This window comes from Salmo salar, chromosome 21 (genome assembly GCF_965601325.2).
Source record: "Salmo salar chromosome 21, fSalSal1, whole genome shotgun sequence".
NCBI lineage: Eukaryota > Metazoa > Chordata > Actinopteri > Salmoniformes > Salmonidae > Salmo > Salmo salar.
The window spans coordinates 51,262,690-51,330,000 of record NC_138311.1 but is presented as its reverse complement, the minus strand read 5'-3'; the positions used below and the strand labels follow the sequence as shown (position 1 = coordinate 51,330,000).

Sequence of the window (67,311 nt, the reverse complement as noted above, 5' to 3'; positions counted from 1 at the left end):
TGGGCATGTGATACTCTTCCAGAGAAACCATGGATGCCGTAGATTAGCTCCAGCCCATGTTCTTATTTCAACACACAGAAAGGATACGCATTAAAGATAGCAGTGAACTATTGCTGTAAGCCAGCAATGCTTCTAGGGTGTGTGTGTGTGTGTGTGTGTGTGTGTGTGTGTGTGTGTGTGTGTGTGTGTGTGTGTGTGTGTGTGTGTGTGTGTGTGTGTGTGTGTGTGTGTGTGTGTGTGTGTGTGTGTATGTGTGTGTGGGCATGTGTGTGTGGGCATGTGTGTATATGTGTGTGTGCATCACCAATTTGTGATGGCCAGGTGAGCAGCTCCTTCTTCAGCTGGTCTATTCTGATGTAGATACTGTTCATTGTGTCCAAGCGGTGCCATTAGACATTATGTCTATTGATGTTTGGCTGTTGCTTTTCATCCAATAAATTGTCCCTCTCCTCTTGCCATTATTCTCAGTGATGCTGGAGCACCAGGGGAGGGAAGAAGAGGCCGGGCTCTCTTATTGTTTGTGTGATGTAAGTGGGTTTTAATCAGGTCCTCTGCTCTCTGATCCCAGGTAGAGCTGTTGAGGTGTTGAGTCAGGTCTTGCTTAATCGATCCATCACCCCGAGCAAGCGGTGGGCAGGTGTAGTCCCCCTCTCCCTGGAGACACAGGCAACACCTCCGCTCCTCCTCCTCCCCTCCTCCTCCTCCTCTCGTCCTCCTCCTCCCCTCCTCCTCCTCTCCTCCTCTCCTCCTCCCCTTCTCCTCTCCTCCTCTCCTCCTCCTCCTCCCCTCCTCCTCTCCTCCTCCTCCTCTCCTCTCCTCCTCCCCTCCTCCTCTCCTCCTCCCCCTCCTCTCCTCCTCCCCTCCTCCTCTCCTCCCCTCCTCTCCTCCTACCCTCCTCTCCTCCTCTCCTCCTCCGCTGCTCCTCCTCCCCTCCTCCTCTCCTCCTCCTCTCCTCCGCTGCTCCTCCTCCCCTCCTCTCCTCCTCCTCCTCCCCTCCTCCTTCTCCCCTCCTCCTCCTCTGCACGGGAAACATCATCATCCCTCCATCTCAATGTCGCAGGCTGCTGGCAGCTCAACGTCGCCAAGCTGAGACTGTGAAAGACGCACTTTTGTGCTCGTTTGTTGTCTGTACACGAGAATTAGGGAAGGGAGTGTGGATCTCCCTCCCTCCCACCCCGACCCCCTCTCACCCAGCAAGAAGGGAAAGTAAATGAATGGACCGCACACACAACTGCCTTAGAGCTGCCTGAAGCTGTGCAGGGCAGACCACATAATGTATATATTGTAGAATACACCTCAAAATAGCACCACATTGTAATTACCAGTGCATTTCATCTTTATTTTACGACATAAACCCCAATTAGTCAAAACGAATAAACTTTCAATGCAGCTTTAACACATAATTAAGAGAATGAGCAGTGTTTGTAATTACTTCGCAGGGTATAGTGAGGCAGTAAGGAATGAGAGTCTATGTTTCTCCTGCAGCAGACAGTCAATTAGAAGCAGAGGGAGACTGTGCAGCAGTCCTCTTCTCCGTCGCTGCGCCACTGAGGTGCTGTAAATAAGGTTTTATTTGCTTCCCCACTCCTACATCATTAGCCCACCCATTCCACTGTTTCCTAATGTCATCACTTCTTCACCTTCTATTTCTCATTGAGAGAAAAAAACACTTTAAAATGGCCGCCTTCTTGGCTGTTCCTCTTTCCTCCTGTTTAATGTAGCACCTTCTTAGCTGTTCCTCTATCCTCCTGTTTAATGTAGCACCTTCTTGGCTGTTCCTCTTTCCTCCTGTTTAATGTAGCACCTTCTTGGCTGTTCCTCTTTCCTCCTGTTTAATGTAGCACCTTCTTGGCTGTTCCTCTTTCCTCCTGTTTAATGTAGCACCTTCTTGGCTGTTCCTCTTTCCTCCTGTTTAATGTAGCACCTTCTTAGCTGTTCCTCTTTCCTCCTGTTTAATGTAGCACCTTCTTAGCTGTTCCTCTTTCCTCCTGTTTAATGTAGCACCTTCTTGGCTGTTCCTCTTTCCTCCTGTTTAATGTAGCACCTTCTTAGCTGTTCCTCTTTCCTCCTGTTTAATGTAGCACCTTCTTGGCTGTTCCTCTTTCCTCCTGTTTAATGTAGCACCTTCTTGGCTGTTCCTCTATCCTCCTGTTTAATGTAGCACCTTCTTGGCTGTTCCTCTTTCCTCCTGTTTAATGTAGCACCTTCTTGGCTGTTCCTCTATCCTCCTGTTTAATGTAGCACCTTCTTGGCTGTTCCTCTTTCCTCCTGTTTAATGTAGCACCTTCTTGGCTGTTCCTCTTTCCTCCTGTTTAATGTAGCACCTTCTTGGCTGTTCCTCTTTCCTCCTGTTTAATGTAGCACCTTCTTGGCTGTTCCTCTATCCTCCTGTTTAATGTAGCACCTTCTTGGCCAGATGAAAGCAATAACGACAGTGCCTCTTTCCTCCTGTAGCTGAATTCCTCTGCTTTACACCCTAAGAAGAGTTATCATGTGTTGTCGCTGACAAACTGAAGAGAGAGAACGACCCAAACTCCTTTATTGCACCCAGAGAGCTCTGTGAAGACACCTGCCGTTATCTGTCCATATTGACAAAGGAGAGAAAAATGGTCAGAGTCCAGCCTTGACCTGAAGCTCATTGGTCAGAGTCCAGCCTTGACCTGGAGCTCATTGGTCAGAGTCCAGCCTTGACCTGGAGCTCATTGGTCAGAGTCCAGCCTTGACCTGGAGCTCATTGGTCAGAGTCCAGCCTTGACCTGAAGCTCATTGGTCAGAGTCCAGCCTTGACCTGAAGCTCATTGGTCAGAGTCCAGCCTTGACCTGGAGCTCATTGGTCAGAGTCCAGCCTTGACCTGGAGCTCATTGGTCAGAGTCCAGCCTTGACCTGGAGCTCATTGGTCAGAGTCCAGCCTTGACCTGGAGCTCATTGGTCAGAGTCCAGCCTTGACCTGGAGCTCATTGAAAAGGCTTCACCACGGCCATCTTGACTGTATCAATACATGATATGGCTGGAACCATGTATCAGTCAACACGGATCATTCAATACTGCTAATCAAATCGAGCCAATTGATTTCATGTTGGAGGAACTATCCACCATTGCTACTCCTTTGTCAGTCCATGCATAAGAGCATTGCTTTATGAGGAAATTTAAGGTAAATTGCTTTGTCTTCCAAATCCTTTGATGGTGCATGTCCTTTTATGAGACATGAAGCAGTGAGAGTGAAAAAACAATACGCTTTGTCATACAAAGTGGTAAACTAATATGAACATTGGATTTGCAGAACACAAGCAATTCATTTCAGAAACACTGGAACTCCAAAGTAATAAAATATTCTGTGACTGATATACAGCCTGTATGGAGCAGACGGTAAAGGGAGATATTCTGTGACTGATATACAGCCTGTATGGAGCAGACAGTAAAGGGAGATATTCTGTGACTGATATACAGCCTGTATGGAGCAGACGGTAAAGGGAGATATTCTGTGACTGATATACAGCCTGTATGGAGCAGACGGTAAAGGGAGATATTCTGTGACTGATATACAGTCTGTATGGAGCAGACGGTAAAGGGAGATATTCTGTGACTGATATACAGCCTGTATGGAGCAGACGGTAAAAGGAGATATTCTGTGACTGATATACAGCCTGTATGGAGCAGACGGTAAAGGGAGATATTCTGTGACTGATATACAGCCTGTATGGAGCAGATGGTAAAGGGAGACATTCTGTGACTGATATACAGCCTGTATGGAGCAGACGGTAAAGGGAGATATTCTGTGACTGATATACAGTCTGTATGGAGCAGACGGTAAAGGGAGATATTCTGTGACTGATATACAGCCTGTATGGAGCAGACGGTAAAGGGAGATATTCTGTGACTGATATACAGCCTGTATGGAGCAGACGGTAAAGGGAGATATTCTGTGACTGATATACAGCCTGTATGGAGCAGACGGTAAAGGGAGATATTCTGTGACTGATATACAGCCTGTATGGAGCAGACGGTAAAGGGAGATATTCTGTGACTGATATACAGCCTGTATGGAGCAGACGGTAAAGGGAGATATTCTGTGATTGATATACAGCCTGTATGGAGCAGACGGTAAAGGGAGATATTCTGTGACTGATATACAGCCTGTATGGAGCAGACGGTAAAGGGAGATATTCTGTGATTGATATACAGCCTGTATGGAGCAGATGGTAAAGGGAGATATTCTGTGACTGATATACAGCCTGTATGGAGCAGACGGTAAAGGGAGATATTCTGTGATTGATATACAGCCTGTATGGAGCAGACGGTAAAGGGAGATATTCTGTGACTGATATACAGCCTGTATGGAGCAGACGGTAAAGGGAGATATTCTGTGACTGATATACAGCCTGTATGGAGCAGACGGTAAAGAGAGATATTCTGTGACTGATATACAGCCTGTATGGAGCAGACAGTAAAGGGAGATATTCTGTGACTGATATACAGCCTGTATGGAGCAGACGGTAAAGGGAGATATTCTGTGACTGATATACAGCCTGTATGGAGCAGACGGTAAAGGGAAACATTCTGTGACTGATATACAGCCTGTATGGAGCAGACGGTAAAGGGAGATATTCTGTGACTGATATATAGCCTGTATGGAGCAGACGGTAAAGAGAGATATTCTGTGACTGATATACAGCCTGTATGGAGCAGACGGTAAAGGGAGATATTCTGTGACTGATATACAGCCTGTATGGAGCAGACGGTAAAGGGAGATATTCTGTGACTGATATACAGCCTGTATGGAGCAGACGGTAAAGGGAGATATTCTGTGACTGATATACAGCCTGTATGGAGCAGACTGTAAAGGGAGATATTCTGTGACTGATATACAGCCTGTATGGAGCAGACGGTAAAGGGAGATATTCTGTGACTGATATACAGCCTGTATGGAGCAGACGGTAAAAGGAGATATTCTGTGACTGATATACAGCCTGTATGGAGCAGACGGTAAAGGGAGACTATTATTGGGTGATTAGAGTAACACTTCTGCTTTTCGTAGACAACTTGGGACAGTAAAGAGGACATATTCATGTTGAATATATGGTATTTTACAAAGTACAGACATGGAGTGTGGAAGCAGTTTTTGCCATAGCAGGAGACCGAACTGACGCCAAAGAGCAATGCTCTTATGTTGAATACTTAATGCAGAGCTATAAACATGAAGTGTGCATGTGGATCCCAATGGCTCTGGTTAAACCATTGATATGAGTCTCTGTCTTTAGTGTTTGGTCTTGGAGAGGGTACGATGCTGAGCTGTTTATGAGCATCTTGAACGAACATTGTACAGTGATATGACTTTCCATAAACTTCCAAAGGCATTTTATCAATGAGTAATGTGATTCAGTCAACAAATCTGTCTGCCAATTGTGGGAAATGTTGCTTAGCCCTGCACTAAAGTGGCTCTAACCCTGGACTAAAGTGGCTCTAACCCTGCACTAAAGAGGCTCTAACCCTGGACTAAAGAGACTCTAACCCTGGACAAAAGTGTCTCTAACCCTGGACTAAAGAGGCTCTAACCCTGCACTAAAGAGGCTCTAACCCTGGACAAAAGAGGCTCTAACCCTGGACTAAAGAGGCTCTAACCCTGGACTAAAGAGGCTCTAACCCTGGACTAAAGAGGCTCTAACCCTGGACTAAAGAGGCTCTAACCCTGGACAAAAGTGTCTCTAACCCTGGACAAAAGAGGCTCTAACCCTGGACTAAAGAGGCTCTAACCCTGGACTAAAGAGGCTCTAACCATGGACAAAAGTGTCTCTAACCCTGGACTAAAGAGGCTCTAACCCTGGACTAAATAGGCTCTAACCCTGGACTAAAGAGGCTCTAACCCTGGACAAAAGAGGCTCTAACCCTGGACTAAAGAGGCTCTAACCCTGGACTAAAGAGGCTCTAACCCTGGACAAAAGTGTCTCTAACCCTGGACAAAAGAGGCTCTAACCCTGGACTAAAGAGGCTCTAACCCTGGACTAAAGAGGCTCTAACCATGGACAAAAGTGTCTCTAACCCTGGACTAAAGAGGCTCTTACCCTGCTCTAAAGAGGCTCTAAACCTGGACTAAAGAGGCTCTAACCCTGGACTAAAGTGTCTCTAACCCTGGACTAAAGTGTCTCTAACCCTGGACTAAAGTGTCTCTAACCCTGGACTAAAGAGGCTCTAACCCTGGACTAAAGAGGCTCTAACCCTGCACTAAAGAGACTCTAACCCTGGACTAAAGAGGCTCTAACCCTGCTCTAAAGACGCTCTAACCCTGGACTAAAGAGACTCTAACCCTGGACTAAAGAGGCTCTAACCCCGCTCTAAAGATGCTCTAACCCTGGACTAAAGTGTCTCTAACCCTGGACTAAAGAGGCTCTAACCCTGGACTAAAGTGTCTCTAACCCTGGACTAAAGAGGCTCTAACCCTGGACTAAAGAGGCTCTAACCCTGGATTAAAGTGGCTCTAACCCTGGACTAAAGTGGCTCTAACCCTGGACTAAAATGTCTTTAATCCTGGATTAAAGAGGCTCTAACCCTGGACTAAGGAGGCTCTAACCCTGGACTAAAGGGGCTCTAACCCTGGACTAAAATGTCTCGACCCCTGGATTAAAGAGGCTCTAACCCTGGATTAAAGAGGCTCTAACCCTGGACAAAAGGGGCTCTAACCCTGGACTAAAGAGGCACTAACCCTGGACTAAAATGTCTCTAACCCTGGACTAAAATGTCTCTAACCCTGGACTAAAATGTCTTTAACCCTGGATTAAAGAGGCTCTAACCCTGGACTAAAATGTCTTTAATCCTGGATTAAAGAGGCTCTAACCCTGGACTAAGTCATTAAATTATACAGTGTGGAAAGCTGCATTGTATTGTTCTCCTAATTAGGAAATAGCCAACCATTTACTTGTTCACATTTATTAAACATTTATAGAGCATGAAATACGCTTATAGATGATTTGTGACCCATTAATGCAGTGCTTATAAAGCTTATATGAATGTTTTATGACGCCTATATGAATGCTTATAAAGCCTTTATGAATGCTTTATGAAGCCTTTATGAATGCTTTATGAAGCCTATGTGAATGCTTTATGATGCCTTCATACGAGGCACTTAAAATAAAGCAGGACCTAAACCATGAACGGTTTGCCTAAAGCTTGTCTAATTGTCTGTAGCTTGTCGCTCGTCAGTAGCCCTCAGCCAGGTAGGCCTACATTTTAGTGCAAATCACTCACATATTCACATCACACACACACAAACGAACACACACACATAGGCCCAAAAAACAAAGCCACAATTGCTACCCTTAGATCCCAATAAGCTGATTCTATTTTTATTTGGTGTGATTTACACCCATTTCCTCCATGCAATAGGACAGGAAACAGATGCTAGCAATTGTTATTTTCCTAAATTCCTGGGAGAGAGATTGTGGTCAACACTGACGTGCGGGCTTGGCTTTGTAATCGCATGTGAAGGGGTGGTAGACGGTGAATAAATTCACTCCCTGCTTTCCCTGCTGTGATGCTCCATTTCCTCACAGTTTCCACTTGCCCATGTCCGTCTGCCCAAAGCCAGGTTGGCCGTGCTTTATAGCAGGCTTCCCTCTCGGAACCACTGCTGCGATTTTTCAGGACAAGGTCAAAACTCGTCCTCTGCTCCTGCTGTGACAGACAGACAGACAGACAGACAGACAGACAGACAGACAGACAGACAGACAGACAGACAGACAGACAGACAGACAGACAGACAGACAGACAGACAGACAGACAGACAGACAGACAGACAGACAGACAGACAGACAGACAGACAGACAGACAGACAGACAGACAGACAGACAGACAGACAGGTGATGGGTGTGACCGCTCTTGCCATCCAGATCATGACCTGAATACTGAGAAGCATGGAGTAAAGTGGTCAACATACAGCCTATTCTGTTTTCAGTTTTAAGGTGAATTTTAAGAATTAATAAAGGGCAAACAATTAAACAACCAGGAATATTGTTTTGGGTTAAAGCCACATTCTGTAACATTTCCAGTATAAGTTTAACTAATAAAATGTCAATTGATTTTGAAAAAAAAGATTGACCTTACCTAAGATCCTATTAGGTTACTATTATGTAAGGGCTCCTGAGTGGCACTGCATCTTGAGGCATCAGTACAGACACCCTGGTTCGAATCCAGGCTGTATCACAACCGGCTGTGATTGGGAGTCCCATATGAGGGGGGGGAACAATTGGCCCAGCATCGTCTGGTTTAGGCCGTCATTGTAAATAAGAATTTGTTCTTAACTGACTTGCCTAGTTAAATAAAGGTTAAATAAAGGTAAAATATTAACATCTTATGAGATGCTTAAATTAATCCATTATTATTTTTGATGGTGGCCAACTGTTTGCTGGCATGAAAAGCACACCTTTTACAGAGTGTGGCTTTAACCCAGTGATAATACTCCAGCCACAAATCCTTACTTTTCGTGGGCAAGAGCTCCATCTAGAGGATTTTTGTCATATGTTTTTATTTAGGTAGGGCTGCTGGACCCTGCTGGAGACAGTCTGGTTATTGTGGACAGAACCCTGCTGGAGACAGACTGGTTATTGTGGACAGAACCCTGCTGGAGACAGTCTGGTTATTGTGGACAGAACCCTGCTGGAGACAGACTGGTTATTGTGGACAGAACCCTGCTGGAGACAGTCTGGTTATTGTGGACAGAACCGAGACAGTCTGGTTATTGTGGACAGAACCCTGCTGGAGACAGACTGGTTATTGTGGACAGAACCCTGCTGGAGACAGTCTGGTTATTGTGGACAGAACCCTGCTGGAGACAGACTGGTTATTGTGGACAGAACCCTGCTGGAGACAGACTGGTTATTGTGGACAGAACCCTGCTGGAGACAGTCTGGTTATTGTGGACAGAACCCTGCTGGAGACAGACTGGTTATTGTGGACAGAACCCTGCTGGAGACAGTCTGGTTATTGTGGACAGAACCCTGCTGGAGACAGTCTGGTTATTGTGGACAGAACCCTGCTGGAGACAGACTGGTTATTGTGGACAGAACCCTGCTGGAGACAGACTGGTTATTGTGGACAGAACCCTGCTGGAGACAGACTGGTTATTGTGGACAGAACCCTGCTGGAGACAGTCTGGTTATTGTGGACAGAACCCTGCTGGAGACAGACTGGTTATTGTGGACAGAACCCTGCTGGAGACAGACTGGTTATTGTGGACAGAACCCTGCTGGAGACAGACTGGTTATTGTGGACAGAACCCTGCTGGAGACAGACTGGTTATTGTGGACAGAACCGAGACAGTCTGGTTATTGTGGACAGAACCCTGCTGGAGACAGTCTGGTTATTGTGGACAGAACCGAGACAGTCTGGTTATTGTGGACAGAACCCTGCTGGAGACAGTCTGGTTATTGTGGACAGAACCCTGCTGGAGACAGTCTGGTTATTGTGGACAGAACCCTGCTGGAGACAGTCTGGTTATTGTGGACAGAACCCTGCTGGAGACAGTCTGGTTATTGTGGACAGAACCCTGCTGGAGACAGTCTGGTTATTGTGGACAGAACCCTGCTGGAGACAGACTGGTTATTGTGGACAGAACCCTGCTGGAGACAGTCTGGTTATTGTGGACAGAACCCTGCTGGAGACAGTCTGGTTATTGTGGACAGAACCCTGCTGGAGACAGTCTGGTTATTGTGGACAGAACCCTGCTGGAGACAGTCTGGTTATTGTGGACAGAACCCTGCTGGAGACAGACTGGTTATTGTGGACAGAACCCTGCTGGAGACAGTCTGGTTATTGTGGACAGAACCCTGCTGGAGACAGTCTGGTTATTGTGGACAGAACCCTGCTGGAGACAATCTGGTTATTGTGGACAGAACCCTGCTGGAGACAGACTGGTTATTGTGGACAGAACCCTGCTGGAGACAGTCTGGTTATTGTGGACAGAACCCTGCTGGAGACAGTCTGGTTATTGTAGCTAAGTGCACAGACGCAATACACACAACACTAAATACTTCCTCCAAGCTAGCTAACCACTGTAGCTAGTATTGACATTATAATTAAATCACAATAGATTAGTGTCCGGTAAACAGCTGCTTGTGTTAGCTGCCAAGTTAGTGCAGTGTCCTTAGCTAACTAGCTAAGTTGTGCTAGTTAGCAAATATGCTAAAGTTAGCTAGCTAAACATTTGGCTATGGGCTGGCACTGGCTGTATGGGATTATAGAGAGTGAATTTAATTGTTTCTTCATAGTCTTGCTAGGTAGTTATCTAGCTATGGCCATATGGCTAGTAGTCAGTTTAGGTGGCGAGGTCAGCACAGGTACATCAAAGCGGGGACCGAGAGATTGAAAAACAGCTTCTATCTCAAGGCCATCAAACTGCTAAACAGCCGTCACTAACTCAGAGAGGCTGCTGGCTACATTGAGACCCAATCACTGGCCACTTTAATAAATGGATCACTAGTACCTTGAAACAATACCACATTAAATAATGCCACTTTAATAATGTTTACATATCTTACATTACTCATATCACATGTACATACTGTATTTTATACCATCTATTGCACCTTGCCTATGCCACTCAGCCATCGCTCATCCATATACTTATATGTACATATTCTCATTCACCCCTTTAGATTTGTGTGTATTGTGTGTGTTGGGGAATTGTTAGATTACTTGTTAGATATTACTGCACTGTCGGAACTAGAAGCACAAGCATTTCGCTACACTCACATTAACATCTGCTAACCATGTGTATGTGATTTGATTTATCAACAAGGGAATTCTACAAAATAGCACATTAGCAGCTAGGGCTAGCTAACATTGGAATCTAGACCATAAACTAAGGCTAAGCAACACACAGGACATGCATTCCCAAACAACGCTACTGCCACCTTCTGGTTTGAAGTATTTTAACAAGGCTGTGGCTGACGGCTTCAAGGTCTTTGCTATGGGAACACAAAAGAGATTGACTGCCAACACTCTGTTCAGAGGTGCTAAGTACTGTCAGCAGGCAAACGATTGATACTCGTTTTTGGCTGTGATAACAAATTATTAGTAAACCATGCTGATTACCCTTGATGTCATGCAACAAAATGAAGGATAACAAAAACACATCACTTATATTGAACCCCAGATTGGGAGAGAAAATGTTCCTACCTCAAGCTGGTAATAATTATCCAGGCTGTATCACATTCTGCCATGATTGGGAGTCCCATAGGGTGGCACACAATTGGCCCAGCATTGTCCGGGTTTGGCCGGGGTAGGCCGTCATTGTAAATTAGAATTTGTTCTTGGCTGACTTGCCTAGTTAAATAAAGGTTAAAAAAATAATAATGTGTGGGATGGGTTAGTAGTGTGTGATAGATCTGTGTCCCCCCATGTTCAGAGAGTAAGTTGTGTGATCAACAACCAAACAACTTGCTGTCCAGGGGTTGGGGCAAGCAAAAGTACACAGAGCATCAACCAAACTCCATCTGTGAGGAGCTGATCTGTGAGGAGCTGCACGACACATGCCTTTACACTCAGCTCTGCTCAGCTAACCTCCCTAAACACCCAGCCCTCTTCACAGTACAGATCCTTTAACTATGCCAAATATTCTGTTTTGTGCCATTTCAGTCCATAATTTGTGACTGAAATTAAAAAAGGTTGCTGGTTCATAGTCCTATGATTTCTCCAGAACTTACTAGCAAGTGCAGAGTGGTCAAAACACCAAAATCAAGAGAAAATACATGATTTAATATATTCTGATGGCCAAGTTACTCTGTTGAATTAATATTGAGCCCGGTGTAAAACCAAGTCCTTTTTCTAGGCTTATAAATGCTTGTTGGGAGCATTTTCTCCTTCAGTTGCCCTATGACTGACTACCTGGTTTATGACAGCTTGACTTTTGGACAAATCACCTGACATCTGTTGCTCCCCTCAAACAACAGTGATTAGCATGGGCTTGGAATGAGACATCAAGACATGGTTTATGGCTGCTGGGCTAGCCTTGGCTGTTCATCCTGCAAAACATTTTATCAGTATTAATGTTTTAATGCTGATTAAATGTTTTCCCTCTTATACCGGTGCTATGGACAAATAAAATACTTTATACCATGGCATTGTTGAATACTCCTTTCTGATTGGCTTGAACGGCATTCTAGGGCGTGCATTATTCATCTTTATAAACTGGGTGGTTCGAGCCCTGAATGCTGATTGGCTGACAGCCATGGTATGTCAGACCGTATACCTTGAGTATGACAAAACATTTATTTTTACTGTTCTAATTATGTTGGTAAACAGTTTATAATAGCAATAAGGCACCTCGGGGGTTGCATTGTGCCTAAGAACACCCCTTAGCCATTGTATGTATTGGCCATATACCACACCCCTTTGGGCCTTAATGCTTAAGGATACGCGGGACGGTAGCGTCCCACCTGGCCAACATCCGGTAAAATTGCAGAGCGCAAAATTCAAAAATACTAAATCCAAATATTTAACATTCTTGAAAATATATGTGTTATACATCAAAATAAAGCTTAACTTCTTGTTAATCCAGCCAAGGTGTCAGATTTCAAAAAGGCTTTACGGCGAAAGCAAACCATGCGATTATCTGAGGACAGCGCCCCGCATGCAAATGCATGACAAATCATATTTCAACCAGGCAGTTGCGACACGAAAGTCAGAAAAAGCGATATAATATATGCCTTACCTTTGAAGATCTTCTTCTGTTGGCACTCCAAAAGGTCTCAGTTACATTACAAATGGTCCTTTTGTTCGATAAAGTCCTTCTTTATATCCATAAAAACTCAGTTTAGCGGAATAATCCACCGATTTCCCTCCTTCAAAATGCATACAAAATGAATCCCAAACGTTACCAATAACCTTATCCAAACAAGTCAATCAACATTTATAATCAAACCTTAGGTACCCTAATCCGCAAATAAACGATAAAATTTAAGACGGAGAATCGTTATTGTCTTTACCAGAGATAAATAACAAAGAACACACTTTCCTCCACGTGCTTGGAAAGACTACAGCCAAAATGGGAGCCACTTAGAAAAACTACAACTTCTCCCTCATTTTTCCAAAAACCAGCCTGAAACTCTTTCTAAACACAGTTGACATCTAGTGGAAGCCCTAGGAACTGCAATCAGGGAGGATTTCGCCCTATAATAAAAGGGCCAGCCATTGAAATCAGTGTTATGCTGAATTCTTTTTTGGGGGGATGGTTTGTCCTCGGGGTTTCGCCTTTTAACAGTTTTAGAAACTTTAGAGTGTTTTCTATCCAAATCTACCAATTATATGCATATCCTAGCTTCTGGGCCTGAGTAGCAGGCAGTTGACTTTGGGCACGCTTTTCATCCGGACGTCAAAATACCGCCCCCTAGCCCAAAGAGGTTATTAAATAATGCAAGGTATATTTGCACGGTAGAATTCAATGGCTATAGTTTATTTTTACATGTTTGAGCAGCTTTTGAAAGCAAAATTCTAATTTAAAACAGTATTCGTATTATTGAATTTGATTTTCATAATAGCAAGCTAGGACCGATGATTTGGTTAGCTAAACTAGCACTAGCTAGTAAATTTGCTAGCTACTTCAGTAGATGTTGAACACAGTTCTACCAGTAAATGAACACATTTCTAGAGGCAAATGTGTTCAATTATAGCCATGGTATAAAAGGGTTATAATCAACTCAGGGCTCTATGCATTCTTTGGAAAATAATGCATATCATCCGCTAGCGTGGAACACACCTTCCACGTCATTCATTATTTTCCACCGAATGCATAGCCCCTTGTTGATTTTCCCTTACGTAAGCAATGACAATGTCACAGATTGTTCAAAATCAACATGGAGACAAAAGCTGTTGCACATTTCGGTGACATTCCGAATAAAACAAATGAATCATTGAGATCCATGGTGTCAATAAATTATCCATTGTAGGATGCAGAGTATTTGACAACTCCTACACCCAGAGGCGAGAACTCCTGGTACCGCACAACTACCACTGTTCATTAAAGGAGAGCTCTGAAGCAGAAATAATGTTACCAGGCCTCAATCTCATTATCAGTTTAATTAAGAAATAAATGTGCTGGAACAAGGTGGTGTGTCATCGACAGTCAGAGTGAAACACAGGACGTACTTTATTCATGGTTATTGACTTATTTTGAAGGCTGTAGAGTCCTTGTTTTCTTCCATTTTAACAACTGTGTGTTAAATGTTAGCAATAGAACAATGTAATGAATTGAAATGGTTGCAATGGTCTTTTACTCAACACATGTCCAATAATTTTACCTATAATATAACAGTACTGAAACAACAAAAAATACTCAACACATACTGCTACTATCACGTTTGAGGTATGACAGAGTTGAAGAAACAAAAGTTTATTCCTAACAACAGGGGCAGGCAAACGACAGGTCAAGGCAGGCATGGGTCAATAATCCAGGCATAAAGGGACCAGAATGGTGGGATGTATACGAAGGGTACGGGGCAACAGAAGACGAACAGCAGAAGGTCTAATAATTTTGGAGATTGTAAACGGGCCGATAAACAGGGGGGAGAGTTTGCAGGATTCCACTCGGAGGGGCAGATCCCAGGTAGATAGCCATACCTCCTGCCCGAGATGATACCGGGGAGCCGGGGTTTTTATTTTATTTCACCTTTATTTAACCAGGTAGGCTAGTTAAGAACAAGTTCTCATATTTACAACTGCGACCTGGCCAAGATAAAGCAAAGCAGTTTGACACATACAACAACACAGAGTTACACATGGAATAAACAAACATACAATCAATAATACAGTAGGAAAATGTACATACAGCATGTACAAATGAGGTTGGATAAGGGAGGTAAGGCAATAAATAGGCCATTGTGGCGAAGTAATTACAATATAGCAATTAAACACTGGAATGGTAGAATGTGCAGAAGATGAATATGCAAGTTGAGATACTGCAAAGGAGCAAGATAAATAAATAAATACAGTATGGGGATGAGGTAGTTGGATGGGCTGTTTACAGATGGGCTATGTACAGGTGCAGTGATCTGTGAGCTGCTCTGACAGCTGGTGCTTAAAGCTAGTGAGGGAGGTAAGAGTCTCCAGCTTTAGTGGTTTTTGCAGTTCGTTCCAGTCATTGGCAGCAGAGAACTGGAAGGAGAGGCGGCCAAAGGAAGAATTGGCTTTGGGGGTGACCAGTGAGATATACCTGCTGGAGCGTGTGCTACGGGTAGGTGCTGCTATGGTGACCAGTGAGCTGAGATAAGGCGGGGCTTTACCTAGCAGAGACTTGTAGATGACCTGGAGCCAGTGGGTTTGGCGACGAGTGTGAAGCGAGGGCCAGCCAACGAGAGCGTACAGGTCGCAGTGGTGGGTAGTATATGGGGCTTTGGTGACAAAACGGATGGCACAGTGAAAGACTGCATCCAATTTGTTGAGTAGAGTGTTGGAGGCTATTTTGTAAATGACAATGCTGAAGTCGAGGATCGGTAGGATGGTCAGTTTTACGAGGGCATGTTTGGCAGCATGAGTGAAGGATGCTTTATTGCGAAATAGGAAGCCGTTTCTAGATTTAATTTTGGATTGGAGATGTTTAATGTGAGTCTGGAAGGAGAGTTTACAGTCTAACCAGACACCTAGGTATTTGTATTTGTCCACATATTCTAAGTCAGAACCGTCCAGAGTAGTGATGCTGGACGGGCGGGCAGGTGCGGGCAGCGATCGGTTGAAGAGCATGCATTTAGTTTTACTTGAATTTAGAGAGTTGTATGGCATTGAAGCTCGTCTGGAGGTTTGTTAACACAGTGTCCAAAGAAGGGCCAGAGGTATACAGAATAGTGTCGTCTGCGTAGAGGTGGATCAAAGAATCACCAGCAGCAAGAGCGACATCAGTGATCTATACAGAGAAGAGAGTCGGCCCGAGAATTGAACCCTGTGGCACCCCCTAGAGACTGCCAGAGGTCCAGGACAACAGGCCCTCCAGTTTGACACACTGAACTCCATCAGAGAAGTAGTTGGTGAACCAGGCGAGGCAATCATTTGAGAAACCAAGGCTGTTGAATCTGCCAATAAGAATGTTGTGATTGACAGAGTCGAAAGCCTTAGCCAGGTCGATGAATACGGCTGCACAGTAATGTCTCTTATCGATGGCGGTTATGATATCGTTTAGGACCTTGAGCGTGGCTGAGGTGCACCCATGACCAGCTCTGAAACCAGATTGCATACTGGAGAAGGTACGGTGTGATTCGAAATGGTCGATAATCTGTTTGTTAACTTGGCTTTCGAAGACCTTAGAAAGGCAGGGTAGGATAGATATAGGTCTGTGGCAGTTTGGGTCTAGAGTGTCTCCCCCTTGGAAGAGGGGGATGACCGCAGCAGCTTTCCAATCTATGGGAATCTCATACAATAGGAAAGAGAGGTTGAACAGGCTAGTAATAGGGGTTGCAACAATTTCGTCAAATAATTGTAGAAAGAGAGGGTCCAGATTGTCTAGCCCGGCTGATTTGTAGGGGTCCAGATTTTGCAGCTCTTTCTGAACATCAGCTATCTGGATTTGGGTGAAGGAGAAATGGGGGAGGCTTGGGCGAGTTGCTGTGGGGGGTGGAGGGCTGTTGATCGGGGTAAGGGGTAGCCAGGTGGAAAGCATGGCCAGCCGTAGAAAAATGCTTATTGAAATTCTCAATTATTGTGGATTTATCGGTGGTGACAGTGTTTCCTAGCCTCAGTGCAGTGGGCAGCTGGGAGGAGGTGCTCTTATTCTCCATGGACTTCACAGTGTCCCAGAACTTTTTTGAGTTTGTGCTACAGGATGGAAATTTCTGCTAGCCTTAGCTTTCCTAACTGCCTGTGAATATTTGTTCCTAACTTCCCTGAAAAGTTGCATATCGCGGGGGCTATTCGATGCTAATGCAGAACGTCACAGGATGTTTTTGTGCTGGTCAAGGGCAGTCAGGTCTGGAGAGAACCAAGGGCTATATCTTTTCCTGGTTCTACATTTTTTGAATGGGGCATGCTTATTTAAGATGGTGTGGAAGGCACTTTTAAAGAACAACCAGGCATCCTCTACTGACAGGATGAGGTCAATATCCTTCCAGGATACCCGGGCCAGGTCGATTAGAGAGGCCTGCTCGCTGAAGTGTTTTATGGAGCGTTTGACAGTGATGAGGAGTGGTCGTTTGACCGCAGACCCATTACGGATGCAGGCAATGAGGCAGTGATCACTGAGATCTTGGTTGAAAACAGCAGAAGTGTATTTGGAGGGCAAGTTGGTTAAGATGATATCTATGAGGGTGCCCGTGTTTACGGATTTGGGGTTGTACCTGGTGGGTTCATTGATAATTTGTTTGAGATTGAGGGCATCAAGCTTAGATTGTAGGATGGTCGGGGTGTTAAGCATGTCCCAGTTTAGGTCACCTAGCAGCACGAGCTCTGAAGATGGATGGGTGGCAATCAATTCACATTCGGTGTCCAGGGCACAGTTGGGGGCAGAGGGTGGTCTATAGCAAGCAGCACCGGTGAGAGACTTGTTTCTGGAAAGGTGGATTTTTAAAAGTGGAAGCTCGAATTGTTTTGGTACAGACCTGGATAGTAAGACAGAACTCTGCAGGCTATCTCTGCAGTAGATTGCAACACCGCCCCCTTTGGCAGTTTTATCTTGTCGGAAAATGTTATAGTTAGGGATGGAAATTTCTGGGTTTTGGTGGTCTTCCTTAGCCAGGATTCAAACACGGCTAGGACATCCGGGTATGGCGGATTGTTGCTCCCACACAGCCATGGCCCAGGCGAGTGCCGTCCCTGACATCAGCGTAATGATGTATGCTATTCTCTAGCGCTCCGAGTGGAACGAAGAAGGCTGCAGCTCGAAAACGAGGGAGCCCTGTGAGAAGGAAGCCCGGCAGGTTCCGGAATCTCCATCGTAGCACTCCGGAGGAGGCAAGCGGGGTTCTCGGGACACCGGGGTGACCGGGGTGGCAGCGCTGCTAATAGCCAAGTTACTAAGGGGCTGGGAGGTTACCGTCGTGGTAGGCTGCCTGACGGACAAGCCGCGGAATTGCTCCAGCAAAGTGTTCAACGCATGGTCATGGCGTTCGGCCAAGGTCTGAAACCCTTCCATAAGCCCACGAAGCAACTCCTTGTGCCTTCCAATGGTGGCTCCTTGGGAGGAGATGGCATTGCGGAGTTGGTCCGAGTCTGCTGGGTCAGTCATGACCAGTTCGTACCATCATGTTTGAGGTGTAACCCAGATGCAGACAGAGTTGAAGAAACAAAAGTGTATTCCTCACAACAGGGGCAGGCAAACGACAGGTCAAGGCAGGCATGGGTCAATAATCCAGTGAGGGCATAAAGGGACCTGAACGGCAGGCAGTCTCAGGGTCAGGACAGGCAGGGATCAATAATCCAGTTAGGTGGGGTAAGATACAAAAACGGCAGGCAGGCTCAGGGTCAGGGCAGGCAAAACAATCAAAACATGTTATGGATTGTAATACAATAGTAATAATAGTAATAATTGCTCATCTATATAATCATTGGAAACCTAAATAAGGGTATACAAGATGACAGAGATGGTCACCTCGCTTCAGGACCTTAGAAAATTATGCAGTTATTTGTTTTTTATGTATTATTTCTTACATTGTTAGCCCAGAAAATCTCAAGTGTTATTACATACAGCTGGGAAGAACTATTTGATATAAAAGCATGTCAACTTACCATCATTTCGACCAGGAATACGTCTTTCCCGAAGCGGATCCTTTGCTCGGACCTCCACCCTGGACATGGGATCTTATCCCAGAGGCTGACCCAAAACAACGCGGTCGCCGCAGGAGAGGCAGTCGGAGCGGCCTACTGGTCAGACTCAGAAGGCGAGCACACCATCCACCGCTTCCGAGCATATTACTCGCCAATGTCCAATCTCTAGATAACGAGGTGTACGAAATTAGGGCACGAGCTGCCTTCCAGAGAGACATCAGAGACTGTAACATTCTCTGTTTCACGGAAACATGGCTCAATCGGGATATGTTGTCAGAGTCGGGAAAGCCACCCGATTTCTTCACGCATCGCGCCTACAGAAATAAACATCTCCATGGTAAGAAGAAGGGCGGCGGTGTATGCCTTATGATTAACGACTCATGGTGTAATCACAACAACATACAGGAACTCAAGTCCTTTTGTTAAACTGACCTACAATTCCTCAAATGCCGACGCATTATTTTCCAAGAGAATTCTCTTCAGTTATAGTCACAGCCGTGTATATCCCCCCCAAGCAGATCCCTCATCGGCCCTGAAAGAACTTCACTAGACTATGTAAACTGGAAACCATACATACTGAGGCTGCATTTATTGTAGCTGGGGATTTTAACAAAGCTAACCTAAGAACCATACTTCCTAAATTCTATCAGCATATCGAATGCGAGACAAGAGCTGGTAGCATTCATCATTGCTACTCAAACTTCCGTGACGCATACAAAGTCCTCCCCCACCCTGCCTTTGGCAAATCTGACCATGACTCCATTTGGTTGCTCCCGGCAACAAACTAAAACAGGAAACGCCTGTGCTCAGGTCAATACAACGCTGGTCTGACCAATCAGATTCCACGCTTCAAGATAGCCTCAGACAATAACATTGACGTATACGCTGACTCGGTGAGCGAGTTTATTAGCAAGTGCATCTGAGTTGTTGTACCCTCTGTGACCATTAAAACATTCCCTAATCAGAAACCACGGATTGATGGAGGCATTCGCACGAAACTGAAAGCGAGAACCACCGCTTTTAATCATGGCAAGGCGACCGGAAACACAACCGAATACAAACAGTGCAACTATTCCCTCTGCAAGGCAATCAAACAAGAAAAGCGTCAGTATAGAGACAAAGTAGAGTCGCAATTCAACAGCTCATACACGAGACGTATGTGGCAGGGTCTACAGTCAATCACGGATTACAAAAAGAAAAACAGCTCCATCGCGGACACCGACGTCTTGCTCCCAGACAAATTAAACAACTTCTGCCGCGAGGACAATACAGTGCCACTGACACGGCCAGCTACCAAAGCATGTGGGCTCTCCTTCTCCGTGGCCAACGTGAGTAAAACATTTAAACGTGTTAACCCTCGCAAGGCTGACGGCCCAGACAGCGTCCCTAGCCGCTGGTGTGTTTACGGACATATTCAACCAATCCCTATCCCAGTCTATTGTCCCCACATGCTTCAAGATGGCCACCATTGTTCCTGTTCCCAAGAAAGCTAAGGTAACTGAACTAAATGACTACCGCCCCATTGCACTCACCTCTGTCATCATGAAGTGCTCTGAGAGACTAGTCAAAAATCATATCACCTCCACCCTACCTGATACCCTAGACCCACTCCAACCCTGGGTCTCGACCCCACCCTGTGCAACTGGGTCCTGGACTGCGTTCTCAGCCCTCTCCTGTAATCCCTGTTCACCCATGACTGCGTGGCCATGTACACTTCCAACTCAATCATCAAGTTTGCAGATGATACTACAGTGGTCGAGACAGCCTACAGTGAGGAGGTGGGGGCCCTCAGAGTGTGGTGTCAGGAAAACAACCTCTCACTCAAAGTCAACAAAACAAAGGAGATGATCGTGGACTTCAGGAAACAGCAGAGGGAGCACCCCCCCCATCCACATCGACTGGACAGTAGTGGAAAAGGTGGAACATCTGAAGTTCCTCGGCGTACATATCACGGACAAACTGAAATGGTCCACCCACACAGACAGCTTGGTGAAGAAAGCGCAACAGCGCCTCTTCAGCCTCAGGAGGCTGAAGAAATTTGTCATGTAATCTAAAACACTCACAAACTTTTACAGATGCACAATTGAGAGCATCCTGTCGGGCTGTATCACCGCCTGGTACTGCAATTGCACCGCCCTCAACCGCAAGGCTCTCCAGAGAGCAGTGCGGTCTGCACAACGCATCACCAGGGGCAAACTACCTGATCTCCAGGACACCTACAGCACCCAAAGGCCAAAAAGATCATCAAGGACAACAACCACCCGAGCCACTGCCTGTTCACCCCGCTATCATCCAGAAGGCAAGGTCAGTACAGGGGCATCAAAGCTGGGACCGGGGCTGAAAAACAGCTTCTATCTCAAGGTCATCAGACTGTTAAACAGCCATCACTAACATAGAGAGGCTGCTGCCAACATACAGACTCAAATCTCTGGCCACTTAAATAAACAGACTTAATAAAATGATCACTAGTCACTGTAAATAACGCCGCTTTAATAATGTTTACATATCCTACATCCTAATCATCTCATATGTATATACTGTATTCTACACCATCTCCTGTATCTTGCCTATGCCACACGCCATCGCTCATCCATATATTTATATGTACATATTCTTATTCTTCCCTTTACATTTGTGTGTATAAGGTAGTTGTTGTGAATTTGTTAGATTACTTGTTAGATTTTACTGCATAGTCGTTACTAGAAGCACAAGCACTTCGCTACACTCGTATTAACATCTGCTAACCATGTGTATGTGACAAATACAAATGTATTTGATTTACAATAGTCATATTTAGGCTATAGAGTTGGGCCAATGCTGTTTCTGTCTGAATGTTCATAGAGCGACAGTTTGCTGTTGCTAAGTGATTATTCCGTGTTGTGTTGTTTATTTCTGATCATTTTCAAAAACTATGAATATGTCCAGTGAAAACAGATATGCAATTTGTTGACGATACACACAGTACAGACTTGGGTACACGTTATCCCGAATTCTAATCAATAAAAACGTCAGTTAAATTCGCTGCTCTGTTTTGCTTGTTGCATCAACAATATGTCACCAAAAACAGTGCAACATCAGTACACAATTGTTTCCGTTCAATTGAACGTACTATTATGTTTTTATATACTGAACGCAGCCCCAGCCGAACTCTATATGGCTCTGGGCTATGGTTTCCACTAGTTACCACAGCCACAAAGTGTAAATTGGCTATAACGTAAAAATTCATGCAGTGTAGTTAAGGTTAGGGTTGAGGTTAGGTTTAAAATAAGATTTTAAGTAGATACATTTAAAAATGGGCGGGGTTTATGACTTTGTGGCTGTGGTAACTAGTGACGACCCTGGGGTATCGCCAGCTTGTAGTCCTAAAAAAACGGAAAGAGTTATCAAAGATTTGTATAATTAAATCAAGATAGACCACAGCCTGTCGTTTCCATTGGGAACAAATGAGTCATAGTGGCCAGAACTAGCAAAGGAGGTAGGCAGAGTCAAGCACAAGCTAGTGAGATCCTATTGGCGCGTTCTAGCATACATCTGCATATTTCCATCAGTGAAGTGGCGTGTGCAATAACTCAATTCGCTTTAGTACACTCTGTTCATAACATATTATAGTTTTGGGAATAGAAAACTGTATTGAGATCAAATGTTTCATTGATGAGAAAATATGCAGAATGTCGGCCAAAATCAACCTTGTTCCATTTTGGGGCTCCAGAGTGGCGCAGCGGTCTAAGGCATTGCATCTCAGTCCTATCGGTGTCACTACAGACCCTGGTTTAATTCCATGCTGTATCACAACTGGCTGTGATTGGGAGTCCCATAGGGTGGTGCACAATTGGGTTTGGCCGGGCTAGGCCGTCATTGTAAATAAGAATGTGTTCTTAACTTCTATGGGCTATGTGGGACGCTAGCGTGTCACAGCCAGTGAAATATCAGGGCGGCAAATTCAAAAACAACAAAATGTCATAATTCAACTTTTTCAAACATACACCTATTTTACACCATTTTAAAGATACACTTCTCCTTGATGTAACCACATTGTCCGATTTCAAAAAGGCTTTACAGCGAAAGCAAAACATTAGATCATGTTAGGAGAGTGCATAGACAAACATAATCACACAGCCATTTTCCAAGCAAGGACATGTGTCAATAAAACCCAAAACACAGCTAAATGAAGCACTAACCTTTGACGATCTTCATCAGATGACATTCCTAGGACATTATGTTACACAATACATGTATGTTTTGTTCGATAAAGTTCATATTTATATCCAAAAACAGCATTTTACATTGGCACGTGATATTCAGAAAATGTATGCCCACCAAAACGTCCGGTGAATGTGCACATCAATTTACAAAAATACTCATCATAAACGTTGACAAAGTATATAACAATTATTTAAAGAATTATAGATAGACTACTCCTGGATGCAACCGCTGTGTCAGATTTTAAAATAGCTTTACGGAGAAAGCATATTTTTCAATATTCTGAGTACATAGCTCAGCCATCACAGCGAGCTATTCAGACACCCGCCAAGTTCGGAGCAACCTAAACTCAGATTTAGTATTCGAAATATTCTCTTACCTTTGCTGATCTTTGTCAGAATGCACTCCCAGGACTGCTACTTCCACAAGAAATGTTGTTTTTGTTCGAAATAATCCATATTTATGTACAAATACCTCCGTTTTGTTCGTGCGTACAGATCGCTTATCCAAAGGCATAACGCGCGAGCGCGGAACCAGAGACGAAAAGTCAAAATGTTCCATTACCGTACTTAGAAGCATGTCAAACGCTGTTTAAAATCAATCTTTATGGTATTTTTAACGTAAAATTGCAATAATATTCCAACCGGACAATAGCATATTCATTTAAGAAGAAAAAGAAGGAACGGCGCACTCGCGTGACTGCGCATATCCAATCCCTTTGTTGCCAGGCAGTCCACTCAGAAACTGAGCTCCTATAATCTGCCCAGTGACACGAGAATGCTCAAACCACTTTCTGAAGGCTGTTGACAGCCAATGGAAGCCTTAGGAAGTGCAATGTCCCCCACAGACACTGTAGTTTCGATAGAGAATCAAAAGAAGAACTATAATTCTCAGACTTTCCACTTCCTGCTTGGATTTTTCTCCGGTTTTTGCCTGTTATACTCACAGACACCATTCAAACAGTTTTAGAAACTTCAGAGTGTTTTCTATCCAAATCTACTAATAATATGCATATTCTAGTTTCTGGGCCAGAGTAGTAACCTGTTTAAATTGGGTACGTTTTTCATCCGGCCATGAAAATACTGCCCCCTAGCCCAGACAGGTTTTAACTGACTTGCCTAGTTAAATAAAGGTTAAATAAAAATATATAAAATATTCTCCCACTACCGGCCAGTGGGCTTCCTCTCACTACCATATTTGGAAAAGCTAAACAGATGCTTCACATTTATACATCTGGTGAAATATCTGTCTAATTGTTTTATCTTCAGAGTTACCTCTGGTTCGTTCAGCCATTCCTATGGGGGAAATAAAGTCGGGCCCGGGTTTCAGTCGCCCTTTATGGTGGCCTTATGTGCTTTTTTTTGATTATTATTCACCAAAAGTGACATTAGCTAATGAAGATTATATCATAGAATAAAACGTATAAGACCTCCTAAACCTGTGTTTACCACAGATGTTATGTTCGCCGTTCATCCAAAACCCCATTCTTTTCCCATGGGCATTGACCACAGTCACTCAGGTATAAAGAACGGCGCAGTTAATTCCTACAAAAAGACGCCATTACTATTGCTCTCTATAAACAAACAGACCACAGTTTCTAAACATACTGAACTGACTTTAAATCAGCTTGCCCTATCCGGTTTATTCTGGTAAACGACAAGAACTGACCCTGGATCGGTTATAACCTCTGCACAAGCGCAGACTTCTTTCTAATCACGTGGTAGAGTAGCTTCCTTTCTTCTCAGGACCAAGGAGAATACGCTGCGAAATGGAGGTGACGATGTTATGCATGTTTATCAATCTCTGTATATTTCAGTTGGACGTAACAGAGTGTAAAGTGTATTTAGAGGAAACTGATTAAAAAATATATATATTTTTTTTTTAAATGTATCATGTTACAGCAACAATAAAATGTGCGCATTCTTAACCGCATTTTTTGGAGGAAGCAACGTTAGCTTACTAACTAACTAGCACAGCTGCGTCTCTGAACGTTTGGCCATCAAATTGCATCATGCCAGTCATAGTGCTACGGTTTCAATGTTGCATACATTTTGGTTTGTAGACGAGTGCTTGAATGTATTGTTGGGATACATAGCTACCGGTATAATAACGTTAAAGGCCTTACAATGTAGGACAGGCTACGCCTATACCTCGTAGTACGGCATGCATTGAACTTGAAAAATGAATTTACACACCAAATATTGGTATTTGCATTATAAAGTATATTAAATAATATTTTCAAAATGGCGAGTTGTTGTTTCTCCAAGAATGTTATAGAGTCGTGGCTAATGAGAACTTACTGTCCTACAATGTTTTCTGTGGGTTATTTTTTTTTATCAGCTAAGTCTGTCTTGCTGTTGGACACTGGGCAGAGCTGATTACTGTAATTACCCCCCCCCCCCATTACCCATAACTAGAGCATTATATAATTCTTCTCAATGTACGTCTCTGCCTGTAACCATTTAAACAGCCTGGCTGGCACATTGCATTCTAATGCAGTAGGTCTGCTTTGGGACGGTGTGAAATTAGAACTTTTACACTTATATATTGGTATATTGGACTCTTGTACTGTACAATTTTTTTGTAAAAAGATAGTATGCTGTTTTCTGTAGAGTTGCATTGTTATGCGTGACATACATTCCTGTTTTGAATAATTCAACAGGGTCATGAAGCTAGGGAGCCTGAACAGCTCAGGAAGCTGTTCATTGGGGGCCTCAGTTTTGAAACCACTGAGGAAAGTTTAAGGATCCATTTTGAACAATGGGGAAACCTCACAGATAGTGTGGTATGTATGCATTTCACTCACATTTGATTTAATAAAAAGTGTCTAGCATTTACAATGTATTTCTTGGAGACCCACTGAATTGTTCAAGTAATGTAAGCTGGTTTCATGTAGGTGATGCGGGACCCAAACAACAAGCGCTCGAGAGGGTTCGGCTTTGTAACATACTCCTGTGTGGAGGAGGTTGATGCCTGCATGGCAGCTCGCCCTCATAAGGTCGACGGGCGTGTTGTCGAACCTAAAAGGGCTGTGTCGAGAGAGGTAAGCGAACTCTGCTTCACATTCAGGTGCATTTGCTGTTGTGCAGGTGTTGACCGGTGTGTGCTCACTGCCCAGCGCTTCTTGTCTGTCTCAGGACTCCAACAGACCAGGTGCCCACCTGAGGGTGAAGAAGATCTTTGTTGGGGGTATCAAGGAGGACACCGAGGAGGACCATATCAGAGAGTACTTTGAGACCTACGGGAGGATCGAGACCATTGACATTATGGAGGAACGCGCAACTGGGAAGAAGAGGGGATTCTGCTTTGTTTCATTTGATGACAATGACACCGTGGATAAAATTGTTGGTATGTATGTGGTTGTTGCAGCTTTGTCATTTTAAACATCAGTAAACCTTCCGTTTGCTAAGTATTCCCCTTTTTTGTTTTTCTTTCAGCTCAAAAATACCACACAATAAACACACACAACTGCGAAGTCAGAAAAGCACTTTCAAAACAGGAAATGATGGAAGCGTCCAACCAGAGTAAGCATAATAACCTGTCTTTATACTGAATGTAAAACTGTGGGACTGTTTTAGAGAAGCACATATAGAATGCGTTTCATTGTCAATATTGGCATTTTATTTCTAGGTAGGGGTGGTGGCTCTGGGAACTTCATGGGTAGAGGCGGCAACTTTGGACGAGGTAAGCACTTTTTACATTTTGATATGGGGATAAATTTGGAACATAAGAACAGTAATCACACAATACATGTAAACATAATTGTCTTGTGTTACAGGAGGCTACGGTGGAGGAAGAGGAGGTTATGGAGGAGGGGATGGATATGGGGGAGATGGTAAACATTTCTCTACCATTAGTGGATAATCAGATGAGGGGGGGATTTAAAGATGCATTACTAGAAGAGAGCTTGTTCTAATCTGAGTGCGCTGCTTTTGGTCACTGTTCTGATCTCACTGGTCAATTTGTAACCTGTTCTGAGCTCACTGGTCAATTTGTAACCTGTTCTGAGCTCACTGGTCAATTGTCCGTCGAGCCACGGCTGTCCTGCTGATCTGAGACATACTGTTTTGTAACCTATTCTGTGCAGGTGGGAACTATAGTGGAGGTCCTGGCTACGGAGGTGGACGTGGTGGAGGGGGTTATGGGGGAGGAGGTCCTGGGTATGGAAACCAGGGAGGAGGATATAATAACTACAATGACGGAGGCAACTTGGGAGGTACAAACGCCTGTTTTAGCCAGGATATATTGTCTTGGCTCGTGATTTATTCTTTGAGTTGCACTCACACTTACCCACAATAATTGGATTTGATGTCTGACCTTCTAAAAACAAATCTCTGACTGCTAGGAAACTTTGGTGGTGGAGGAGGAGGAGGTGGAAATTACAATGACTTTGGTAACTACAGAGGACAGCAATCCAGCTATGGCCCCATGAAGGGAAACAACTTTGGTGGCAGAAACTCTGCTAGCCCCTATGGAGGTGAGTATTCACTCCCCTGAGCTGGATGTGACGATGTGCTGTTTGATGACACAACATTCATCTGTCAACCGTTGTTCATTCCAGGTGGCTATGGCTCAGGCAGTGGAAGTGGGGGTGGCTATGGCTCACAGCGCTATTGATACTATGACACTAGGGTATGTTCCATATTTGTTATTTTAAATACTCTGCATACCTGACTGTATAGTACAGCGTGAGCCCACGCAACACTAGAATAACAATTTTTGTTTTATCCTGTATCCATTCAACAGGCTTCAGTTCTTAGCAGGAGAGGAGATGAGCAAGGATTTGCCAGGAAAGCTGCAGGTTACTGTACTTTTAGGCAGTCGTCTGAAAGCATTTAAAGGAACAGAAGTCAGAAAGTTACTGCAGCTATAACGGGAGACTAATCCTTAAAAAGGCTGTACACAAGCTACAAAGTGCAAGAGTGTAGCTAGTACCTTCCTTTATTTGTGGTAGATGTTCCCCCACATTATATTTTTCCTTTTGTGCATCGGAAGTGTAAGTATTGTGCCTGTGGAATCAGAAAGTGTTTTTTTTTATATATATATATATAATTTTTACTCCTAACTCCAGTCCGTTTTGAATATTCCTTCGTTATTTTGCTGTAGATTGATAGATTTTCTCTGGTCTTCTCATCTTTGTCATTTTGAAGAACTTGGTTCTGTCAAAAGGGCGTAGACGCATCAGGCCCTCAAATTGGCTAGAGCTGTGCTTTTTTTCTCTCTTTGAAGTTAATATGATTGCAAGTCTCCGTATCAAGTGTATTATTATTTGTATTTCAAGAACAGTATGTATTTCAGTAATTTCGTTAGTGTAACGAGTGGTTATAATTAGTGCAGACAACAATTTGAGGAAATGTTTTACACTACTTGTATGCAGTAAACGCCATTCTAGATTGTAAAAATATTTTTGACAAGTGGAAAAAAAGTTAAATAAAGTTGTGTAGTAAAGTCTTTTGAAGTATAGTGCATCATTGGCTCAGAGAAAGATTGAAGGATTGGATTATTTTCATGTCCGTCATCACTAATCAAGTGTTGCACATCAATACCCTCAATGTTTTGTTTTCTCTGAACTTCCTTGAAATGTAAAAAAATAAAAAATAAAAATCTGGCTGGATGGAAAGGGAGTCTTGGCTAGTCCTAGGGCGAGGTGCAAGCATCACCTAGCCAGCATTGCACTAGTAGGATTGTTACAGCTACAAGCCACTTCAGTTGAGCCTCAGCAGGTCAGCATGGAAGATTGCAGATGACTTTTTCAGACAGGACCTCTTCAGCCCCAGCACAGTGGACAAGTCAGCATGTTGTGAGAGGAAAGAGAAGGCAGTACCGAGAGCCGCACCCTTGGAGAAAAGCTTGCATTGTCTTGCCTGGTAGTGAGCGTCAGCCTCAAGGCTAGCTATACCGTTCAAGATCAGCTGATGCTAGCGAAGAAAGTCTAACTAGAGTTCCTGGACACTTGGGAGATCCTGTTGAGTCAGATATCGACAGATTACCAGGAAGTTCTTATTAGCTGTCAGACCTTACATGGGGAAAGGGAAGTGAGTATTTCACAAGCAGTGGTAACATAAAGATGGAGCAGGTAAGAGTAACCACTTTGCTTGATTTACAGATCGGGAAAGGAGCATTACGACTATTAAAGGCTGAAAATCTCTAATGACAGGATTACATGGAGATTTCTGGATGGGTAAGACTTAAGTATTTCTCAAAGTATACAGTAAGGCTATGTAAGACACTAACACTCATAAGGTAGAACAAATGCTATTGAGTCTAATCCCTTTCGAGAGTCAAAGTGTACCATTCACTCAATTTAAGGTCCTTTTGAAGGATCTCATGAGATCCTTGCACAGCTCACTGATCTCTGGAGGTCTGCAGAGAACATGCTTCAATACACTCAAACTTACACCCCTATAGATGTCCTTGATATTTTTCTCTTTGTAGTTTTTTATACAATTTTCAATTTTAATGTATAGCTTTTAATAGTAATAATAAAAAGTTGCTAAATTAAGGATGGTGTTTTTTCAATCCCTGGTTAGACAATTTAAGTATCATATTATAGTTTGAAGAAATGAATACTTATGCATGTCTATTAAATAAATGAGTTTATTGAATAAAGACATCTCTCAAAGGAACGACTGATTTATTTGATGTATGAATAGTTGATAGTTGTTTTGTTCGCCTCACACAGCCTCTGAAAGATTGGTTTGATAAAGGGTGGAGAAGGCTTGGCGTTCAAATGTACTGTTTGTGAAAAGGCCTGGAACTGCAGATACAATGCGCAGTGCTAGCGGACTACTCATTCATTCTTCCGCTGCTCTGTCATTCGCTACAGAAGAAACTGGTCGGATCAAGGAGCCTTGGGTAGCCAGGAAAGTGCAGTGACTGCTGAGCTTTTCCCGAAGTGTGTCCAGCTGACCTTTTTGAAGTGTAGCTGAACAATGGAGTACACTGTTGCATAACTGAATAAATGTCGGTGGAACCATATCCTCAGTGTTTTGGCTTACACACAAGAATGTATAGAATTAAAGGATTCAGCTCATAATATTCCATACTTCCCTTTTTATGCACTTTTTTTCTGCCTATTAACTTGGGCATGAGGTAACGCATGTCTCAACCAGCTATTCTTTCCGGGGTGGAGATGTGGCAGAGGTGTGTGTCTACAGAGCCACGGTGACCTTGACTTAATTCCAACACAGTAAAGGTGAATAATAAAGTCGAGCAACCTGTCGGTTTCAACTGGAAGAGCATCGACACCATTTTTCCTTGCTTTGTAATTTACAAATGTATAAGCGCTATTGATAAGAGCTAGGTAAATGAGTATCCGTTTACATAAGGGGATTGTAAATATAAAATGAATTGTTTTACGTTATGCTCGCTGAAAACAAATGACAGCTAAACGGAAGCATATCAACTTTCCCACAGTGACGTTTATGAAATGGTGTGCCATTATGTAGAATTTACATTGTATGTCCTTTTAACTTCAAGAGATGACATTTAGAGACCCAAGCTGTAGGCTTCTGTAGCCGTACGCAAATCACGGTATAGCGCCAAATCTACAGTTGATTTATGATTAGTGTTTTAATTATATGCCCGGACTTTTCACATTATTTATGACTTTAAATATTAGCCACTATCGGTTGCCACCATCAATTATACCCACATAAATTTATTACTGTCACTTTAGTGTTCGTTTGCTTACATTTTGCATCATTCCAATACGTCGTTAGTCTGCCTTCCTGTCATCTGTCATGTCCGTGTGGTTGTTCCTGGGGATCGCTAGTAAATAGTGAATCATATTAGGCTAACCTATTAGAAGTTCTGCAGTAATTTCAGACATGTGGCCTATTTCAATCCTAATGGATTGAACCATACGTAGCCGTTCAAACCTGCAGCCTGGCACAAGGTTCACGATGACTGGACCATTGTCATCACAGTTTCTTGATTAGTGAGGATTATTAATGTGTAGCCTACTGTTCAACCCATTTTCGACACTTTTCTCACCTTCCAATAATTAATGGTTTGAGCAATTTAATATGGCAACTTTCAGGATCAATCACAAATATATTTAGTGCGTAAAGGCTCTCCAAACCTGTTTTTGTATTATTCATAAATACTTACCTAACTTTAAATAATATACAAGGTCAGAGTATTTTTTAAATCTACCAATTTGCGCTGTAAAGGAGACGAATATGTGTGTATTTACATGGCTTTGTTTCATCGATCTCCAATATTCTGAACCTGTTCTCTCCATATATTCTAGTGAGTCTATTGAGAAAATCCTAATTAAACGGGGATATCTTTACATAAATGCACTGAAAGTCTGTTAGTCTGAATACCAACTACTGAGAAGTTAGTAGGAAAGGCGTACATTTCTGAATCGGCCTAATTTGAATAGTAAGCAAGAGACCAACTGACTAAATGAACTGTTTATTTCATTAAAAAGCACAAGAGTCAGGACATACAAAGGAAATGGAGCTGCAAATCAGCAGTGAAGTTTATAAAACAGACTTTGAAGTAACAGTGATTGCAACAATATAATTAGCATACTAAAAACATGATATATACAATACACATTTTCATATCTCAAAAGCAAATTATGTATTTACAAACAATATCAGGGGAAAATAGAGACCAGTACAAAATAACTCAAATATAATTAAAGATTCAAAAAGAGTAGGCAAAAACTATATAACAGTTCTGCTGTTTTACTAATGCTTAAAGCCAAGCAACTACAAAGTTATTCTTTGCATAGTATTATTACTAATGCTGTACCATGTAGTAAAGCAGAGAAGTGCTAGCTGTCCTTTTTCTTGATAAGTGTCTTTTTAATGCGGGGGACGAGGAAGACTGTGCCATCGGTGGTCTGCTGGAGGGAGTACTCCAACGGGGAATAGGGCTTCCCATCCTCGTCCCTCAGCAGACGGAAAACCTCCAGGTACAGGGTGTTAAGCTCTTGCTTCATCTTCCGCAGGCTGCTGTCATTCTTGGTCTTCTCTGTCTGCAGTCGCTCCTTCTCCTCCTTCAGCGAGTCCAGGTCATATTCCAGCTCCGTGATGTTCTCCATTTTGCGTTTGCGGCAGTTCTGGGCAGCCACCTTGTTCTTGCCCCGCCGGCGGATGTCTCTGACCAGGGCCAGCTGGGCTTCGTTGAGCTGGTGCTTGGACATCATCTCGTTGAAGTCATCCACAGGCAGGTCGATGATCATGTCCACGGTGAAGGGGATCTGGAGGGCCTTGGCTCGCTGCTCGTCTCTAGAGAGACGCTTCTCGGAGCGCCTCCTCTTCTTGTCTTTAGTGAAGGGGGGTTCACTGTGGCCAGTCTCGTCATCTGGCTCAGTCTTGCCATGTTTGGGCTTTTTGTCCCGCTGCTGAGGTAACACAGAAAGAGGTGTCTGCAGGCCATCTGGTTGGAAAGACAGTGAGAACATCTCAGAGTAGTCAGACTGTGCACTCCCAGGGTTACTGTCCATCTCATCCATGTCTGAATCGCTGTAGCCACCAAAGGAGCGGTCCCCATACATGGATTTCTCAGGAGAGCTAGAGTATGAGCTTGCCTCCACAGAAACTCCTGAATCAGAATCTGGACATTCTGTAATTATCTCAGGTTTGTTGTCTCTGTCAAATGTATCTCCAGGAGAAAGGTCCTGTAATTCCATTGGTGTAAAAGTAGGCTTGTTTGGTATTTCTGCCAATGAGTTACCTCCATTTCCTTGGCCACAAGGCAGGGTGACACTGGTCACTTTTGTGTTGACAACATCTGGGTAAAATACGTCACAGAAAGTGTCTGCACTGAAATGAGTATTTAGGTCTGGAGCCTTCAGGGTCATCTGACTGAGATGGTCCAGTGGAGCCATGTTGGGAAAGCTCTCCTCAAAGGTGTTGATGAATTCAGGTGGGCAGACATCTTCTGTGTTTGATGCCACCTCTTCCAGGTTGGACAATGGGTAGAAGCTGTAGTTTGGATCCTGCACCTCAGGGGTGGTGTTAGTGGGCAGATATCCTCCGGTCTGCTCCCGTGTGTCCTCCATTTCCATATTCAGACATTGCTAGAAAACAAGATTCAGAAGCATCAAAACAAATCCAGTAACCCATGCCGTTAATTAGACATCAAGATGTAACGTTAATGTAATATGCAGTATAGAACCATCATGTCGATTAGCTGTTGTTCAGTTTTTACTAATCATTTATTAAACCTTGGTTTCAAACCTTTTTATTCCCAATAGTAGCTGAAACTTTCCACAGGTTCAATATTGCAAATAAAGTGGGATTCCTATATTGATTAACATTTTTTGCATGAAATTACACATTGTATTTGTACTGTAAGTAAAGTATTTTATTTCTTGTTTCAATGCTACTACCTTCACTAACTGCTTAGAAGCTATTTTATGTTCTACTAAGGACACAAGCAGCTTCACACCATTTGAGGCTTTCCCTCCCACTGCTTGGAGTCAACAGTGCTATGTGGGAACCTGACCACAGTGAGAATTAGCTGAGTAGTATCTTCTTCCGCTGTGTCCCATTCAAACACACAAAACAAAAAGGTGAGTATGTCCTCTCATGCATACCTGGCTGCTGCCATCCATGCATTCTTTGAGTGCTTGTTACACCATAGAGGCGGTAGAATATTCGTATTGTACCTGCAGCTCAGGGAGGGACAAAAGCTCCATCCAGGCCTGCTCCAAATCTGGGGAGGTCCTTTGTGGGGGCATTGGGGCTGGGAGTAGGGGCAGCAGGGTCAAAGCTGGCGGATCAGATTTCATCATGATGTGGCTGCTGTTGGGTGCTGGAGCTACGACGGCGTCCAGACAGGAAGAGGTAGTCTACAACACAAACAAGGGAGGGAAACACTGTAAAAGACCGGTACATACAACATTATATATTGTTCATTAGAAACTGGGTGGTTTGAACCCTGAATGCTGATTGGCTGACAGCCATGGTATATCAGACAGTATACCACGGGTATGACAAAAAATATATAATTACTTTGGTAAGCAGTTTATAATAGCAATAAGGCACCTCTGAGGTTTGTGGTATATGGCCAATATACCACGGTTAAGGGCTGTGTCCAGGCACTCTGTGTTGTGTTGTGGCTAAGAACAACCCTTAGCTGTGGTATATTGACCATTTACCACACCCCCTCTGTCCTTATTGCTTAATTAGAAATCGTTGTAAGCATATTTGTAAGGTAATAGTGAAAGCCTGTATTCTTACCTCAGTTGCCTCTACCAAAGGAAATGTCTCTGCCAGCAGTTGCATACATTCATCAAATGACATGGCATCCCCATCTACAGTGAAGCTGACATCCTGAAAGCAAAGATTCAAAGCACTTCAGGTTTTCATCTAAATTCCCTCTATTCTAACACTGCATCCATTTCAACATTGTGTTTGAAAATGCCTGATTTGCTAAAGAACAGGTAAGAATTTGAGCAGACAGCATTGCGCTACCTTAGACAAAGCTCTCCACAGAGCAGTTTCTAAACAGCCAAATCCACTAATGCAAAACTACAAAGCCACCTGTGTTTCCCTAATTACAGTGGATGAGGTTGTTACCTAGCTACAGAGCAGCTGCACCCCCCAGGGAGGGGAGTGGCCAGCCCCTGACATGACTGACAGCTGTGTGTGTGTGTACGGTACCTGTATGAGTTGAGAGGGTGCGGCGGAGGTAGCCGTCTGCAGTGGCTGTCCGCTGGTTGCAAGGCGGGGCACAAACTCCCCCGTCTCCTCATCCAGCTGCAGCTGAGCAAGCAGGGCCTTCTCCTGCTCCCTCTGCTGCTGCAGCCTCTTGTCCTCCTCCTGTTCCCTCTGCTGCTGCAGCTCGTGCTCCTTCTGACGCTGACAGTAGTCAAACACCTCGCGCCCCGCACCCAGATCTATGTCCTGCCTCCACAGGATGTCGATCAGGTCTATGTCCTGCCAACAGACAACAAGTTAGACCGGAACTCACAAAGCACCACACAGACTGTGACCAGATGAAAAGGAGACTGAGGAAGAACAAGGAAGCGTTTCCCTGCTGTGAAGGAGTACGGCTACTGTCTCTCTCTCTCTCCAGTGCCACGCCCCGTCCCTCTGGGTGTCTGACGACAGCAGTACTAGCAAGAAGCAGTATGAATAATAGATGCACTTCTCCATTTCCCCAACTGCTCCTGAGTGGCGCAGCGGTCTAAGGCACTGCATCTCAGTGCTAGAGGCGTCACTACAGACCTTGGTTTGATTCCAAGCTGTATCATAACCGGCCGTGATTGGGAGTCCCATAGGCCGGCGCACAATTGGCCCAGCGTCGTCATGTTAGGGTTTGGTCGGGGTAGGCCATCATTGTAAATAACACTTTGTTCTTAACTGACTTGCCTAGTTAAATAAAGATATTCACCCACAGAGGAGACGTGCCTCTCAGCTGGTGACTCTCTTGATTAGTCTCAATCAAATAAATCAAAGGACAGCAGGTCAAATGTAATACCACTAGCTCAAAAACCAATGAAATCATTGATCACTCTGAGGTGAAAAGTTAATTGATACAACTTAAAATTAAAATGGAGTTTTACGGAGTAAAAACAGAGTTTTACAGAGTGGCTGCGTTGCTGAAAACATTGGATGCCTTTTCCAGAGATAGCTAGAAAACCGAACCTTCTGCGCATGCGCATAATTATTTACTTTACAAATGTTTTCTACTTTTTATTTGATAAACCACACTGCACCATATTACTGTATTTTGATAAACATATTCAGCTTGAGATCTAGCAAGGAAGGTTTGGTGCAAATATGTTCAGACAAAGTTCTTACTATGTCCCCTCTGGTGTATACAGTAGCAACACCACTAGGACCTCCTAGTACGCTGCCTGTTCAGTCAGGAATGTGCAGAGATAAACTGTGCTGGTCTCCCCTGGGGCCCATCTTAACATCTATTACTCAGACCTTATATACAGAAGGAAACATTTCACAAAGGACTTGTGAGATTGCATTAACCCAACGTATTAGGTCACAAGGAAAGCTCTGAGGATGTGCCTATTTGTTGCCTAAAAGAAGGTCAACGATACTTTCAGAGAGACTGGGACACATAAACAGAACAGAGAGGATGTAAAGAGAGACAGATCAGATGACTAACAAAGTGGAAGGGAGTGCAAAGAGGATGTGGTGTGGGAAAGATTTCAGAGCTTGGTGTAGATTTCGACATAGATAACTCTTGTAAATGGAATGAGCAGAAGTAATTGAGTTGTAACTTTGTGGCCCAAATCAAGTGTTAAACATGGCCACAAAAATCCCCAAAACAATGTTTAATTATATAATTCACATGACCTATTATCTTTAAATTCAGAAATAGTTATAACAAACATTCTCTCTCTCTCTCTCTCTCTCTCTGCAGTGCAGCTGAGAACTCTTTAACCCTAATTGCCTCATGGGTGTCGCGTCAAATCCAGCATTAATCCATGACCACTAAAACCTTTAAAGTCACAAGGTCTGGTTAGGCCTGTAAGTCTCGCTATTAATCTTGGTCTGGGTAGTGAGTACACAAAACCATAGGTGATACATTATGGCTCTGGAGAGGATGAAGAATGGCCCACACAACCACCCACAAATATCACTTACAGTCTAGAAGAGTAAAGAAATCTTGAAAAATAGGCATACAAAGCCTTATTATTTTCAAATCAAATCTTATTGGTCGCGTACACAGATTATTAGCTACAGCAGTGCAGTATAATGTCTAGCAAATACAGTACAGATAACCTATAAATCTAAACAAGAAATCAAGAAATGTCAGAACGAGTCCAATTATCAATCCAATATAGATATATTAGAGTGAGCAGTGTCAGAATGCAGAATATAAATATGTGGTGTTTTTAGACAGTATATAATTCGGGTAAATAAAATGCTTTATACAGTAGTAGGTATATTAGAATGGGCTATGCCTAGTTAAAAACAAAATGTGGTGAATACAGTATATACATACACAGTGAGTAAACAATAGTATATGAAGTGACCTATGTTCAAAGTTTCTACATACATGGGACATTTTATAGACACTTTCATCATACAGGATGGATTCATAGTGTCATAAAATATGTTATTGTAGAATCCCCTTTGAGGAAAAAAATATATGATTTTCCCAGAGCCTCTTTTCATGTTGTCACTGAAACTTCAACACCACTCAACATTCATGCAGAGATGAGTGATCTGTGTACATTCACAAATGACTGAATCCTCCCTTTTCGAGGCCCCTTTCATGGACTGTCTCAAAAAGAGGATGATGTAACTATTTGGATGAACAGCTGAATGACTTCAAGTTATAACTCAGTAACTATTTTGATATAAACTATATTGGTGGAGTGAAGTATTTATCCACAAAATACTTGTGAAACATACTGGTTAGTTCACTGATCTTTATGAATAGTATAAATGTACTAAGATACCATGTTAGTTACCTTTATCTGTCACTCAGAGGAGGTCTGGATTACAAATAAGGAACTGGGCTTGTAAAAATATATGATCCATTTCCTGGTCGATTCTGTAAATTAGTGTAAATAAAAACATTTTTCATGCTCAAAAATAATCTCTTTGTTTAAAACCAAACAGACAGACTTTGAGTAGCTGTATTTGGACTTCCATCTCAGAATGTGCAGCTACTCAAACAGAATAAAACAATTGTATTAGGTGAAGAAACAGCACTTTTAAAAACAAGCCAACCAAAGGAATTGTAAGCGCCAGTAACACAACAGGGCTGTGAGATAGAGTAAGGTTTCCTGGACACACATTAAGCCTTGACCAAAAAGCATTTTCGTGTTTGCTTTTAAATCCAGGACAAGGCTTAATCTGTGTCCAGCAAACTGTCCCAAAATGCAGCTCTGTGTTGTTTCATGATACATTGTTGCTTACCGCCCCTACTTGGGAGTCAGATGACTATATTTTGTGTCACAAAATAAACGCATCTGGTTAAAACAACTAAGTAGACTAAACTCAGGTTTAGTTTTAATCTAGGGGGAAACCTGTTATTCAGTTTATAAAACCAAGGTAGCAAGATGGCACAGTTTTATTGTCCCCCAACCAATTGTGCTATTGTGTGTCTTTTTTGGCGTTATTCGTTTTTTTACATGTCACCTTTATTTAACCAGGTAGGCCAGTTCAGAACAAGTTTTCATTTACAACTGCGACCTGGCCAAGATAAACCAAAGCAGTGCGACAAAAACAACAACACAGAGTTACACATGGAGTAAACAAACGTACAGTCAATAACACAATATAAAAATCTATTTACAGTGTGTGCAAATGTAGAAGAGTATGGAGGTAAGGCCATAGAGGCGAAATAATTACAATTTAGCATTAACACTGGAGTGATAGATGTGCAGATGATGATGTGCAAGTAGAGATACTGGGGTGCAAAAGAGCAAGAGGGTAAGTAATAATATGGGGATGAGGTAGTTGGGTGTGCTATTTACAGATGGGCTATGTACAGGTACAGTGATCGGTAAGCTGCTCTGACAGCTGATGCTTAAAGTTAGAGAGGAAGATATGACTCCAGCTTCAGTGATTTTTGCAATTCGTTCCAGTCATTGGCAGCAGAGAACTGGAAGGAAAGGCGGCCAAAGGAAGTGTTGGCTTTGGGGATGACGAGTGAAATATGCCTGCTGGAGCGTGTGCTATGGGTGGGTGTTGCTATGGTGACCAGTGAGCTGAGATAAGGGGGGCCTGAGGTAGAGTATCTCAAGATAAGCTGTAGACCACACTATTTACCAAGAGTTTTCATCAATATTCTTTGTAGCTGTCTATTTACCACCACAAACTGATGCTGGCACTAAGGCCGCACTCAATGAGCTGTATACGGCAATAAGCAAACAGGAAGACGCTCATCCAGAGGCGGCGCTCCTAGTGGCCGGGGACTTTAATGCAGGGAAACAAATCCGTTTTACCTCATTTCTACCAGCATGTTAAATGTGCAACCAGAGGGGAAAAAAACTTTACTCCACACACAGAGACGCGTACAAAGCTCTCCATCGCCCTCCATTTGGCAAATCTGACCATAATTGTATCCTCAGATTCCTGCTTACAAGCAAAAACTAAAACAGGAAGCACCAGTGACTCGGTCAATAAAAAAAGTGGTCAGATTAAGCAGATGCTAAGCTACAGGACTTCTTCAGATGGCATTGAGGAGTACACCACATCAGTCACTGGCTTCATCAATAAGTGCATCAATGACGTCGTCCCCACAGTGAAAGGAGCGAGACTTTAACTCGGAAGCTTATAATAAATCCTGCTATGCCCTCCGACGAACCATCAAAACAGGCAAAGCATCAATACAGGACTAAGATTGAATCGTACTACACCGTCTCCGACGCTCGTCGGATGTGGCAGGGCTTGCAAGCTATTACAGACTACAAAAGGGAAGCACAGCCGAGAGCTGCCCAATGACACGAGCCAACCAGACGAGCTAAATTACTTCTATGCTCGCTTCGAGGCAAGTAACACTGAAGCATGCATGAGAGCATCAGCTGTTCCGGACGACTGTGTGATAACGCTCTCCGTAGCCGATGTGAGTAAGACCTTTAAACACGTCAACATTCACAAGGCCGCAGGGTCAGATGGATTATCAGGACTTGTACTCCGAGCATGTGCTGACCAACTGGCAAGTGTCCTCACTGACATTTTCAACCTGTCCCTGACTGAGTCTGTAATACCAACATGTTTCAAGCAGACCACCATAGTGCCTGTGCCCAAGAACACTAAGGTAACCTGCCTAAATGACTACCGACACATAGCACTCACATCTGTAGCCCCCAGGTGGTAAGGGTAGGTAACAACACATCCGCCACGCTGATCCTCAACATGGGGGCCCCTCATGGGTGAGTGCTCAGTCCCCTCCTGTACTCCCTGTTCACTCATGACTGCATGGCCAGGCACGACTCCAACACCATCATTAAGTTTGCAGATGACTCAATAGTGGTAGGCCTGATCACCGACAACGATGAGACAGCCTATGGGGAGGAGGTCAGAGACCTGGCCGTGTGGTGCCAGGACAACAACCTCTCCCTCAATGTGGTCAAGACAAAGGAGATGATTGTGGACTACTGGAAAGGGAGGACCGAGCACGCCCCCATTCTCATCGACGGGGCTGTAGTGGAGCAGGTTGAGAGCTTCAAGTTCCTTGGTGTCCAAATCACCAACAAACTATCATGGTCCAAACACACTAAGACAGTCGTGCAGAGGGCACAACAAAGCCTATTCCCCCTCAGCAGACTGAAAAGACTTGGCATGGGTCCTCAGATCCAAAAAATTTTCTACAGCATGGGTCCTCTTTTACACTGCTGCTACTCTCTGTTTATTATCTATGCATAGTCACTTTAACTCTACCTACATGCACATATTACCTCAATTACCTCGACTAGCCGATGCCCTCACACATTGACTCTGTACCGGTACTCCCTGTATAGAGCCTCACTATTGTTATTTTACTGCTGCGCTTTAATTATTTGTTACTTTTATTTTTTATTTATCTATTTTTTACTTAACACTTATTTTTTTTCTTAAAACTACATTGTTGGTTAAGGGTTTGTAAGTAAGCATTTCACTGTAAGGTCTACACCTATTGTATTCGGCGCATGTCACAAATAAAATGTGATTTGATCCAATTTGATTTGAAGGTCAGCTACAGAACTACAAACACTTTTGGGTTATTATAACAAGCCTAAGGCTTAAGCCTACATATATTTCTCAATTTCACACAACCAATTTAACTCTAAAGAGGACCTGTGTAGTCTACATCATGGAAAAGAAAATAAACTCAATTCCAGGCTGGGCAGCCTGAGATTGTGCAATCAGTTAGTTGTATGGAGCGAAATAGGCCCAAAGATGGTGGATGAATAAAGATGTCTTACTGAGGCAGTTAACCATTGGAAAAATGGTCAAGTTTTTCCTATCTTTGTAAGTGGGCGTTCCCACTCTAACGTGAGCATGCTTTCCTCCATAATCTCTTACATCAAATCAAATCTCTTACATGGCTCACGCGAGAGAGGGCACGCCCACTTACAACAGATTTTATATATATATATATCAATGGGGAAACTGTCCAATAACAGCTGGCTCTGGGGTACTTACTGGCCCCGACCAGAACAAATGTGACTATGAGATGTCTCGCTTTCTCTACCGTCTACAGTCGGTTTATCGCCGGTTTCGTTAGGTTACTGGTAGGCCAATAGATGCCATCTTTACGGGAAAAACGCTATGGGGCTCTAGTGGCGCATGGGGGGATTCCGACGGCCAAAAAACAAGCGCACTGAAATGAAAAGAAAAAGACTGTCTGGGGAGATGTGTCGTCATCGTCACCTTGACATATGTTTTACTTGACAATAATTCCATCATTACACATGGACTTCGAAATTAAACGGATGTTTTACCGTTCTTTTTTTCGCCCACACGGAATTGAGTTGGATAAACCGGCCAGACTTCCAACCATGACTTTGCAGAATTTTCTATGAAGGCGTCTGTCGACTACAGCGCAGAGACAAACTGTAGAGCTACATGCAGTAGTAGCCTAATGTATTTACAAATGTCAAAACTACAGCACTAGAAGTTCACAAATATGATTATGATAGACTGTAAGAAAACATATTTACGATGCAGTCGTTTCATTTCATTAACTTACGAAACAATATCTTATGAAATAATATAAGGAGTAGTATGGGAAACACATTGAGTTGAACATGACAGTTTATTAATCAGGTAACATATGAACAGTTTTAATTAGCCTAATTTTATTTCAATAGTTTGAAATATCCAATAAAATATATTTTTTTCAACAATGAGGATATTGTCTAGCATTGCGTCAACAGGCTATAGGTCAACCTTGTGCTATAGTTTCACATAACAGCCTAAATATATTATATATAACAAAAGATGATTTACCTGTTGACTAGGACGAATTTTAGGTATCTCAATTTCCATCATAATAGAGAGTTGTCCCTTCGTAAAGCAATGTCCAATATATTAAAACAAATATTTATAATCCTTTAGACCTACAGCAATATAAAATGGTGGACTATCAGAAAGCAAGGAGTCCGGCGCAGCGACGTTTTGGCTATGAAGGAAATATTGCTTCTAATCCTATGAAAATGTACGGAAAAATCCAAGCAGTCTGATGGCCCTGCCCACAAGCTGCAGCAACCAGTCAAGGGCTCTGAGAGAGCTACGCTGGGATCGTCCCCCTCAATATCCTATTGGTCCATAAGACCAGTGTGTGCCTGTGCCCTGGACAGCCAATACAACATTTGCATAAGAGAGGAATTTGTTATGCAACCTTAAAAAAAATAGTTTATTCCAGTAACATTTACATAATCTCTGCCCTCATGGATTCATGTTTCTAGAATAGGGCTTTTAGCCCAATTTGCCAATTAGAATTGCATCTTGGTTGACTTTTTAACAAACATAAACATTACAGTTATTATAATGTTATTACAACAGCTATTACAACAATTGTCGGTAGGCCTAATGTTTAACAATTTGAGTCACATTTATCAATTTTATCATCCTGACAGACAAAATTACCCCAGTCATCTCATGCAGAATGCTGTGAAGATGCCGTGTATTTATGTACTGTAGGTTTACAGTGTCTTCAGAAAGTATTCAAATCACACCCCTTGACTTTTTCCACATTCTGTTGTGTTACAGCCTGAATTTAAAATACATTTAAACTGAGATTTTGTGTCACTGGCCTACACACAATACCCCATAATGTCAAAGTGAATTATGTTATTACATTTTTTTACAAATTAATACAAAATTAAAAGCTTAAATGGCTTAGGTCAATAAGTATTCAACCCCTTTCTTATGGCAAGCATAAATAAATTCAGGAGTAAAAATGTGCTTAACAAGTCACAAGTTCCTCGGCGTACACATCACTGACAAACTGAAATGGTCCACCCACACAGACAGTGTGGTGAAGAAGGCGCAACAGCGCCTCTTCAACCTCAGGAGAATGAAGAAATTTGGCTTGGCACCTAAAACCCACAAACTTTTACAGATGCACAGTTGAGAGCATCCTGTCGGGCTGTATCACCGCCTAGTTCCGCAACTGCACCACCCACAACCACAGGGCTCTCCAGAGGGTGGTGCGGTCTGCCCAACCCCTCACCGGGGGCAAACTACCTGCCCCCCAGGACACCTACAGCACCCGATGTCCCAGGAAGGCCAAAAAGATCATCAAGGACAACAACCACCCGAGCCACTGCCTGTTCACCCCGCTTTCATCCAGAAGGCGAGGTCAGTACAGGTGCATCAAAGCTGGGACCGAGAGATTGAAAAACAGCTTCTATCTCAAGGCCATCCGACTGTTAAATACCCATCACTAGCACATTAGAGGCCGCTGCCCTATATACACTACCAGTGAAAAGTTTTAGAACACCCACTCATTCAAGGGTTTTTCTATATTTTTACTATTTTATACATTGTAGAATAATAGTGAAGACATCAACACTATGAAATAACACATATGCAGTAAACAGTAATGCAGTAAACAAAAAAGTGTTAAACAAATCAAAATATATTTTATATGAGATTCTTCAAATAGCCACCCTTTGCCTTGATGACAGCTTTGCACACCATTGGCATTCTCTCAACCAGCTTCACCAGGAATGCTTTCCCAACAGTCTTGAAGGAGTTCCCACATATGCTGAGCACTTGTTGGCTGCTTTTCCTTCACTCTGCAGTCCGACTCATCCCAAACCATCTCAATTTGGTTGAGGTTGGGGGATTGTGGAGGCCAGGTCATCTGATGTGGCACTCAATCACTCTCCTTCTTGGTAAAATAGCCCTTACACAGCCTGGAGGTGTGTTGGGTCATTGTCCTGTTGAAAAACAAATGATAGTCCCACTAAACCCAAACCAGATGGGATGGCATATCGCTGCAGAATGCTGTGGTAGCCATACTGGTTAAGTGTGCCTTGAATTCTAAATAAATCACAGACAGTGTCACCAGGAAAGCACCCCCACACTACAACACCTCCTCCTCCATGCTTTACGGTGGGAAATACACGTCTTACAAAGACACAGTGGTTGGAACAAAAAATCTAAAATTTCCACAGGGCTAATGTCCATTGTTCGTGTTTCTTGGCCCAAGCGAGTCTCTTCTTCTTATTGGTGTCCTTTAGTAGTGGTTTCATTGCAGCAATTTGACCATGAAGGCCTGATTCACATAGTCTTCTCTGAACAGTTGATGTTGAGATGTGTCTGTTCCTTGAACTCAGTGAAGCATTTATTTGGGCTGCAATTTCTGAGGCCGGTAACTCTAATGAACTTATCCTCTGCAGCAGAGGTAACTCTGGGTCTTCCATTCCTGTGGCGGTCCTCATGAGAGCCAGTTTCATCATAGCGCTTGACGGTTTTTGCAACTGCACTTGAAGAAACTTTCAAAGTTCTTGACATTTTCCATATTGACTGAACTCCAGGTCTTAAAGTAATGATGGACTGTCGTTTCTCTTTGCTTATTTAAGCTGTTCTTGCCATAATATGGACTTGGTCTTTTACCAAATAAGGCCATCTTCTGTATACTCCCCCTACCTTGTCACAACACAACTGATTGGCTCAAACGCATTAAGGAAAGAAATTCCACAAATGAACTTTTAACAAGGCACGCCTGTTAATTGAAATGCATTCCAGGTGACTACCTCATCAAATCAAATGTATTTATAAAGCCCTTCTTACATCAGCTGATATCTCAAAGTGCTGTACAGAAACCCAGCCTAAAACCCCAAACAGCAAGCAATGCAGGTGTAGAAGCACGGTGGCTAAGAAAAACTCCCTAGAAAGGCCAGAACCTAGGAAGAAACCTAGAGCGGAACAAGGCTATGAGTGGTGGCCAGTCCTCTTCTGGCTGTGCCGGGTAGAGATTATTACAGAACATGGCCAAGATGTTCAAATGTTCATAGATGACCAGTAGGGTCAAATAATAATAATCTCAGTGGTTGTCGAGGGTGCAACAGGTCAGCACCTCAGGAGTAAATGTCAGTTGGCTTTTCATAGCCGATCATTCAGAGTATCTCTACCACTCCTGCTGTCTCTAGAGTGTTGAAAACAGCAGGTCTGGGACAGGTAGCACATCCAGTGAACAAGTCAGGGTTCCATAGCCGCAGGCAGAAAAGTTGTAACTGGAGCAGCAGCATGGCCAGGTGAACTGGGGACAGCAAGGAGTCATCAGGCCAGGTAGTCCTGATGCATGGTCCTAGGGCTCAGGTCCTCCGAGAGAGAGAGAGAGAGAGAGAGAGAGAGAGAGAAAGAGAGAAAGAGAGAGAAAGAAAGAAATAATTAGAGAGAGTATACTTAAATTCACACAGGACACTGGATAAGACAGGAGAAATACTCCAGATATAACAGACTGACCCTAGCCCCCCGACACAAACTACTGCAGCATAAATACTGGAGGCTGAGACAGGAGGGGTCGGGAGACATAGTGGCCCCATCCGACGATACCCCCAGACAGGGACAAACATGTAGGATCCAACCCCACCCACTATGCCAAAGCACAGCCCCCACACCACTAGAGGGATATCTTCAAGCACCAACTTACCATCCTGAGACAAGGCCGAGTATATCCCACAAAGATCTCCGCCACGGCACAACCCAAGGGGGGGCGCCAACCCAGACAGGAAAATCACGTCAGTGACTCAACCCACTCAAGTGACGCCCCTGTAATAGGGTTAGAGGCAGAGCATCCCAGTGGAGAGAGGGGAACCGGCCAGGCAGAGATAGCAAGGGCGATTCGTTGCTCCAGTGCTTTCCGTTCACCTTCACACTCATGGACCAGACTACACTCAATCATAGGACCTACTGAAGAGATGAGTCTTCAGTAAAGACTTAAAGGTTGAGACCGAGTCTGCGTCTCTCACATGGGTAGGCAGACCATTCCATAAAAATGGAGCTCTATAGGAGAAAGCCTTGCCTTCAGCTGTTTGCTTAGAAATTCTAGGGACAGTTAGGAGGCCTGCGTCTTGTGACCGTAGCGTATGTGTAGGTATGTACGGCAGGACCAAATTGGAAAGATAGGTAGGAGCAAGCCCATGTAATGCTTTGTAGGTTAGCAGTAAAACCTTGAAATCAGCCCTTGCCTTAACAGGAAGCCAGTGTAGAGAAACACAGGCTTCCAGCGTGGGCAATTTTGGGGCTTCACCATGTTTCATCGAAATGTACAGCTGTGTGTCATCCGCATAGCAGTGAAAGTTAACATTATGTTTCCGAATGACATCACCAAGAGGCAAAATATATAGTGAAAACAATAGTGGTCCTAAAACGGAACCTTGAGGAACACCGGAATTTACAGTTGTTTTGTCAGAGGACAAACCATCCACAGACACAAACTGATATCTTTCCGACAACGCAGCCACTGCTAGCTAGCCTACTTCACCAGCCAGCAGTACTGTATCATTTTAGTCATTTTAGTCAATAAGATTTTTGCAACGTAAGCTTAAGAGGATACCGTAGGATAGGGGGCGCCACAGCGCATTTTGAAAAAAAATCGTTCCCATTTTCAACGGCCTACTAATCAAACTCAGAAGCTAGGGCATGCATATACTTATTATATATGGATAGAAAACACTCTAAAGTTTCTAAAACTGTTTGAATGGTGTCTGTGAGTATAACAGAACTCAAATGGCAGTCAAAACCCCGAGACCGATTGAAACAGGAAGTGGAATTCTGAATTGTGGACTCGACTTCTCATCTTTCCTTATTAATCACACCGTTAACAATGGTTCAGTGAGCACTTCCTATTGCTTCCACTAGATGTCGCCAGTCCTTTCACAGTGGTTTGAGCCTTATAGAGTCAAAACTCAGTGAATAAGACGAGTTTGAAATTGGTCACAGGGGATGGGCCATCACCATTATGACGCCGGCGGCCATGTCTGCCCCCACCTTTGGAAACGGGTTTAAAGGCCATGACATCATCCCCCTCGAATCTTATTGGCTCTCTTGGTGTTACAGGCCCTGAAGATTTATGTTATACAACGTTTGACATGTTTGAACGAACCTACATGCGGGAGCATCGCATTTTATCCGGAACTTCAGCCCTGCGCTTGGAGAGAGCCATAGGACGCGCTACCAACATCAGGCTAATGGAACGTGAAGTATGGACTTTTTGACCGAAAATACATCTGTTGTGGACCTGGGATGCTTTCTGATGAAGACAACTAAAGGTAGGCGATTATTGACAATATTATACAAGATGAGATGTGACATGCGATTGTTTCCAAGATGGCGCCGAGCTCTGTATATTAGCTAATTTTCTGAGTATCGCATCTCCTTTTATCGCAAAGTGTGATTACCCAGTAAAGTTAATTTAAAATCTGGTATGACGGGTGTTCTCAAGAGATATTCATCTATAAATGTTAGATTGACAATATAAATTTAAAAAATCGTTATAGGATAGTAATTTAGGGAAATGTAGCATTGTTTACCGGGACGCTTTTGAGGGGAAAATATGTAGTCAACCTCAGACAGAGATGTAAAATGCTGTTTTTATATATAAATATGACCTTTATTGAACAAAAGAATGCATGCATTGTATAACATGATGTCCTAGGGGTGCCATCTGATGAAGTTTGTAAAAGGTTAGTGCTGCATTTAGCTGTTTTTTGATTATATGTGATGCAAGTGGTTGGTCGGAAAATGGCTATGAAGCTGCTTTTTACGATGGACTCATCTAATATAATCTAATGATTTGCTTTTCCTGTAAAACCTTTTTGAAATCGGACGACGGGTCGATTCAGGAGAGGTGTATCTATAAAAAAAAAATATATATATAATTTTTTTTTTTTTTAATTATGATTTTTTTTTAATGCTAATTGGCGATATGATTTTTCGCTGGATTTTGATCCCGGTGACGGGATGAGACGCTGAAGAGGTTGACTTTCTGAACATTCGAGACGTGTAGTCCACTTGTCATTCCAATCTCCTTTGCATTAGCGTAGCCTCTTCTGTAGCCTGTCAACTATGTGTCTGTCTATCCCTGTTCTCTCCCCTCTGCACAGACCATACAAACGCTTCACACAGCGTGGCCGCTGCCACTCTAACCTGGTGGTCCCAGAGCGCACGACCCACGTGGAGTTCCAGGTCTCCGGCAGCCTCTGGAACTGCCGGTCTGCGGCCAACAAGGCAGAGTTCATCTCAGCCTATGCTACCCTCCAGTCCCTCGACTTCTTGGCGCTGACGGAAACATGGATTACCACAGATAACACTGCTACTCCTACTGCTCTCTCCTCGTCTGCCCACGTGTTCTCACATACCCCGAGAGCATCTGGCCAGCGGGGTGGTGGCACTGGAATCCTCATCTCTCCCAAGTGGACATTCTCTCTTCCTCCCCTGACCCATCTGTCTATCGCCTCCTTTGAATTCCATGCTGTCACAGTTACCAGCCCTTTCAAGCTTAACATCCTTATCATTTATCGCCCTCCAGGTTCCCTTGGAGAGTTCATCAATGAGCTTGACGCCTTGATAAGTTCCTTTCCTGAGGATGGCTCACCTCTCACAGTTCTGGGTGACTTTAACCTCCCCACGTCTACCTTTGACTCATTCCTCTCTGCCTCCTTCTTTCCACTCCTCTCCTCTTTTGACCTCACCCTCTCACCTTACCCCCTACTCACAAGGCAGGCAATACGCTTGACCTCATCTTTACTAGATGCTGTTCTTCCACTAATCTCATTGCAACTACCCTCCAAGTCTCCGACCACTACCTTGTATCCTTTTCCCTCTCGCTCTCATCCAACACTTCTCACTCTGCCCCTACTCGGATGGTATTGCTCCGTCGCAACCTTCGCTCTCTCTCTCTCTCGAGCTACTCTCTCTTCTTCCATCCTATCATCTCTTCCCTCTGCTCAAACCGTCTCCAACCTATCAGCTGATTCTGCCTCCTCAACCCTCCTCTCCTCCCTTTCTGCATCCTTTGACTCTCTATGTCCCCTATCCTCCAGGACGGCTCGGTCCTCCCCTCCTGCTCCGTGGCTCGACGACTCATTGCGAGCTCACAGAACAGGGCTCCGGGCAGCCGAGCGGAAATGGAGGAAAACTCGCCTCCCTGCGGACCTGGCATCCTTTCACTCCCTCCTCTCTACATTTTCCTCTTCTGTCTCTGCTGCTAAAGCCTCTTTCTACCACTCTAAATTCCAAGCATCTGCCTCTAACCCTAGGAAGCTCTTTGCCACCTTCTCCTCCCTCCTGAATCCTCCTCCCCCCCTCCTCCTTCTCTGCGGATGACTTCGTCAACCATTTTGAAAAGAAGGTCGACGACATCCGATCCTCGTTTGCTAAGTCAAACGACATCGCTGGTCCTGCTCACACTGCCCTACCCTGTGCTCTGACCTCTTTCTCCCCTCTCTCTCGAGTTGAAATCTCGCGTCTTGTGACGGCCGGCCGCCCAACAACCTGCCCGCTTGACCCTATCCCCTCCTCTCTTCTCCAGACCATTTCTGGAGACCTTCTCCCTTACCTCACCTCGCTCATCAACTCATCCTTGACCGCTGGCTACGTCCCTTCCGTCTTCAAGAGAGCGAGAGTTGCACCCCTTCTGAAAAAACCTACACTCGATCCCTCCGATGTCAACAACTACAGACCAGTATCCCTTCTTTCTTTTCTCTCCAAAACTCTTGAACGTGCCGTCCTTGGCCAGCTCTCCTGCTATCTCTCTCAGAATGACCTTCTTGATCCAAATCAGTCAGGTTTCAAGACTGGTCATTCAACTGAGACTGCTCTTCTCTGTGTCACGGAGGCTCTCCACACTGCTAAAGCTAACTCTCTCTCCTCTGCTCTCATCCTTCTAGACCTATCTGCTGCCTTTGAAGCTGTGAACCATCAGATCCTCCTCTCCACCCTCTCCGAGTTGGGCATCTCTGGCGCGGCCCACGCTTGAATTGCGTCCTACCTGACAGGTCGCTCCTACCAGGTGGTGTGGCGAGAATCTGTCTCCGCACCACGTGCTCTCACCACTGGTGTCCCCCAGGGCTCTGTTCTAGGCCCTCTCCTATTCTTGCTATACACCAAGTCACTTGGCTATGTCATATCCTCACATGGCCTCTCCTATCATTGCTACGCAGACGACACACAATTAATCTTCTCCTTTCCTCCTTCTGATAACCAGGTGGCGAATCGCATCTCTGCATGTCTGGCAGACATATCAGTGTGGATGACGGATCACCACCTCAAGCTGAACCTCGGCAAGACGGAGCTGCTCTTCCTCCCGGGGAAGGACTGCCCGTTCCATGATCTTGCCATCACGGTTGACAACTCCATTGTGTCCTCCTCCCAGAGTGCTAAGAACCTTGGCGTGACCCTGGACAACACCCTGTCGTTCTCCACTAACATCAAGGCGGTGACCCGATCCTGTAGGTTCATGCTCTACAACATTCGCAGAGTACGACCCTGCCTCACACAGGAAGCGGCGCAGGTCCTAATCCAGGCACTTGTCATCTCCCGTCTGGATTACTGCAACTCACTGTTGGGTGGGCTCCCTGCCTGTGCCATTAAACCCCTACAACTCATCCAGAACGCCGCAGCCCGTCTGGTGTTCAACCTTCCCAAGTTCTCTCACGTCACCCCGCTTCTCCGCTCTCTCCACTGCCTTCCAGTTGAAGCTCGCATCCACTACAAGACCATGGTGCTTGCCTACGGAGCTGTGAGGGGAACGGCACCTCCGTACCTTCAGGCTCTGATCAGGCCCTACACCCAAACAAGGGCACTGCGTTCATCCACCTCTGGCCTGCTGGCCACCCTACCTCTGAGGAAGCACAGTTCCCGCTCAGCCCAGTCAAAACTGTTCGCTGCTCTGGCACCCCTATGGTGGAACAAGCTCCCTCACGACGCCAGGACAGCGGAGTCAATCACCACCTTCCGGAGACACCTGAAACCCCACCTCTTTAATGAATACCTGGGATAGAATTAAGTAATCCTTCTAACCCCCCCCCCCCCCCCCTCCCCCTCCCAAAAAAGATAAAGATGTACTATTGTAAAGTGGTTGTTCCACTGGATATCATAAGGTGAATGCACCAATTTGTAAGTCACTCTGGATAAGAGCGTCTGCTAAATGACTTAAATGTAAATGTATCTAAACCAGGCCAGAACTTGTCCGTGTAGACCAATTTGGGTTTCCAATCTCTCCAAAATAACGTGGTGATCAATGGTATCAAAAGCAGCACTAAGGTCTAGGAGCACGAGGACAGATGCAGAGCCTCGATCTGATGCTATTGAAAGGTAATTTACCACCATTACAAGTTTCAGTGCTATGATGGGGTCTAAAACCAGACTGAAGCGTTTCGTATACATTGTCTTCAGGAAGGCAGTGAGTTGCTGCTTTTTTTAAAATATTTGAGCGGAATGGGAGATTCGATATAGGCCAATAGTTTATATTTTCTTGGTCAAGGTTTGGCTTTTTCAAGAGAGGCTTTATTACTGCCACTTTTAGTGAGTTTGGTACACATCCGGTGGATAGAGAGCCATTTATTATGTTCAACATAGGAGGGCCAAGCACAGGAAGCAGCTCTTTCAGTAGTTTAGTTGGAATAGGGTCCAGTATGCAGCTTGAGGGTTTGGAGGCCATGATTATTTTCATCATTGTGTCAAGAGATATAGTACTAAAACACTTTTGTGTCTCCCTTGATCCTAGGTCCTGGCAGAGTTGTGCAGACTCAGGACAACTGAGCTTTGGAGGAATACGCAGATTTAAAGAGGAGTCTGTAATTTGCTTTCTAATGGTCAGGATCTTTTCCTCAAAGAAGTTCATGAATTTATCACTGCTGAAGTGAAAGCCATCCTCTCTTGGGGAATGCTGCTTTTTAGTTAGCTTTGCGACAGTATCAAAAATACATTTTGGATTGTTCTTATTTTCTTAAATTAAGTTAGAAAAATAGGATGATCGAGCAGCAGTGAGGGCTCTTTGATACTGCACGGTACTGTCTTTCCAAGCTAGTCGTAAAACTTCCAGTTTGGTGTGGCGCCGTTTCCGTTCCAATTTTCTGGAAGCTTGCTTCAGAGCTCGAATATTTTCTGTATACCAGGGAGCTAGTTTCTTATGACAAATGTTTTTGGTTTTTAGGGGTGCGACTGCATCTAGGGTATTGTGCAAGGTTAAATTGAGTTCCTCAGTTAGGTGGTTAACTGATTTTTGTACTCTGACGTCCTTGGGTTGGCGGAGGGAGTCTGGAAGGGATCTAGGAATCTTTGGGTTGTCCGAGAATTTACAGCACGACTTTTGATGATCCTTGGTTGGGGTCAGAGCAGATTATTTGTTGTGATTGCAAACATAATAAAATGGTGGTCCGATAGTCCAGGATTATGAGGAAAAACATTAAGATCCACAACATTTATTGCACGGGACAAAACTAGATCCAGAGTATGACTGTGGCAGTGAGTAGGTCCGGAGACATGTTGGAGAAAATCCACTGAGTCGACAATGGCTCCGAAAGCCTTTTGGAGTGGGTCTGTGGACTTTTCCATGTGAATGTTAAAGTCACCAAAAATATGAATATTATCTACCATGACTACAAGGTCCGATAGGAATTCAGGGAACTCAGTGAGGAACGCTGTATATGGCCCAGGAGGCCTGTAAACAGTAGCTATAAAAAGTGATTGAGTAGGCTGCATAGATTTCATGACTAGAAGCTCAAAAGACGAAAACGTCATTTATTTTTGTAAATTGAAATTTGCTATCATAAATGTTAGCAACACCTTCGCCTTTGCGAGATGCGCAGGGGATATGGTCACTAGTGTAACCAGGAGGTGAGGCCTCATTTAACACAGTAAATTTATCAGGCTTAAGCCATGTTTCAGTCAGGCCAATCACATCAAGATTATGATCAGTGATTAGTTCATTGACTATAACTGCCTTGGAAGTGAGGGATCTAACATTCAGTAGCCCTATTTTGAGATGTGAGGTATCACAATCTCTTTCAATAATGGCAGGAATGGAGGAGGTCTTTATTCTAGTGAGATTGCTAAAGCGAACACCGCCATGTTTAGTTTTGCCCAACCTAGGTCGAGGCACAGACACGGTCTCAATGGGGATAGCTGAGCTGACTACGCTGACTGTGCTAATGGCAGACTCCACTAAGCTGGCAGGCTGGCTAACAGCCTGCTGCCTGGCCTGCACCCCATTTCATTGTGGAGCTAGGGGAGTTAGAGCCCTGTCTATGTTCGTAGATAAGATGAGAGCACCTCTCCAGCTAGGATGGAGTCTGTCACTCCTCAACAGGCCAGGCTTGGTCCTGTTTGTGGGTGAGTCCCAGAAAGAGGGCCAATTATCTACAAATTCTATCTTTTGGGAGGGGCAGAAAACAGTTTTCAACCAGCGATTGAGTTGTGAGACTCTGCTGTAGAGCTCATCACTCCCCCTATCTGGGAAGGGGCCAGAGACAATTACTCGATGCCGACACATCTTTCTAGCTGATTTACACGCTGAAGCTATGTTGCGCTTGGTGACCTCTGACTGTTTCATCCTAACATTGTTGGTGCCGACGTGGACAACAATATCCCTATACTCTCTACACTCACCAGTTTTAGCTTTAGCCAGCACCATCTTCAGATTAGCCTTAACGTCGGTAGCCCTGCCCCCTGGTAAACAGTGTATGATCGCTGGATGATTCGTTTTAAGTCTAATACTGCGGGTAATGGAGTCGCCAATGACTAGGGTTTTCAATTTGTCAGAGCTAATGGTGGGAGGCTTCGGCGTCTCAGACCCCATAACGGGAGGAGTAGAGACCAGAGAAGGCTCGGATTCTGACTCCGACTCGCTGCTTAATGGGGAGAACCGGTTGAAGGTTTCTGTCGGCTGAATGAGTGACACTGGTTGAGCATTCCTACAGCGTTTCCCTCCAGAAGCCATGAGAAAGTTGTCCGGCTACGGGGACTGTGCAAGGGGATTTATACTACTGTCTGTACTTACTGGTGGCACAGACACTGTTTCATCCTTTCCTACACTGAAATTACCCTTGCCTATCGATTGCGTCTGAAGCTGGGCTTGCAGCACAGCTATCCTCGCCTTAAGGTGATCGTTCTCCTGTATATTATGAGTACAGCCACTGCAATTAGAAGGCATCGTGTTAATGTTACTACTTAGCTTCGGCTGGTGGAGGTCCTGACGAACCATGTCCAGATAACGCGTCCGGAGTGAAAAAGTTGAATGAAAAAAAGTAGAGCGAGGGGAAAAACTAAAAACATAAACGGTAATTAAAAAGTCAAAACTGTAAAGTTGTCAGGTAGCAAAGTACGGTTAGCAACAAAACGCACAGCAGCACGTAAACAAGTCTACAAGTTGCATGAAGCTGGTTGAGAGAATGCCAAGAGTGTGCAAAGCTGTCATCTAGGCAAAGGGTGGCTTTTTGAAGAATCTCAAAATCTAAAATACATTTTGATTTGTTTAACACTTTTTGGTTACTACATAATTCCATATGTGTTATTTCATAGTTTTGATGTCTTCACTATTATTCTACAATGAAGAAAATAGTAAAAAATTAAGAAAAACCCTTGAATGAGTAGGTGTTGTAATTCTAGTGTACATAGACTTGAATTCACAGGCCACTTTAATAATGGAACACTAGTCACTTGAATAATATTTACATATTTTGCATTACTCATCTCATATGTATATACTGTATTCTACTCTATCTTAGTCTATGCTGCTCTGACATTGCTCATCCAAATATTTACTTTAGATTTGTGTGTATTGTTATGAAATTGTTAGATATTACATGTTAGATATTCTGCACTGTTGGAGCTAGAAACACAATAATTTCACTACACCCACAATAACATCTGCTAAACAGGTGTATGTGACCAATACATTTTTATTTGATTTTATTTGACTTAATAAGTTGCATGGAATCACTCTGTAAGCAATGATAGTGTTTAACATGACATTTGAATGACTACCTCATCTCTGACTACCACACAAACAATTATCTGTAAGATCCCTCAGTCGAGCAATGAATTTCAAACACAGATTCAACTACAAAGACCAGGGGGGTTTTCCAATGCCTCGCGAAGAAGGGCACCTATTGGTAGATGGGTAAAAAAAAAAGAAAAAGAAAAAAGCCAACATTAAATATCCCTTTGAGCATGGTGCAGTTATTAATTACACTTTGTATGGTGTATGAATACACCCAGTCACTACAAAGATACAGACGTCCTTCCTAATTCAGTTGCCGGAGAGGAAGGAAACCGCTCAGGGATTTTAAAACAGTTAGAGAGATTAATGGCTGTGATAGGTGAAAACTGAGGATGGACCAACAACATTCCAGTTACTCCACAATACTAACCTTCATCACAGAGTGAAAAGGAAGCCTGTATTTTATTTAACCAGGCAAGTCAGTTAAGAACAAATTCTTATCTGTAATGATGGCCTACCCCGGCCAAACCCTCCCCTAACCCAGACGACGCTGAGCAAATTGTGCGCCACCCTATGGGACTCCCGATCACGGCCAGTTGTGATGCAGCCCGGGATCGAACCAGGGTCTGTAGTGACGCTTCTAGCACTGAGATGCAGTACCTTAGACCGCTGCGCCACTCGGGAGCCCTTTACAGAATAAAAATATTCCAAAACATGCATCCTATTTGTAATACCAAACTAAAATAAACTGCAAAAAATGTGGCAAAGAAATTAACTTTATGTCCTGAATTGTCACGGGGGTCGTAAGGATTGGACCAAGGCGCAGCGGGTAAAGTGCTCATCTTCTTAATTTATTTAAAGAAAACACTTAAACAAAATAAACACACGACAAAAACAGTTCCATAAGGCTCCCAGGCTATACAGAAAATAACCACCCACAAAACACAAGTGAAACAAACACAACTAAATATGGCCTCCAATTAGAGACAATGACAACCAGCTGCCTCTAATTGGAGGTCATTGCCAAAATCCCAACATAGAAATAGAAAACTAGATATAAACATAGAAATAGAAAACATAGAACCTAAACCAAAAACACCAAAACACACAAAACAAACAACCCCTGCCACGCCCTGAACAAACTACAATGACAAATAACCCCTTTTACTGGTCAGGACATGACAGTACCCCCCCCCCCCCCCCCCCAAAAGGTGCAGACCCCGAATGCACCTCAAAAACCAAAACCCCACAAAAACAACCACAAACTTAAAGGAAGGAAAGGGAGGGTGGCCACCGTCAACGACAGTCCCTGTGCTACACACCCCCTTCCCAATCCTCCCACTACGGAGGTGGCTCTGGCACTGGGAGTAGCTCCCGTTCAGAAGACTCTAGGCTGAGGGGCGTTGCTGGAGGCTCCTGGCTGAGGGGCGTCGCTGGAGGCTCCAGGCTGAGGGGCGTCGCTGGAGGCTCAGGGCTGAGGAGCGTCGCCGGAGGCTCAGGGCTGAGGAGTGTCGCCGGAGGCTCAGGGCTGAGGAGTGTCGCCGGAGGCTCAGGTCTGAGGAGCGTCGCCGGAGGCTCAGGGCTGAGGAGCGTCGCCGGATATATGCTACAATGGGAATGCAATGAAGATAATAAGAATTGAAATTTAAATTGAAGGCACACTTGTGCAGAATATTGATCACTGTGATTGTTTTCAATAGTACTCCAGTTGTTTCCAGCGGGCCTCACAGCTTACTGGTAGAGAGATGGGGTGGCAACCCATGAAACTTGGTACAATACATAGGGACCTCTTCTGGTTAGATGATGCCAAAGTATTTAATGCACTTGTACAGTTAAGCAATAAGGCCCGAGGAGGTGTGTTATATGGCCAATATACCACAGCTAAGGGTTGTTCTTATACACACACGACGCAACGTGGAGTGCCTGGATACAGCCCTTAGCCGTGGTATATTGGCCATATATCACAAACCCCTGAGGTGCCTTATTGCTATTATAAACTGGTTACCAACGTAATTAGAGCAGTAAAAAAATAAGTGTTTTGTCACACCCGTGGTATACGGTCTAATATACCACGACTGTCAGCCAATCAGCATTCAGGGCTCGAACCACCCAGTTTATAATAGCTTGTATAGCACAGCAGTCGCAGGCCCTTGCACCCTGTGCAGAGCCACGCCATTTAGACAGACGTTATGGTGCACAGAGTCCGTGGAACTTTACCGGAGCCCCAGAAAAGACCCAGCCTGTTGACTCCAGACCAGGTGGTAGCCGACACACGGTTGCCTTTCATAAGAATGGATATTTGCAACACAATACAGGAATTTCACATTCCCCAGTATAGCCTAGTTGTGTGCACAAGTACATAAACATATATATACAGTTGATGTCGGAAGTTTACATACAATTAGGTTGGAGTCATTAAAACTTGTTTTTCAACCACTCCACAAATATCTTGTTAACAAACTGTAGTTTTGGCAAGTCGGTTAGGACATCTACTTTGTGCATGACACAAGTAATTTTTCCAACAATTGTTTACAGACAGATTATTTCACTTATAATTCACTGTATCACAATTCCAGTGGGTCAGAAGTTTACATACACTAAGTTGACTGTGCCTTTAAACACCTTGGAAAATTCCAGAAAATTATGTCATGGCTTTAGAAGCTTCTGAGTCAATTGAAGGTGTACCTGTGGATGTATTTCAAGGCCTACCTTCAAACTCTTTGCTTGACATTATGGGAAAATCAAAAGAAATCAGCCAAGACCTCAGAAGAAAATTGTAGACCTCTACAAGTCTGGTTCATCCTTGGGAGCAATTTCCAAACGCCTGAAGGTACCACGTCCATCTGTACAAACAATAGTACGCAAGTATAAACACCATGGGACCACGCAGCCGTCAAACCGCTCAGGAAGGAGACGCGTTCTGTCTCCTAGAGATGAACGTACTTTGGTGCGAAAAGTGCAAATCAATCTCAGAACAACAGCAAAGGACCTTGTGAAGATGCTGGAGGAAACGGGTACAAAAGTATCTATATCCATAGTAAAACGAGTCCAACATCGACATAACCTGAAAGGCCGCTCAGCAAGGAAGAAACCACTGCTCCAAAACCGCCATGTTACAGCTGGATGAGTCAACAGACGTGGCTGGCCTGGCACAGCTCCTGGTATATGTCCGTTACCAGTGGCGGTTCTACCTCGTATGGCTCCCTGGGCGAACCCCCTCTTCAGCCAAAAAAACACACAAAAAAACACCACCAACTGTAATTTTTATTCAGACATTTGGAACAACACAAATAAATAATCATAACATTTAAAACTATATAAATATAAAAAAATATATTCAAAAATAAGACTAAAATATCAAAATGTAGTAACAATGACAAATAGAAACAAATTGTAATATAGAAATACAAATACAAAATAATTTCATTATTGCGCTATTACCCTATTGCTAACAAAAACACACACAAATAAAACTAAATTGCTCAAATCCTACATCACACAAATAGAATAACACACTTATAAAGAAGAGAACCTGATTATTACGCTATTGCACTTCAAACAGGAAACACACAAACTAAATTGCACAACTGCCATCTAAACCCTTTCTTGCCTTCCTTGATGCAAAGTCATCAATTACATCATCATAAGAACTCTGCCCAGCAATTGCATTATTTAATACTGGTGACAGCAAGGCCACTAAGGCGTTCCTGTGACATGGTGGACCTCAGGTAGTGTGCAGACTGGTTTTATATTCATCTTAATGATTTCGCACAAACCAGTAAAAAAAAATTCAACAATATGTCTGTGAAACTATATATTCACAGTATTATGAATGAATTGTGGTTTATTTGGTAGCATTTCGTAGTGTGGCTGATTTTACTAATTGCATTCTTACTGTACAAAGTTAGAGGTGGACTATTTGATAGATTCCCCCGCTCCTCCTACCTCGGGCTTCCAGTGGGGAGACCTGAGGTCTACCTACCCACCGCACCCCTCCCCATCTCGTACTTCTGAGTGGGAGACCTTCCCAGGCAGTAGCCTGCCTAGCTCACGGACTAGAATCAGGGCGCCCACTCCGACAAGGTTAATTGACCGACAGTCCCACACGGTGACATGATACCATTGACGTGACGTGCAAATGAGCGATAGAAAACTGATTGTGCAAATGTCACCAATGTGATTTTTTTTGTGCGGGCGCCCTGTGCCGCCCCAGGCAAGATGACACCCTGGGCGGCTGCCTATGTCGCCCATACCTAAATCCGCTGCTGTCCATTATGTTTATGGGGGGTCAATTAAGGAAGACATCCTCTTCTGCAAACCACTGGAAACCAGGACAACAGGAGAGGATATTTTTTTAAGTACTGGACAGCTTTGTGACATCAAATGGACATTGGTGGTCAAGATGTGTTGGTATCTGTACTGATGACGCAAAAGCCATGACAAGGAGACATAGTGGAGTGGTAACTCGCATGCAAGCAGTTGCTCCCGACGCCACTTGGGTCCACTGTAGCATCCACCGAGAGGCTCTTGCTGCCAAGGGAATGCCTGACAGCTTGAAAGACATTTTGGACACTACAGTGAAAATGGTTAACTTTGTTAAAGCAAGGCCCCTGAACTCTTGTGTTTTTTCTGCACTATGCAATATGGGCAGTGACCATGTAACGCTTTTACAACATACAGAAGTGCCGAGACGAGCTTAAAGTTATTTTTACTGACCATCATTTTCACTTGTCTGACCGCTTGCATGATGACGAGTTTCTCACACGACTGGCCTATCTGGGTGATGTTTTTTCTCGCCTGAATGATCTGAATCTAGGATTACAGGGACTCTCCGCAACTATATTCAATGTGCGAGACAAAATTGAGGCTATGATTAAGAAGTTGGAACTCTTCTCTGTCTGCATTAACAAGGACACCACACAGGTCTTTCCATCATTGTAGGATTTTTTGGTGTGCAAATGAACTCAAGCTTACAGACGATGTCAAATGTGATAAAACGAAGCACCTGAGTGAGTTGGGTGCGCAATTACGCAGGTACTTTCCCGAAACGGACGACACAAACACCTGGATTTGTTATCCCTTTCATGCCCTGCCTCCAGTCCACTTACCGATATCTGAACAAGAGAGCCTCATCGAAATTGCAACAAGCGGTTCTGTGAAAATTGAATTTAATCAGAAGCCACTGCCAGATTTCTGGATTGGGCTGCGCTCAGAGTATCCTGCCTTGCCAAATCGAGCTGTTAAGACACTGATGCCCTTTGCAACCACGTACCTATGTGAGAGTGGATTCTCAGCCCTCACTAGCATGAAAACTAAATACAGGCACAGACTGTGTGTGGAAAATGATTTAAAGACTGAGACTCTCTCCAAAACAACCCAACATTGCAGAGTTATGCGCATCCTTTCAAGCACACCCTTCTCATTAACCTGTGGTGAGATATTCACAATTTTCGATTAACAAATCAGGTTTAAATATAAGATGATTAAATAAAGACCAAAATGATTGATTATTATATTATTTGTGCCCTGGTCCTATAAGAGCTCTTTGTCACTTCCCATGAGCCGGTTGTGAAAAAAACTCACACTCATTCTTATGTTTAATAAATGTATCATAAAGTGTCCCGCACATTGAATATAGATGCGGAGAGTCCCTGTAATCCCAGATTCAGATCATTACAGGTATACAATGATGGCAAAAATAAATAAATTGAGAGTGCGCTGACCCTGGTGCTAGAGGGGCTACGCAGCTGGAGGTTGAATGTTTGAAGGGGTACGGGACTAAAAAGTTTGGGAACCACTGCGTCTAGTCTAACATTCTGACACCTGAGAGGTTGGGACCACTTTGCAATTAAGTAGCGTTTGAAACATGTCTTCTTAATGAGGTGGTCATACGACGAGCTCCGACAATTTATATGTAAAGAGCCTCACTACCTCTAGCTACCTTACCTACTACACCGTGCACTTACTTCACTGTTCCACAATCTGAAATTATACGGGTTTTTTTTCTTCCTCAAGCGCGCCCACGAATACGCGTTCACGTTTGGCAGCTCCACGTCGACATTCTTCCAGCTACAGACTGAACTACACAGGGCTGAAAGAATAGAATATGAGGTAAAAGCGGCGTGAAGGCACCAATACGAACACTGTATGGAGGCTCCAAAGAGGGACGTCAACCGCGAAATTAGGAAGTGGAAAAACTCTTGCTTGCTTTGATAGTTTGTCCTGCAACCATTTTAGATAGCCCACTGGTTTTTGCATTTTATTATCGGTTTGCCCTCGTGCTTGATTGCAGCTGTTGCCCTTTAAGAGCTCCCGTTTCTACCAGGTACCGTATGATGATTTGCATTTCTTTAGCTTCTCATTATAGTTTTCACATTTAGAATATGAAGCTATGCTATGGCATTTCACATCTGCTAATCGAATTCCAACATCTTTTAATTCACTGTTTGATTTTGTACTTTGTAACTTCATGACAATAAGCAACTCTACAAACTGTATTGAATATACATGTATTTGTTACTGTAATGTGAAGTGGAATATGTTGAATATTTACCTTGTTTTATAGGTAGACCATTGTACTAGATTTTCATTGTGAAATTCAGTCTGTGGCTTGTGAAAAACTCAACAAGTAGGCTAAACAGCGTAATGAACGTGGGTGTCTTACCCATGGAGTGAGCTATTCAGCATAAAGAAATTCATGATTTCAAATTTGGAACCTTTTAGACACGTCATCTGTTCCACATATGGAGTGCCCTAATTGTTGCCCTTTACTACCTTGAAGATAGTCAAGGTTGAACTGCAAAGTAAACACCTTATGAAAGAAAATGTATCTTGCCTCTTACTGTGTGATATTGTATGATTTCATCATTTGTGTGGTGGGGGGTTGGTGTCGGAGTGTGAGAATCAATCCAAGTTTCCAACAGCAGGCTTTCCATTCACTCCTCTCTGTGTTGTTTTAATAAGCCCAGAGAATTAGTTAAAGTTCCACGTAATACACTTTTGTAAAGCACTCAGCTGTGCTTGATTCAGTTTAATCTCAAAATCATGGTGGATTTTAATTTTAGGTTTCAATATTGTGTTCAGAAAGTCATCCCAACCTCATAATTACATATTTTCCCACACTACAGTGTTAATTCAAAGTGTTTATCAACCCAGCACATCAATAGGAAACTTACATTTCACTCTCTTATATGTTGCAGGTGAAGGAGTAGTGAAAAGGGTTGGCACTGTGGCTGTCCAAGTAAAGTTCGGTGATACACTTCGACTCTAATTGTTTGCAGTCAGTGCATTACAGAACTTTATTTTGGGAGTTAACGCTCTGGCCTGGGGGAAATAAACCTACCATCTGGAGATTGGGACCATTATTCCACAACATGCCACTTGCAGACTTCAATTGGGAAACTCCTTGTCACTAAAATGTTCTAAGAATAAACTTTTTCTTTTGACAATGACATGCCTCGTCAGTTTTCACCTACTTGTGAAAGTATTTATTTGCTTATAATTAAAGACTCACTTTGGTCTGTTGGTATCAGAGTGAAATGTCTGAATTATGACTGGAAAAACTGGAGTAGGAGAAAGACCAAGTAGATTGTTGCATCACTTTCTATAGGATGACCCAGCGAGCCATATGGAAACTCCAGACTCCAGTCATCCCTCATGTTCACTTTGTCATGTGACTCATGGAGGTGAGACACAGTTAAACAAGAGCAGTTTAAATGTTCAAACCACTTGTTCAGTGACCTGGGTCATAATGTACTGGTCCTACCACATTAACCTTATCAAACCCATAAACATTAATGTCAAAGATCTTTTTAAGGATTATTTTCTGTTTATGTATTGACATTGTATCCTGTGAATGGTAGTTAGGCCTAATGATCTGTTGTATCATTCATTGTTGGAGTGTTGCAAATATAAATCTAATAAACTATTTCAGAGATGTATATGACAGCCAATAGGAAGTTAGGCTGAAACGTTGCTATTCTGCAATGCAGTGTAGGCTGTCTGTCCAAGCAGTATGAATCAACAGTTCTTTCAAATCAAACTTTCCATACATAAAAATATTTTTAAAAGGCAGGTAATTAAATATAAAACGTCCTAAAAAGTGCAATAACATCACTGGCTCTATAAAGGGCACAAAACTTGTCTAATTTCGAGATTCTCTGGTACTTTTGTATACTTGTTAGCCCTGACCAGCCAAATGTGGTCCCCGAAAATTGCATACTAAGTCACATGTGTAGATATGTGCACCACATCATTGCTCTGCTGTGTGTGCGCATCTTGCTAGCTGTCACTCAAATGGCGAGGGGCTGAAGCTCATTGGCTAGAACTCGAATTGCTAAAGTGTCCCACATGGGGGAAAATGGAAGGGAAAAGGCACCGCAGAGCTTCCAGAAAAAAAACAGTCGCTTTCAAACTAGGGATTTCATGGCTAATCGAGGTAAAACAGTAATTATGCTCATATATTACACATGTATGAACTACACATTGATACATCCGGACCAAAGCGGGAGGTTTAAAAAAACAAAAAAACAATTAGGATTGCAGTCCGAACACTTAATAAGAAACGTATCACCTCAGCCATAAAATTAAGTGGAACCTTCTGATGACGTGTCGTGACGTCTGACGAGTATACACTTGCAGGGCAAAGGGAGGAAGGAAGAATGTTTAAATTGACCACTCTTGGCCGGAAATGCATCACTCGTTCATCCCGCGATGATTGTGTTTTCAGCCACCGCTGGGTGCTTTATATGGGTGCTTTATATGCGCTACAGTCAATGAGTGTATGTCTACTTATATTTAATATACGCCTACTGTATGATAGCTAGCAAATTAGCTAACTACCGTTGGCCTGCCTAGCTGGAACTTCTGAAGAAGGAAAATATTTTATGTCTACAATTTCCAAAAGATAATGTCAAAGTTGCGTCATTTCGATTCTGGTATCAGAACAAAATAGTCAGCACATAGTAACTTCTGATTTATTTGTACTTTAATTAATGCAAACACGTGTATGGTAAATATGTTGTTCGTATAAGGTCTCTCTGTTATACCTCGCAGGGCAAACAGAGAAGAGGACGTCACATTCTATTGTTCTCGCTTATATACTCTGACAGAGATAGTTCCCGCTGAATGCTGGCCTGTCAGAGGGAGGAGGAGCGTGGTTTAAACTTGCTCATCCTATCGTCTTGTGCAGGATGGTCCCAGCCTCGTGACGCACTTCCTGTCGCCGGGTGTAGTTCTTGTCTTCAGCAGTTGACTTATCCGTAGTTTATATACTTAATATTGTAGCATAGCTTCCCCAGTATATTATATAGGTTATGCAAACAAATAGCCAGTTCAACCCTAACAATAACCAAACAAAAACATACAATTTTTACATAGTAGCAAATTGTCTAACTTATTTGCATTCTTTTTTACTTACACTTGTATGTTGACTTCTCCATTGATGTCATTTTTAAGTTTTCACTGACTTTTCTTAGAGGATGTACAATCTCGCGAATTGAATTATGGGGAGTTTCAGGCCCGGAGTGAACATAATTGTACACTCGCAAAGCCGACTAAAAACGAGGGCTGAGGGGCTTACGTTGCAAACTTCCCTTGCTTGGCTAATCATTTGGACCACCCGCCAAGATGGCGACAGGGATTTCCCCCAAGGGCATAAGGCCTTAAGGGTAAGTGGACGAGGGTGTGTCTTTTAAGTGTTTGGATCGCAGCCCTAGTAGTCACCAAAGTTACATACCATATTTTTAAAGACACATGCACACATTATTTAAGCAACATGACGTATGTTTTCTGCTATTAAATTAGATTACTTTCTTATAATAAAATCAACGTTTTTCTCTGTGTTTTGAAAAAGTTTTGAATTTCAGTTCTCCCAAAGCCCAGTTCATTCATCATGGTCTAATATTTAGAGAGCTTCTGTGATAAGCTTAAGTAATCAGTAGGCTACCTGTCCATGGATCAAATCTGTCTGAGAAAAAGGCAGTCACCGGCACAGCGAAAGAAGAGTTGCGTTGATGCATGTTGAGAATGCCACACTTATCTGGAATTTCTTTCTCTTGCCATTTCTCTTGAAAGGATGACCTCAGAACTATGGGCATCAAGTTTCCATGAACTGAAGGCCTACTCTCAAACCCGTATGAATGTAACTGACAGTCCAAATCAACATGCGTGTAAGCCAGTCCTATACTACAATACTTGTTATGGAGTGATGATAAGGGAAAACAGTAGAAAGCTCATTCATTTATATTCTTCCAAGAATCAATATCATTTTTGGAATGACCATTGAACAGCAGTAAATCACACATTGTGCCTTGTAAAAATATTTTTCTAATATAAGCTATTCCAGTGACTGTAGCTCTCATCAACTAGATTCAGCTGCGGGACTATTTTATTTAATTTTTTCTTGAGCGGATAGTTGGGGGACCGGAACATAATTACAAATAATTTGACTGCAAATTGACTTCAAGAATCCCAAACAGATATAATATTTGACTAAAACATAATAATTGAAAACCTTGCTTACATTTGTATATGATCACCTGTCTCTCTATGATGTGTGGGAATGCTTGGGAACAGATTTCTCAAATTAAATCACATGGAGTTGATCTCCAGGTGTTTTTACAGTATTTTATGTACAACAATAAAAAATTTAAATATGTATTTTTTTAGTTTACTTTTTTGCTCAGAAAATGTGTGGGGCCAAATAAAACCACCCGCGGGAATTCGGCCCGCGGGCCGCCACTTGGGGAAACGTGCTCTATAGACTACCAGCAATTAAATTAAAGTAACAGCAAAGATAGGCGATAATGTAACCCATTTTGCAACATTGTAATATGTATTGAAAGCACAAATTGAATGCAAAGCATGATGGGATTTGATTACAATTTAGCTGTTATCCTATTATCGTTGTGACAGCTGCCCTTCCTTGCACAAACACGGAAACAGTATGGCGTCAAACAGCAATAGCTCCGAGAGGCAACGAATTGCACAGCAAAGATTAAGGATAATTGCAGCGCATTTACATAAACATGAGGACGGTGACTCAGGAATTATCGCAAAAGAATGCAAAATTGATGCGACCGGTTCAACGGAAGAGAATAAAGGGACGGTGCCGAGAAAGAGGTAGGAATTGGCGGTGGTAATGGGGTAGAAGTGGATGAATATGAGGGCTATCTGCTAGCTATAAGTGATTGTCATACAGTATGAAATAGCTGTTATGCATTTTCTTGTCATTTTAAAAACACATCATTGGTGTCTTACAAACTGTGATGACCTCCTTGACATATTGTTATTTAGACATCTCTGCGTTAATTTAGCTAGCTAAGAAAATGATCCAGCAGAATGTGCGGTAGTGGTCCTTAAAGTGTTCATTCATAGAAGTGGGTGCGGCGGGACTGTATTCTATATTAATCTTTTTCATTGTAGTTAGCTAGGCTACTTATTTAGAATGTGTTTCAGTAATGTTTAATCTGTCACCCTGTTGATATTGAAGTTCAGGTCAATCCTACACTAGGACTGTACCAAATCTGTCATAGCTTGCCAGCGTTATATGATCCACACTAGCCGACTAAACTCCTAGATTTATGATGGAGTTGAGCGGCGACACCACATAAAATGCTTATATACTGATTTCAGAACCCAAAGAATAGACTGGAATTACACACAGGGGTTCTGTTTATTTGCGGGCTATTCTTTAGGTGCTGAAATTAGTAGGTTTTGATAAAAACATAATTTTATCTGACCTCGGAGCTCCAGTCTGCCACCACTAGTCGCAGCTCAACTCCATCGTAAATCTAGGAGTTGAGTTTAATCGGCTAGACCCACACTAGCCGCTAGTGACAGTGGGCAGCTGAAGTTTATGTAACACCACAAGATCAGTTTGCCAACATTTGTGACTATTTCAAGGTAGCCTATTCCATTATACATTTATATTGTTAGCTATAGCTTGATAAACTACGGGTGATGTTTTAAATGCTGACAATATTCTGAACAACGTCTAGGGAAATCTCAAATGTGTTTGAGTGACATGAACAGAATAAGCTATTTAGCTACTATACATTATTGAATAGAAGGGATCATTTCTAATGGTCATATTTTTATATTCTTAATTATATTATCATATATCACATTTTATCTAGAGGTTAAAGTTTTTCCAGATTCAGAAATGGGATAAAGTTGAGCAGGTAAAACTTGGACTTGGATCTGATTTGGCCAAGCCCTGTGGTGATCTGACAATCAGTTCGTAATGAGACGAGTTGGCTGTTAAGCTTTCACAATCGTGCTGTAGTGACATAAAAATAAAATCAGGGTTAAGTGCCTTGCTCAAGGGCAATCGAACCAGCGACCTTTCATTTACAGGCCCAACCGCTAGACTACCTACCACCCTATGACAGCTAGTGTCAGATATGCCTTAGACCACACTTCCATATTTGCATTTCGTAGAGGGTGTATTGTATGAACCACTCACCCATGTAACACTGAACAATCCATTATCCTGCATTGTTGTGGTCAACTGTGACATGGCCTGTGTTTAGGAAATGTTACCATCGTTT

General features: G+C 43.3%; 3 protein-coding genes and 1 long non-coding RNA gene across 9 annotated transcripts in view; 3 read left to right on the top strand and 1 right to left on the bottom strand.

Annotated features, from left to right (window-relative positions):
* Positions 1-24,590: 24,590 nt before the first annotated feature.
* Positions 24,591-29,911, top strand: LOC106582471 (heterogeneous nuclear ribonucleoprotein A1). 3 transcript variants are annotated; one of them, XR_014382074.1, is made up of 12 exons: positions 24,591-24,707; positions 25,596-25,718; positions 25,830-25,976; positions 26,071-26,281; positions 26,371-26,457; positions 26,564-26,617; positions 26,712-26,768; positions 27,021-27,149; positions 27,279-27,410; positions 27,495-27,565; positions 29,040-29,114; positions 29,760-29,911. XR_014382074.1 is itself a non-coding variant. In XM_082967232.1 (11 exons), exons 1-10 carry the CDS (start codon positions 24,702-24,704, stop codon positions 27,548-27,550), a joined length of 1,002 nt encoding a protein of 333 aa, XP_082823358.1. In that variant the 5' UTR covers positions 24,591-24,701; the 3' UTR covers positions 27,551-27,565; positions 29,040-29,559. The 3 variants fall into 3 exon arrangements, 2 of the variants coding, with proteins under 2 accessions (XP_082823358.1, XP_014021098.1); XM_082967232.1 differs by lacking the exon at positions 29,760-29,911 and having other exon boundaries at positions 29,040-29,559; XM_014165623.3 differs by lacking the exons at positions 29,040-29,114; positions 29,760-29,911 and adding an exon at positions 27,680-28,384.
* Positions 29,912-31,338: 1,427 nt separating this feature from the next.
* nf2l2 (Nuclear factor erythroid 2-related factor 2) lies at positions 31,339-41,938 on the bottom strand. Its single transcript, NM_001139807.1, is given in 5 exon segments — positions 31,339-32,972; positions 33,564-33,746; positions 34,138-34,230; positions 34,561-34,836; positions 41,812-41,938. Coding segments are annotated over 5 exon segments (1,845 nt in total). The 5' UTR covers positions 41,854-41,938; the 3' UTR covers positions 31,339-31,721.
* Positions 41,939-60,601: 18,663 nt separating this feature from the next.
* LOC106582454 (uncharacterized) lies at positions 60,602-62,211 on the top strand. Its single transcript, XR_001323311.2, has 2 exons — positions 60,602-61,085; positions 61,960-62,211. It is a non-coding gene; the product is annotated as an uncharacterized LOC106582454 (long non-coding RNA).
* A 3,329-nt stretch (positions 62,212-65,540) lies between these two features.
* LOC106582468 (alkyldihydroxyacetonephosphate synthase, peroxisomal) overlaps positions 65,541-67,311 on the top strand; it is a 33,209-nt gene continuing 31,438 nt past the window's right edge. For 2 of the 4 annotated variants that reach the window (XR_014382072.1, XM_082967230.1), the window contains exon 1: positions 65,556-65,881. Coding sequence is in view for 1 of the 4 variants with exons in the window: in XM_082967230.1 (XP_082823356.1) it covers positions 65,706-65,881 (176 nt within the window). In the remaining 3 variants the exon portion in view is untranslated. Of the gene's footprint in view, positions 65,882-67,311 lie in introns of all 4 variants that reach the window. The other 2 variants (XR_014382073.1, XM_082967231.1) reach the window with 2 other exon arrangements.

Coding starts and splice junctions, on each gene's coding strand:
- LOC106582471 (XM_082967232.1), top strand. Junction 25,977..26,070: donor AAAGGGCTGTGTCGAGAGAG/GTAAGCGAACTC, acceptor TGTCTGTCTCAG/GACTCCAACAGACCAGGTGC. Junction 27,150..27,278: donor TGACGGAGGCAACTTGGGAG/GTACAAACGCCT, acceptor TCTGACTGCTAG/GAAACTTTGGTGGTGGAGGA.